Raw genomic sequence first — 72089 nt, 5'->3', positions numbered from 1 at the left:
ATATTAAAATATATATTTTTTCCTGTAGTAGTCGTGTGTTTACAAAACAAATGGGTATTAAAAAGAAATAAAGTACCAATAACCTGAGCATTAGTTGTGTGCCTCCAACCTAATAAGTGTATAACTTCTTTGGGTCACAGTTTTCTCACTTGTAGAATGAAAATAATAAAAATATCTGTATTGTTGTCTCACAAGAAGTTATGAGAATCAAGTCAGATTTATTTAAGATGCTTCTTAAACTGTAAATCAATGTGCAGATTTAGTCTGTCCTCTATATTCATTTGTTTTTCAAGTAACAATTTCATTTTTGCAGAATGATTGAATATTGGTCATTTTTTTACATTCTTGACATACTTTTTCATAGTCACACTGGATCTTTCAAAATGGCTGGCAGTAGTTAGGAGGGCAGCCTGTTGCCTAGCAACAGTGTTTTCTGAATGCCCGAACACATGTATGCACTACTAAACTATTATTCACACTTACCAAACAAATCTGTGGCATTTCTACAGCTAATTATGTGATCAATAATGATGATCATGACTAAGAACCATGGGTATTATAACATGGGTTAACAACTTTTAGACAATTTTTAAAGAAATTGTATTTTACCTATTCATCGTAATTATAATATTTTATTTTTTGTACTAGACATCTCTTTTATTACAGTCATTACTGCGTATCAGTAAGAGCTAATGTCCCTGAATTTCACAAACATCTACAAAATTGTATGTTTTCTATATATTTGGCAAGTATTCAGCCTTACTAAATATATACTTGTAATAAGAGCAATAGTCAAAGCACAGAGTTTTATTTAAACTGTCAAATAATTAACCTTCACAATAGATGTATAAACAGGCCCTTTATTAATAAATTTGTCATTGGTTGTTGCTGATTTTAGAAATGAATTCAAATTAAGCTAACATAAACCCTTAGTTTTACTAAATGTCATAGTGAATAGTTTTGTTCATATACATAAATAATAGTTTGTTAAACAAAGAGAACCCTCTCATAATTTCTTTGGGGTTTTTAGTACTTGTAGTTTTTAGGTTCTACTGAAGCATGCTTTTCTCAAAGTGACCATGTAAATCACTGAAAGTGTGCAGGCATTTGGAGTAATTGATGTTTCTCAGTAATCAGTCTGAAAATAGTTGTGACAGTTCACATTAGAGCGAATTAGTTTGTGGCTATGTTAATTGCTGTAAGACTAGCGGATTGTTGCCTTGGGTTTGTTACTTGTCCTTTTCCAAAACCTTTGAAGCAATTATAATATCCATTTGTAAAACCGGATATAATACTAGAGACAAGTGATACCTTGAGATTTTGCATTTGCACTTTAACATCTTATAATACGGCATTAGCAAGATAGAGCATTCCTTGATGCCTTAAATTCAGGACATTAACTTTGGTTTATAAAAACTACGATGGTGTCTAAATTCATCTAAAGTTTCTTTCTCTTTGCTTGAGTCATCATATGACTTTTCAAAAAATGAAATCCTATATTTTATGTGTAGAGTCTTGTTTTCACACAGCATTCAAGAAACAAGTGCAAATTATTTTTTTGCCACTTACTGTGATATTATTCCCTTGTGCTACTTCAGGAACAGAATGGTTATAATTAGTAGAGATTTTGGGAGTGGAAGAATTAAGAATGATGTTTCTTGGCATGCAACTTCTTTTTATTTGAAAATAGAGACCAGGTCTTGCCGTGTTTCCCAGGCTGGTCTTGAACTCCTGGGTTCAAGCAGTCCTTCCACATTGGCCTCCTGAAGTGTTGGTATTACAGGCAAGAGCCACTGTGCCCGGCCTCATGCAAAGTCTTAATATTGGTTGATCATAAAGTAAAAATATTGTAACAGTGCTATCTCCATGTCTGAACATAAGGCATATACACCTCTTTTCAATCAACAATGCCACATAAGAGTTTTCACTAGAAATCTTAGTATAAAACAACATGCTACTCAATGAATAACAACCATTATTTGTTTTTTAGAGAAATGGAAAAAAAATTTAAAAACAATTCATGGCCATAACCATTTGAAAAGATGTGTTATGCTACTCTGATTAGGGGACTACAAGCGTAAAAATAGTTACATACTTATTTTGGAACCCATAGGACTGGGAAAAATGTAATTTTCTAACAATGTCAGGTTTTGAGATTTTCTGGAAAACAACAACTCTACTACACTTTTAGTGAGGATCGAATGTATTGCCATCATTTTAGAGGCTGTAAACTGGAAGTATATACACTGTGACCAGCAGTTTCGATTCTGGGTATCTGCAAAAGAGATTAGCACATCTGCTAAAGGAGATAAGAACATAGATGAATTGTAAACAAATTAAATGTTCATTAAAAAGGAAAAGGATAAGTAAAGTGTGGTACATTCTTATATGAAGAAACAATCCACCACAAGAAGGATTTAGCAGAAATAACAAGCTGCAGGATCAGGCCCCTACAGAGATAAGAGGTATAGGAATGATGAAATAAAAAAATATAAAGTAAAGCTACTGTGTTTAAAGAATAAAAGGTGGAATTTAAAGTATGACTGCGAAATAAAAGCCTGCCAAAATTCCCAGCTAGATTTCTTTAAAGAAAGAATCTAATAGAATTTCCAGAAATCAAAACAGTATATAGCAATTGAAAGAAAAGCAACTTATTACAGAGTAAAAGTTGTAATTAATTAAATGGAAGAGAGAGCAGAGAAAATTTATTCAGAATGAAGATAAGAGAAAAAGAAGTGGAAAAAGCGAAGGTGAAATTTGAGCAAATCTAGATTACAGAGAGACAGTCCACTATGTCAAAAAGGGATCCAGAAGGAGATAATAAAAGGCAGAAAGCTGGTATGTGATATAACAGCTGCTTTTCTGCCCTAGAATTTCTAGAATTTGTTAAAGATACAAATCTTCAGATCAGAAAGGTTCACATATCTCAAGCAGGGTAATTTTTAAAAAGTCATACCTAGACTGTAGTAAAACCGAAGAAACCAGAAGACAAAGGAAAGAATTTTAAAACCAACCAGAAGAAAACAAGACTGATTACTTAAAATTTGACTCTTAACATCGCAACAGTAGAAGCTGAAAGGAAACGGCAATGGTATTTTTCATGTGCTGAGAAAGAACATTCAACCCATAAATGTAAATTTAGAAAGAGTACCATTCAATAACTGAGATGGAAGACTTCCCTGGACCCCTTTGTGGGACTTGTCCTGGGTGATGGCTCATTTTGTTCGGTCACTGCACTCAAACCCCTTGAAGGAGGTGGAGCATGCTGGTGAAGGGGAGCACGCGGGGGCCCGGGCGGGGGGCTAGTGCTTTTGGGCTCTGGCCCTACTGTAGTATCTAGGGGTGTGTTACAATTAATACTCTTTTAGCAGTTGCCATCAGTGGAGGGCTAAGTGTTAACCAGCTCAGTGGAGAATCAAGGTGACAGCCTTTTACACCCTGCCCTCTTGGTACCCAGGTCCTTGTCTGGTGTCCAGGAAAAATCAGGTAATACGGACTTGAAGGATGGTCAATGTGGACGTTTTATTGAGTGATGGAGGTGGCTCTCAGGGGAATGGGGAGCTGGAAAGGGGGTGGAGTGTGAAGATATTTTTCCCCTGGAGTTCAGTAGTCCCTGGCCAGACTCGTCTCACATCGTCCCTAGCTGAACTCCTCTTGCCGTTCAAATGCTGCTTCTCTTCTTTCCTTCTCTGCTGCACTGCTCTGCTGCTCTGCCTCTCTGCTTCTCTGCCACTCTTCTGCTCCTGGAGCTTGGGGTTTGGGGTTCTTATGGATAGGAGGATGGGGGTGCAGTGGGCCAGAGTGGTCTTGGAGAAGGCAACATTCAGACACTGTATTGATTTGTTTTCATGCTGCTGATAAAGACATACCTGAGACTGGGAAGAAAAGGAGGTTTAATTGGACTTACAGTTCCACATGGGTGGGGAGGCCTCAGAATCATGGTGGGAGGCAAAAGGCACTTTTTACATGGTGGGGGCAAGAGAAAATGAGGAAGATGCAAAATGGAAACCCCTGATAAAACCTTCAGATCTCATGAGACTTATTCACTACCATGAGAACAGTATGGGGGAAACCACCCCCATGATTCAGATTATCTCCAACCAAGTCCCTCCCACAACACCTGGGAATTACGGGAGTACAATTCAAGATGAGATTTGGGTGGGGACACAGAGCCAAACTGTATCATGTGCGAAAACCGGAATGTCCGTTCTCATTTAGGACCACAGGTTCAGGTCCTGCCTTCTGTCCATATCATAATGACACTGGAATAAAGGTATTGTCAGACAGCAAATACTGCGAGTGTTCATTACCAGCAAATTCTCCCTAAAGGAACTTTTACCCTTTGCAGGAGAGAAAAGTTCACAGATCTGGCATACTAAAAGGAAATGTCAACAAATAAAATGGCACGTTTCTGAGTAAACTGAACAAACATTTGTTGTATAATAATAATAAATATATCTAGTTTGGAGGGTTAAAATCAAGCTAGAATTAAATCCTGGAGAACAACATAATCATTGTAAGTAGTCTTAACTCACTTAATAAAAGACATTATCAAACATCAATTAAACTGCTTTATATGAGATATAGCTGAAATACGACGTGAAAGGAGGATTCAACATACGTGGGTGGAAAAATCTACATCAAGTATAAATCAACTAAAGATGGCCATTGGAACCATACTCATACTTTACAAAATAGATTTTAAAGCAAAAATATTAAAAGATAAAAAGAGGGTACTATTTTGGAAAAAAAGTTTCGATACATAAAGCTTTAAAATATATAAAGCAAAATCTACATAACTTCAAGGAAAAATAGATGTATCCACTATTACATTCTTAGGGAAAAAATCTAGATTAAATTATTTTTTAAAAACTAAGAAGGATTTAAGATTTAAACAGCTCCATTAACAGGTTTTATTCTAGTGGACATATATAGCACCATGTACTCCAAAACTGAAGAATAAATATCCTTTGCAAATTTTGTAAATATTTTGCAAAAATTGATGACAGAAAAGGCTATAATCTGAATAAATAATAAAATGCCAGTATTATACATCATTGTTGTCTGATTGAAATAGTTATAGACAGAACCAATACACTGCCATTTTTGAGTTATAAAAATGGAAATAAATTTATATATATTAGAAATAAATTACAAAAATGGTGTTATTCTGTATATTCAGATATTTAAAAGGCATATTTCAAATGATCATGGTGGAACTGGCCCCCATAGAACTGATGTTTATGATTTATTCTGAATAAACCTAGGAATTGACCCTCCCAGTCTTACAACTGTTACATTTGTCTTATCTGAGTTCCTTTCTCAGGAAGCCAAGTTTCAGGCCTGCCAGATGGTATCAAGGAACTGAAACTTACTGATCATCAAATATGGACAATGAGATGGCCAGACCCTTTACTTGTCTTTTTTGCCTAACTGATTACCTGCTTACTGTTAGCCAATTCTTCTTCCTTACCCCTCCATAGCTGATCTCCCATTTCTTCACCTGCAGCACCTAAGTAAAGCCTTCTTCTCTGCCAGTATTCATTGCCTCAGTGATTGGCTTTCTCTACAGTGAGCAGCAGGACCTAAATGAAACCTCTAGAGTTTCAGTAACAATGGATCAAGGGAAAAATAAATACGTAAATTAGAAAATATTTAATTTTGAAAAATAATAAAAATTATACTTGTCAAAGCATATGTAGGATTAAAGTATTATCTTAATAATTTTTTTTCTAAAGAAGGAATGAGGGTGGAAAATAGAGGCTAAGAAACCAAATTGAGAAAAAAACTAAAATAAAAAATGTTATAGAAATATTTTCTAACTTAAGGAAGAAAAAAAAAAAAAACCAAAAGTAAAATAATAAAAAGAAAAATGTTAATACCATAAAAGAAATTAACAAATAGAAAACAAATATATCCTTGAAAGGATGAACAAAGATAAAACCAATTCTTTAAAAATAGAATGAAAATAACTTCTGATGAGACTAATCAATAGAAAAGACAAAACTAGAAATGAAAAAATCATATGTAAAGAAACAGCAGTTATTTAAAAACATGACAAAGATAATAAATTTGCTAGTCCCACATTGGTTAGTAGAGAAGCTGCTAAATTCATATCATATAGTCCACTTTGCTCTTTTAAATCTGCTCTGATGAACTTTTTACAAGATAATCTTCCCCTGGAGTAGTAAAGGTAAACTCCCTGTAAATGTAATAGGGTAACCAGGCACATGAAATCATAGGATCCAGTTTTTTTTTCTTTTGTTTTTTTTTTTTTTTTTAAATATTATTCTCTTTCTTTTAAATATTTATCTTTTTTGTTGATGCTATTAGGCAAATGATGCTGCCTGTAAACCTATAACTTTGGTTATATGATAGATAATTAGGTTATTAGTTTTCTTTTCAAATGAGAACAGATGTTTATTTTTCTTTCATTTATCCATAGAATATCTGACATTCTTTAATTTTCTTTGACTGCTTTGGATTGTCCTACTCAACTTCTATTTTATATACTTCTTGTTGGAGAACTTAGAAAGCTGAAAATGACCTTTCCCAAATTCTCTTGCAACTAGGTTTCTTGAGAATTAGTTTCCACCATTTAGATACAGTTACTGCTGACCAGCAAATGGACACATGTTTGCTTGCCTCCATGTGATCTGTCTCTAGCTTTCAGGCGTAAAGAAGCAGTGGTGGCAGTGGTGATGGTTCTTGCTCCTACTTCCTAAACCCTAGGGTTGAGTTTCAAGTTTTATTTTATTTTATTTTTATTCTGGGTGTGAGAAGCATTGGTGGCTGATAGGCATTTTTGGTTTCAGTTTCTGTATGGTGACGACTTCAGGGCATTGGCTCCACATTGTTCTAGTATTCATTCTAAGAGTTCCAATCTAGAATCTGGTTCTTACGATATTTAGGTATGTGATTCCCTGATTAAATTGCTTCCTGCTTTAAAACATAATGTCTTGTTTCTTGTCCTAAACCTTGACCAAGACAGACACAGATCCTGTGGATATTTTTTTCTTTATACCATAGAGAATAATATTGAGGCAGGAGATCTTCTATTGTGCTTCTTAGCCACAGATTTGACAATAGAATCAATGTCAACCTAAGTAGTGTTGATTTGTTCTTCTCACATACATCCTTAGGTATTACAAAGATGGATAATCATTCAAGGTCTACAAACCAACATTGATTTAAATTTGAGAAACCTCCTTGTCAAGATAAGTCCTGCTACACCACGTTTTGTAACATAATTTTCCTCTAGCTTTCTCCTAGTCAGACATTTAGTATAGGTAAAAGCCACTGCCTGAGAAAAACAAAGGATGGTGCCAATCTGTATCCCTGTGGTTAACCAGATATAATACTAGGAAAATTTTTCATTAAAATTTCTCAGTGATAAACTGATTAATGTTTTTAATATCAACAGATCCAATTAAGCTATAGTTATTCATGTTCATGTGTGATGTGATTGCTAATTTGGTAAATTAAATTATAACTCCAATGAGTTATCCATTCATTAATAAGAAGCATGTTTTACCTTAAGCAATGCTTGGACACATCAACAGACCCTTGACCTAAGTCATGTGCTGCTTCTGGGAAGAACTGATGGGTGACAGGTGACCATTTTTCAAAATCTATATCTGCCATTTAGTTTTGCCTCAATAATGTCAGAATCTTCATTTTTAGACAAGTTTTGTAGAAAACAATCCCAGAGGATTTGGACAGTCATGTCCTAGGGCATAGCACTTGCTGTCAACTATTCTCCCTGCATAGAAGATACATTGTGCTACTTCTATTTTTTAATGTTAAATTTAAGAGAAATGGAATAGGAATTGAGTTTTACTACCGTATCTAAAATTTTCCAATTTAATATATTACAAATTTAATTCTGTTTCATAGAAAACATCTATTAATAGCTTCCCGCTCCAAAAATGAATTTGTTTATGTAGATCTACTTTGCTGATTGTAGTATTGACCTTGAATTAGTGACCAATATATGGTGCTATTTATCCCATGGCTGTAATACATGGGTCTAAGAATCAAGGGATGTGAATTAACATAAAGAATTGAATTATCTAATCAGGCTCAGAGATATTACCCAGTAACCTGCTTTACTAATAAATTCAAGGGTACAAACAATCAAAAGGTACAGATGAAGCAGGAGAAGTCTGTGTCATTCTTTAGGAAGCCATGACTCGTTAATTCATAAGTTGGCATACCATAAGCAACTCTAAACCAAAGACAAGGAAATCCTTTAAAAAGTATCCATAAAGATTTTCTTTCAATTTAATGTCATTAGTTTATTTACCAAGATAATGAGATATCAACTTGTAAGTTGATGATCACAATTGTCTGTCTTCTTTCTTTCCCCTGGGTATTTCCCCTCATCTTTGCAATTGACAGAGAAATTGATCACATGGCAACTTTAGCTCCTTTTTTTCCCCAGGGTGGAATGAGAGTGGCTTCCTTCACTATTATCCTTAATCTATCTGCAGAACTTTTGCTTCTCTTCTCTGTAACTTTGAGCATTGCTGATTCAAAGGTCTTAGTTCCCAAGGGAAAAAAAAAAAAAATGCTTCCACCAGTCGATGAACAATGGTCCCGTTAAAATGGAAGTTGAGACTTTCACCTGACTGTTTTAGTGAGTTACAATATTGGATGAAGTGATGGGTCCAAGTTATCAAGGGGAAACAATATTGTGGCTACACAATGGGCCAGGGAGCACTACCTATGAACCCAAGGGAGTCCTCTGGGGTGCCATATGTATTAATAAATATTAATGGAAAATTAAAATAATCCAAAATTTGCGAGACCACTGAGGTTTCAGACGCTTTAGGGTCTTAAATGACCAAGTAAAGAATTTCAACCCACTAAGGTGCTGGCCAGCTACAAAGGGAATACAGAATGGTTTGTGAAAGAAGGAGGTTATAAATATCAACAGTATTCGTGGCAAGCTACAGAATTAAGACTACTACAGCTGTACGTATTTCCTTCTGTGATTATCATATGTGTATACATATGAACTAATTTTTTCTCCCTTCTTTCATCTTCTAATTTTACATAAAGATTGTCGTTGATGATTAATTTTACAATTATGTTTTTAAGTTTCTTAACACTCAGATGAAATGTTGACAGAATTAGAGGAGAATTGACATTACCCAGATATTGACACTGAAACCGTCTATTAGAAATGAACAGAATGACAGTTGGGACACTGTGTCTCCTTTTCAGGGGAGAATATTTAAAACTGAAATTAATTTGTGTGAAGGATAGTTATATCTTATAAAGCATAAAGCTATTGTTGTTATGTGTGTGTTATATGTGTAAAGGTGCACAGTAGCCAGAAAGATAGACTGCCATTAGCTATTGTCTCTCAGCTCCAAATTCACCCTTCTGTATTCTGCTTTGTGATGCTGGGGCTGGAACTTGGCAAAATATATTGCTGTCAAGAGTGCTTATCAGCGCTCTGCCTGTTAGGTTCCGCCAATGGAGGTCAATAAAGGGAGACTAGAAAATCCTGCGGAACTATGTTATTTGAGTTGGCATTTTACAAAGTGCTTTATTTAGGCATCTGATTTAAAATGGCTATCTAGGAATTCTCCCAACTCTTACTCTAAGTCCCTGCGAAACCAATGAAAAGATGAAAACTCATCACTGAAAGTATGGATAGCATTACCCTATTGTCAGATTCTGGGAGTTCTTAAAAATTAATTTCAAGACTGGTGATAGTTGTCAATTCATGTCCTTGGCCCACTTTTTGATGGGACTGTTTGTTTTTTTCTTACTGATTTGTTTGAGTTTGTTGTAGATTCTGGATATTAGTCCTTTGTCAGATGTATAGATTGTGAAGATTTTCTCCCACTTTGTGAGTTGTCTGATTACTCTGCTGACTGTTCCTTTTGTCGTGCAAAAGCTCTTCAGTTTAATTAGGTCCCAGCTATTTATCTTTGTATTGCATTTGATTTTGGGTTCTTGTTCATAAAATCCTTGCCTAAGCCAATGTCTAGAAGGGTTTTTCCAATGTTATCTTCTAAAATTTTTATAGTTTCAGATCTTATGTTTAAGTCCTTAATCCATCTTGAGTTGATTTTTGTATAAGGTGAGAGATGAGGATCCAGTTTCATTCTCCTACATGTGGCTAGCCAATTATCCCAGCACCGTTTGTTGAATAGGGTGTCCTTTCCCCATGTAATGTTTTTGCTTGCTATGTTGAAGATCAGTTGGCCATAAGTATTTGCATTTATTTTTAGATTCTCTATTCTGTCCATTGATCTGTGTGCCTATTTTTGTACCAGTACCATGCTGTTTTGGTGACCATGGCCTTATAGTATAGTTTGAAGTCAGGTAGTGTAATGTCTCCAGATTTTTTTTTTTTTTTTGCTTAGTCTTGCTATGGCTATGTGGGCTCTTTTTTGGTTCCATACAAGTTTTAGAATTGTTTTTTCTAGTTCTGTGAAGACTGCTGTGAAGAATGATGGCAGTATTTTGATGGGAATTGCATTGAATTTATAGATTGCTTTCGGCAGTATGGTCATTTTCACAATATTGATTGTACTCATCCATGAGCATGGGATGTATTTCCATTTGTTTGTGTCATCTATGATTTCTTTCAGCAGTGTTTTGTAGTTTTCCTTGTAGAGGTTTTTTGATGTCTAAAATATACCTTGGTTAGGTATATTCCTAAGTATTTTATTTTATTTTTTTGCAGCTATTGTAAAAGGGGTTGAGTTCTTAATTTAATTCTCCACTTGGAAACTGTTGGGTATGGGTTGAAAAATTATCTATTGGGTACTACACTCACTACCCAGGTGCAATATATCCATGTAACAAACTTGCATATGTGTCCTCTATATCTAAAATAAAAGTTGAAATTAAAAAAAAATGACTGATGATAGAGAAATAAAGGACAATCAGTGACACAGTCATATTCCATGTCCAGAGAAGAAGACCCAACCTCAGTGAAATGTGAAATGAAGACACCCTTGATTCCTTTTCCTCATGACCCCTAGTACTAAGTGCTGTTGTTAAGAAGTTTTATGTTATTCTGATCCATGATACATTATAAATCACCTGATTTTTTTCTCTCTGAAAGCATTTGAACTTTTTATTTATATGTGATGCTTTGAAATTTACAACAATTTGCATCGATGTCTTGATTTTTATGATTCAATTTACAACTCACAGGCTTGGCACTTATCTAAAGACTCCCATGGAACTTCAGATCTAGAATATTGTTTTCTATAATTTCTTTGAAAATGTCTTCCCTCTGTTTTCTCACTCTATATTCTTACTATTTGGGTGTCAAACTCTTCTAAGTTGGTGCTATTCCCTGGATTGTAATATTTGAATCTGCAGTCATTTTTTGTTTATTTTAATTTAATCTTTTTATTTATAGTGTCCAGTATCTTTAATGTTTGGTATTTTCACTTTTTTTTTTTTTTTTAATGGAGTCTCACTCTGTCACCCAGGCTGGAGTGCAGTGGCACAATCTCAGCTTACTGCAACTTCTGCTTCCCAGATTCAAGCTATTCTCCTGCCTCAGCCTCCCGAGCTAGCTGGGACTACAGGTGCCCGCCACCATGCCCGGCTAATTTTTGTATTTTTAGTAGAGATGAGTTTCACCATATTGGCCAGGCTGGTCTCGAACTCTTGACCTTGTGATCTGCCCGCCTTGGCCTCCCAAAGTGCTGGGATTACAGGAGTGAGCCACTACACCCAGCTGCGTGTACATTTTTAATTAAAAATATTATTTTTAGAGATTTTGTCTGATGTCTGTCTTCTACTGACTTCCCCAGAAGTGAAAACATCTCAAATTTCAGAATGTGGGCATATACTAAGGCAAAAATGCATGATCCTACTGCTAGACCAGTTTAAAGATAAACACGTTGTTGTTGTTGTTGTTGTTTTTGTCATTTCTTTCTTTTATTTGGCTAACGGGGTAAATACTTGCCTGCCAGGCATTCTGTACACTGAAGTGGAAAGTTCTATTGTTTAGTATTTATTATCCAAGTATTCCAATTTTTCATACCCACCTTTTTTTTCACACCAGTGATGTAAAGTATTAAAGTTTTTCAGGGTCTAGCCAGTCATTAATTTCCTTTGCACACATTGTAGGGGATGGATTCTTATACTGTATATCAATCACTACTTCTCTGTGTGTTCTCTATCTTGCAGAAAATTGAAATTACCGTATCTATCATTTTCCCCATGCCAAATGTCATTATTGTAGTTCACATACCCATAATGTCTCTTCTTTGATTCATAAAAGCCATGGTTACATAACTTTCAGGTTCTTCTCAATTCAGTTAAAACTTGCTTTCGCCATCAGGGTTTTCTACCTAAATAACAAATATAATTATGTCATTACAGTGTTTAAAAACTTCTCTAATTTCACCATTGATTATGGAATTAAATGTAAACCTGTATTTTAGCCTACAGTATCTGTAAAAATCTGTCCCCAACATAATATTTGTGTATGCTTTTAATAATTAGCTTAACTTATTTGACAGTATTTTATTCTATCTTTTCTAGACAATGTGTCTATTAGAAAAGGGGCAGGTTTTATTTACCTGTGCATCTCAGTGCCAACAAAAGTTTGCCACAAAATTTTTTTATTAATTAATTCCAAACACTTTTTGAGAATTCCCACAATATCAATTATTTGTCTAGATTCTAGATATGCAGTTTTGAAGAAGACATATAGAATTACTGTTTTGATAAAAATCTGTTGGACACATTAAATATATGTGTAAAACTTTCCAGCCTGTCTCCTTCCCAGCTATGTCCTGCAGCTGAATTTTTCAGCATTGTCATAAAATAGCAAGAACATTTAGAATTCTGGGTCTTGTAAATTCATTTCTGTGGTGTAAGACTTAAAATTAATACTCAAAATTATGTGCTACCTTGATATCTGGTAAAATCAGCAGGGCTTGAATGTCCTAGCCGCAAGTTCCCCTCTACATTCTGCCTCCACAGATAAGGACCCCTAGATAACCAACCCTAGCTATCAAAGGATCAGGCATAGTTCTGGTTCATCTCTGTATTGTGGGTTTCATTTTCCTGACAACTATGAAATTATTCAAATAAGGCAATCACATTGTCCTACAGGAAACAGAGGAGTACCCCACCCTCTTGATGCCATAAAGCCCATCTTTCATGACCCCTGGTTGCTCACTCTGTTCCTATGCACAATCCCTGTGTGGTACAGTGTCCCCTTCCACCTAGATGTGAGTATATGTGACTAATAACTGCTGTTGATCTAATTTGTCCAGTGTTGGGAATATATATACAATTGTTCCTACAACCATAGGGCAAGAAAACCTCTTTTGCCAATGGGATGAATAGGCAGCTATTGAAATAATTCCTCTGCTTGTAAATCTTTACATTTCTTTGACTTATCTAGCCAAAAGTGTCTTCTTTCATAAAGGTTTTTCAACTTATCAGGAAGATTTACTCCATTTTCTTTACTATTTCTAATTTTTATTAATCTATTTATAGTATGACATATGCTTTTAATTTATGCATATTATTTTCTCTCATATATGGTGAGCATCTCAAAGAAAATAATTCTCTTTTTACTCCTAGTAACTAGTAATATGCAGAATACTAAGATTTGCTCAGAATTATTGGTTAGAAAAAGTAATATATCCAAATATATGTTGTTCTTTTTAGCTGGGGCTGAGCAACCATTTAGAACCATTGCACTGAGAGAGTCTTCCGTGGTACCTATTATTTAGCAAAACTAAGTAATCTAAGATTAAAAGTTATGGCCAAGAAAATTCAGTTTGATTCCTCAAATAGTTTTTGTATATAAAGAAAATAAGCATGAACTAATATGACTGAATTGGAATGTTTCCTATAAAATTGTATACCATTTGAAGATTTCATTTTTATAATAGTATATTGAGATAACTAAATGTACAAGACAATAGAAAAAGACTGGGAAAGAACATGTTCTAAAATGTGTCTCAAGGAAGTGAATAGTTCCTGAGAGGTCTGGTATATTCAGGCAATATAATTATATGGAAATTGCTGGAAAACCATTTGAAATCAAAAGAGTGGCAATCTCTGTTCCATTTGGATTGCTTCATTAAGTGGAAATAATAGAAAGCCATAGGAGCTTTCCATCATCATTTCTGAACAGTTGATTGAATTCCTAATAAATAATGGAAGGCAGAATACACAAAGTGGCACATTGTTAAATTATTGTACTAAATGTTTTGAGAGAAAGTCTGGGAAATAGTGTTCTGAAAAATTTCTATATAAATCAGTAAATAACCTAATTTGCCAAAGGAGGGAGTAAACTACCTCTGTAGTGTAATGTTTATTTGAGCAATGAGTTGCCTATATTCTTTTATGTGTGAGAGAGAAGAAAAATGGAATGGAAGTACAGGTAAATAGAGAAAACGAAGAAAGAATGAGTGATTAGTAGAAGGAGCATGTTCCTATGATTTTCAGTAAAACAATTGCAACATACTTTAGTGTGCATAATTCTAGATAATGACAAGAAAAAAAGCATAGCCTTTTGACATTTTACACAAGAATTATCCTTAGTAAAAAAAAAAAAAAATGTTAAGAATGCTATTACATAGTGACATATCCATCCAGAACCCTAATGTATTAGACTTTTCAATATCTAATTGCATCAAATAGATGCTACTATGAAATAAACCATCTCAAAACTTAGCAGCTTAAAACCATTTATTTAGCTTATGATTTTACTGGATGTCAATTTACGCTCGGCTCAGATGGACAATTTTTCTTCTTGGATGAGCTCCTTCATACATGTTTAGTCAAGATGTGATCAGCAGCTTTGGTGATCTTGGCTGGGCTTCCTCATATGTCAGAGGCCTTTTATAGGACAACTAGATAGACTCTGCCCTGGTTCACGCAATCTCTTATCATCCAGGAGACTATCCCAGGTTTGTTCACATGGTGGCTGGACAGAGTGTCAAGAGAAAAGGAAGCATGCAAGGCCTCTGGAGGTCTGGTCTTTGAACTGCTACACTATTATTTTTACTGTATTGTATTTGCCACCACAGAATCATTTCAGATTCAAGGGCTGGAGATTTATGGACTACTTCGTAAGAGAAGCTATGATGTCACATGGCAAAAGGTACTGATATAGAGAAGAACAGAGTATGGTAATTGTAGCAATTTAGCACATACATCTACAGAAAAAATGGAGAGTACTGAGAACAAAGTCCTAGAAAATGATGACAGACATAAAATATTTTAAAATCAGAAGTTCTTTCAGAATATTGTTTTAAAATTTGATAAGTATTTATTTTAGGTTTTTATTTCCATTGACTATTTCTCAAAAGCATTGATGAATGTAATAGGAAAACAATGGATCTTGCACAACATAAATGTAAGCTAATCTACAAAGGAATATAAACTCAGTTGCCATTACTAGTTATACAAGTTTGTGGTCTTCCATTGATTCTATTCTAGCTAAAAATAAGTTTTTCAGCTATTCTTGTGTAATTTATTATAGGTCAATAAATTTGAATGGAAAGCATTACTGATAAATTTGATATTTCATTAATATTATTTAAAAATATGTAATAATTTAAAAGATCTAGGCTGGGCACCGTGGCTCACGCCTGTAACACCAGCACTGTGGGAGGCCCAGGTGGGTAGATCACGAGGTCAGGAGATCGAGACCATCCTGGCTAACATGGTGAAACCTGTCTCTACTAAAAATACAAAAAATTAGCTGGGTGTGGTGGCAGGCGCCTGTAGTCCCAGCTACTTGGCAGGCAGAGGCAGGGAATGGCGTGAACCTGGGAGGTGGAGCTTGCAGTGAGCTGAGATGGCACCACTGCACTTCAGCCTGGGTGACAGAGCAAGACTCCATCTCAAAAAAAGAAAAAAAAGATCTAACTATTAACAATTTAAAAGGCCATGATTGATTGCAGTTTTTAGCTATATTTGTTATTAGAGAAAAAATTAATAGAATCTCTCTGTAATTGATAAGGAGTATTTTTTTTTTAATTTCCTGTACCATAGCTAAAAATGTGACTCCTACAAAAACGTGAAACCTCCTTCATATAACTATAGAAGTTCCCACTACAGAGTGAGTGATCAGAATCAACCGGTGTTCTAAAATATGAGTTAGTAAAATTATCTGTAATATTTCTTAGAACAGCATTTTCAGCTTCCTTCACATAAAGATTGATTATATAGAAACAGAAAACTGAGGCACCCAAATAAAACATTTCCTAATTTATTTATTATTAGCTAGCTCAGAAAGCAAGGAATCCAAATTTTTATCCAATTCAGATAACTCATATTCAAAGAATATTACCATGAGTATTTATATTAATAATCCATTTTTATATACTGGAAGCCAAACAAAACAGTGCTGAAATGAGTTGACATGAGATTTCAGATTTTAAAAAAGAGGGAGACATCTACCTGAATTGCTGATTGATGAGAATACCAGTAAAGACACTAGTGTTATTATTTAAGTAAAATAGTGACTAAACTCTTCACCCAAAACACAGAGGAGATGAAACAAGGTAATTGCTTTTCTACAAGCTAAATTATAGAGCATACCAGTGCTAAAAATTATGTTTGACTTCCTATGGGAACGGAATAGCGGCAATTATCCTAAATATGTACACACCAACACAGGAGCTCCCAGATTCATGAAGCAAGTTCTTCAAGACCTACAAAGAGACTTAGATTCCCCACAATAATAGTGGTACGTTTCAACACCTCACTGACAGTATTAGGCAGATCATTAAGGCAGCATATTAACAAAGATATTCAGGACCTCAAATCAACACTTGACCAAATATATATAGGAGGGGAGTTTATTTAGTACTAACTTACAAAATTACAAGGTCCCACAATAAGCTGTCTGCAAGCTGACAAGGAGAGCGAGTCAGTCTGAGTCCCAAAACTAAAGAACTTGGAGTCCGATGTTTAGGGCAGGAAGCATCCAGCACGGGAAAGTACTCTTTCCTATTCAAGAGGTTTTTTCTGTTCACTTTGTTCAGTATTTCTTTTGTCTTGCAGAAGGTTTTTGGTTTAACTGAGTCTTATTTGGCTATTTTTGTTTTTGATACCCGTGCTTTCGATCTTAGTCATAAATTCTTTGCCAAAATCAATGTGATACCTCCAGCTTTGTTCTTTTTGCCTAGGATTGCTTTGGCTATTTGGATTCCTTTTGGTTCCATATGAATTTTAGGATTACTTTTTCGGTCAAGAATGGTTCTGGTATTTTGATAGGGATTGCTTTGATTTGTGGATTGCTTTGGGCAATATGATTATTTTACTGACATTAATTCTCCTGATACATGAGCATGGAATATTTTCTTCCATTTGTTTGTGTCAGTTTCAATTTCTTGTATCAATGTTTTGTAATTTTCCTTGTAGAGATCTGTAACACCCTTAGTGGAATTTATTTCTAGCTGTTTTTTTTTTCTTTTACTTATTGTAAGTGGGATTGCTTTCTTGAGGTCTTTCTTGGCTAGATCATTGTTGATATATAGAAATGCTACTGATTTTTGTATGTTGATCTTGTATCCTGCAACTTTCCTGAATTCATTGATCACATATAGGAGTTTTTTGGTGGAGTCCTTTGTTTTTTCTAGATATAAGATATGTGATCTTATATGATATCATAAAAAAAGAAAAACAATTTGACTTCTTTTCAAATTTGTTTGCCTTTGTGAACACCAAAACTCTGAGACAGATTTCAGTTCATTTAGACAGTTTATTTTGCTGGGGTTGAGGATGCATGCCAGTGACACAGCCTCAGGAGGTCCTAATGGCATGTGCCCAAGGTAGTCAGAGCACAGTTTGGTTTTATACATTCTAGGGAGACATCAATAAATGCAAAATGAACATTGGTTAGGTCTGGAAAGGTGGGACAGCTCAAAGCAAAGGTGGGAAGACTGAAAGTGGGGCAGGGGGTGGCGGTTTCCCAGGTCAGAGACAGATAAGAGACAAATGGTTGCATTATTTTGAGTTTCTGATTGGCCTCTCCAAAGGAGGCAATCAGATATGCATTTATCTCAGTGAGCAGAGGGGTGACTGAATAGAATGGGAGGCAGGTTGGCTCCAAGCAGTTCCCAGCTTGACTTTTCCCTTTAGCTTAGTGATTTGGGGGCCCCAAGATTTATTTTCCTTTCACACCTTCTATTTCTTTCTCTTGTCTAATGGCTCTGGCTAGGACTTCCAGTACTATGTTGAATAAATGGGGTGAAAGGGGGCATTCTTGTCTTGTTCCGGTTCTTAGAGAAAAGGCTTTCAACTTTTCCCCATTCATTATGGTGTTAGCTGTGGGTTTGTCATATATGACTGTTACTATCTTGAGGTATGGTACCTTCTATGCCTAGTTTGTTGAGTTTTTATCATGAAGGGATGCTAATTTTATCAAATGCTTTTTCTACATCTACTGAGATGATCATATGGTTTTTGTTCTTAATTCTGTTGATGTATGAGACTTATCAATTTGTGTATGTGGAGCCATCCTTGCATCCCTAGAATAAAACCCATTTGATCATGGTGTATTATCTTTTTGATGTGCCATTGGATTCAGTTTGCTAGCATTTTGCTGAGGATTTTCATATCTGCATTAATCAGGGATATTGGCTTGTAGTCTTTGTCATTGTACCATTGTATGGTTTTAGTATCAGGGTTACGATGGCCTCCTAAAATAAGTTAGGGAGAATTCTCTCCTTTTTAAATTATTTTTTGATGCGGTTTTAGGAGGGTTGCCATTAGCTCTTCTTTATATATTTGGTAGAATTTGGTTGTGAATCCAACTGGGCCTGGGCTTGTCTTTTTTGGGAGATTTTTATCACTGATTCAATTTTGCTACTTGTTATTGATCTAGTCAGGTGTTCTATTTCTTCTGAATTCAATCTTTGCAGGTGGTATGTTTCTGTAAACTTATCCATTTTCTCTAGATTTTTCAGTTTGTCAGCATATAGTTGTTCCTAATAGTCTCTGATCTTTCATAATTCTGTGGTATCAGTTGTAATGTCCCCTTTTTCATTTCTGATTTTGTTTATTTGGGTCTTCTCTCTTTTTCTTAGTCCACCTAGAGATTTATCAATTTTGTTTATCTTTTTGAGAAACCAATTTTTCATTCCATTAATGTTTTATATTGATTTTTTTTTTGAGACGGAGTTTTGCTCTTGTTGCCCAGGTTAGAGCACAATCCTGTGATCTCGGCTCACTGCAACCTCTGCCTCCCAGGTTCAAACGATTCTCCTGCCTCAGCCTCCCGAGTAGCTGGGTTTACAGGCATGCACCACAAGGCCTGGCTAATTTTTGTATTTTTAGTAGAGAGGGGGTTTCACTATGTTGTTCAGGTTGGTCTCAAACTCCTGACCTCAGGTGATCCACCCACCTCGGCCTCCCGAAGTGTTATATTTAACATATATTTCTAAGTGTTGTTAGAATTAACAACAATTAGAAAATAATTAGTTTTTTTTCTACTTTTTTAATGTAAGCATTTATTGCTATAAACTTCTCTCTTAGCAATGCTTTTGCTGTATCCCATAGATTTTGTTACATTGTGTCTTCATTTCCATTTGTTTCAAGAAATTTTTTATTTCTGTCTTAATTTCTTCATTGACTCAGTGGTCATTCAGGTGCATGTTATTTAATTTCTGTGTATTTGCATAGCTTGCAAAGTTCCTCTTGGTATTGATTCCATTATTGTCAGAGAAGATGCTGGATACTATTTCAATTTTAAAAAATTTTTTGAGAGAAATTTTTGTACCTCCAGGTGGCTTGCTTGGATGTTGGTAGTTGAAGCAGTGGACTTGGTGGGTGGGTGAGGTAGGTCCCTGGGCAGCCTGTGTGTCATGGGCAATGGCAGTAGCAGTGACAAGACAATTCCTTGGGTCCTGAGCAGCATGTTTCGATATTGGCAGTAGCTGTGGTGGGTTGGGTGTGCTGGTCTCCAGGCTCGGAATTGCTGCTTGCAGGTAGGTGCCAGCTGAGGTGGTAGTAGCTGGGAGTTTAGACCCAACTTCAGGCACCCAGAAGGAATGCTCAAGTGCCCAAGGTGGTAGCTTGGGTTGGATTATCCAAGACCCTGGATTATGTGCTCTGTCTCAGAGGGAAATGTGAAGTCAGTCTTGACTGACTTGTGTTCAGGCTTCTCAATGGTGAGAGCACACACTGACCATGATGTGTGGGACAGAGTTGATTCTCAGGCTCCAGGCAGAGAGCTAGGGCGATGGGCAGTAGGAGCAGCACTGAGGCCATACCATTGGAGTGGGTGGGGCTTGCCTCAGTGTCCATAGCCTCGGCTGGTAGTAGGGGAATACATATCCCTCTCTTGCCCAAGTTCTGGTGGGGTTGTCCCTAACTCCCCACTATAGGAACACTCTTCCAGCTTGCAACTAAGTCGCAGCAGCAACTTGTGCCCCACTTGTGTTCCAGTTTCAGTCCTGCCAATGCTCGCTTCCTAGCACTGGCAGCTGTAGCCCATGTCCCACTTGATTCTCAGCTTCTGCTGAGAAAGTCTGTTCACAGCTCATCCTGCATCCCAGCAGTGACAGCCTGTGTTATTCCAATGCCTCTGTCCCTGGGACAACAGCCATAGAACATGAGTTTCCCTAATGCTGGGCTCTAGGACAGAGGCTGTGACTGAAAATGGCTCCTTGCTGTAGCTGCTTGGGTCTCAGAAAGGGTGTGGGACCCAGCAGGGGAGCTTCTGTCCTGGAGAAGTGCCATATCATGGTCTCCTGGTAGCTCCCTATATTAGTTTCAGAGCTTGGGAGGGTGGAGGGGCTGTCCTGTGGTCACGATTATACAATTCCACAGTGGGGATGTGGAATGCTGCAAGTCTTATCCCAAGGTTGGGAAGTCACTCTGGCTCCCAACTGATCCTGGCCAAGCAGCCTGCCCTTTTTTCTTCTCCTTCCCTGCTTTTGGTGTTTCTCTGTCAGTTTTCTGTTAAATTCCAGTGTTCTCTCTTGGATAATTATTCAAAGTGTAACTGTCTGTACACTATTTTGGTTCTTCTAAGTGGAGCAGGTGAGCATAAAATACTTCTAGACTGCCATCTTGAAGCTGAGATTCTAATTTTTTAAGGTCATAAAGTTTATTTAGGCCCTATGTAATTTTAGCATTAAAGTAATAAGTAGCAATCTTTTAAAAGGCAAAGGGCATTTGCTATTTTTATAACTACATTGCAGCATTCTTATAATATTTTATGTAATATTTTCAATAGCTAAATTTTGATAGGATTTATTATGCCAGTTTAGTTAAGTTCTTAGAGACTTTTACCTATACACAGTAATTATGCAAATGAATATTGCTTTGAGAATTGACCACTAACATTGATCACATGCAGTAATCAGTCATACAATGTGTACAGAATAATTTGTCCTTCTGAGAGTTCCAGCTGACTTATCAAGGTACTTGCTATAATTTAATCCTTGTCAGCTGTATATATAACAGGGGCTGCTTTAAAGTAAGAAAGTTTTAAAAGTGCCACAGTTTTAATGTTCATCTTGTTACCTAAGCAAATGTTCTTGCTGGTATTCCAGTTGGTGTCTAGCTTTTTTCTACTTTAAGACAACGTTATTGAGGACTATGAGTAAGTGAAAATTAAGTTTATCATCCTCATGGTCTCAAATTTGTCCTTAGAGGGAGGTAATGACTGCCTTAGTCTATTCCTTCTCTTGGGGTGCTCAGGCTTGTCTGGCCAGGACATGGTCTGATGGGTTGGAGGGAGAAGTCCTCATCTAAGACTGTGGAAGATGACAAATAAATCACTTGGGTTCACTGGTCCCAAGTAACAAAATGAACCAGGACTAAATTAAGCCAAAAAGAAATTTCTTGTAAGACTGGAGAACCAGGCTTAATGGACTACATTTATTGGGTGCTTAATAGGTGAAAAGAGCTGTTCTCAGTACTTGAATTGTCTCATTCAATCTTTACTATAAGCCTAAGATGTGTGTTATTGTTCTTGTTTACAGCTAAAGAAACAGAGGTACAGAGAATTAAGTAAATTGTTCAAGGTTACACAGTGAATGCAGTACAGGCCCCAGGACAGGAACCAGACTGCCCTGGGTGACTGTGCATAACTACAGTACTGTTCTGCCTGGGAGGAGCAGCTGGATCAAGTGCACACTAGCCATTTTTAAATCTGTGGAGCTCTCTGTCCAATATTCAAACCTCACAAAAGACATCTGTTGATGTGACTTGGGTCTTAGCTGATCAGTACAGGGGACTTTGAACGGATTCCTATAATAATATGCACAATGAGAGATGAACAGTTTCCCAAAAGGAAATGGCAATGCTGTTAGGAAGGTGAATGGATGATGCATGTTTTAGTTCTTTTAGTCTGCAAGAACAAAATATAATAAATTAGATAGCCTTATAAACAACAGAAATATATTTGGAGACTGGGAAATTCAAAATGAAGGCAGATTTGATGTCTGGTTAAAGTCTATTTTCTGATTTATTTATGGTGCATTCTTATGCTGTCCTCACATAGTGGAAGAAGTGACTGAGCTCCTTTGGACGTCTTTTATAACGTACTAATTTCATTCATCAGGGCTCTTTGCCCTTGTGCGGTAATCACCTCCCGGAAGTCCTATCACCTAATACCGTCACCTTAGGGGGTTAGGATTTCAACATATGAATTTTGAGAGAATAAAAATATTCAGGCCATAACACTGGGTAATCCTCTAGAAATCAAATCCCTTCTACACTAGAGGACTAATTAAACTCAAAATCAAGTCTTATCTCTTGCAATAAGGATGAGTCAAGAAGGTTATCAGCACCAAGGAACTAAGAGAGGAGAAAGAAAGATTTTTTTTGTTGTTGTTCTAAGGAAGGTGTAAACAAGCATGAGAAGAAGAGGATAAAGAGTTTCCTAAAACATCAGACTGTAGCCTACTTTTATGATACATGCTTAGTTTATAAGCTACCAAAAAAATTGAGGGGAACTGAACCCACACTGTAAATTAGAATGGTATAGAGTTTACTCCCTATTTAATTTAAATACATAGCCAACTATAAACCATATACAAGAGTATTCAAGTAGTGATTAATTTACATTTTTCTCTAGTTAAGAAAGTGCTGAAACCCTTAACAAGGCATATCCTCTTCCTCCCTAGTTTAAGTGCTGTGTTGCCGACATGGTCATACTTGCTTATATCCTGTACCATCTTTTCTTTACAGAGGCTGAAATAATAATGGATGCTACTCAGATACATCTACAAAAAAATGGTCGTTCAACTCTTGGAGTTCAGCACTGGGCAGATCAGGTAAATGTTCCTTCTTCTCTTAACGAGGCTTCATGATGTTTGGGGTGTACCATGCTATTCATTAACAAAGGCTCAGAGAAAGCTTTTGAAATGGTGTGTGATCTAGCTGCTGTATCTGTTAATTCTTTCAATTCAATATCTTAAAGCTTCCAAGGGGAACTTCAATGCAAAAATGAGAAAAGAGATGAGAATAGACAAGCTGAGAAAGGCCAAAAGGGGGCAGAGAATACAGGGGACACTGGATAGAAATTTTTCATTAAATTCTCATCTGATGAATGATTGGTTCTCTCTAAAAGAGAAATTTGCTTATAAGGTGTACTTGTAATCAGTTCTTTATATTTAACCAAAATGTTTGATAAATTTTGTTTATAATTTTATACGTTGTAAAATTATAGGTTATCTTATACGAAATTCTTTTTTGCTTATTTTTGTCCTAATTTTAAGAATCCTAAGGGTAATTTTTGTTTTAAAATATTATAGGAGGGTCATTTATTATATTAATTCTAATGTAACAATTGTGCTATTTGCTATAATGTTTATACATTTGAATAGCTAATAGTTAGATTTTCTAAATTAAAAGAAAAATGTCATATGATTTTCTGATTTTGGGTGTACTTTACTAAAAATATATAAAGTTACTTGTTTTTTTTATTACTATTATGCTTTAAGTTCTAGGGTACATGTACATAACGTGCAGGTTTGTTACATATGTATACTTGTGCCATGTTGGTGTGCTGCACCCATCAACTCGTCAGCACCCATCAACTCGTCATTTACATCAGGTATAACTCCCAATGCAATCCCTCCATCTTCCCCCCTCCCCATAATAGGCCCTGGTGTGTGATGTTCCCCTTCCTGAGTCCAAGTGATCTCATTGTTCAGTTCCCACTTATGAGTGAGAACATGCAGTGTCTGGTTTTCTGTTCTTGCGATAGTTTGCTGAGAATGATGGTTTCCAGCTGCATCCATGTCTCTACAAAGGACACTAACTCATCCTTTTTTTGTGGTTGCATAGTATTCCATGGTGTCTATGTGCCACATTTTCTTAATCCAGTCTGTCACTGATGGACATTTGGGTTGATTCCAAGTCTTTGCTATTGTGAATAGTGCTGCAATTTGTTAGCTTTGGCATAGACCCACTAACTTTTGTTGTACTTGATGGAAGTTCCTTTGTAACAGGTAAAAAGGAAAGCAGGTTGTGAGTGAATGCCATGATTTCTCTGCAGTGCAATTCACTTGTTTAAATAAATTACTTTTTAAAGTGTTTTTGTTTATGTGGACCTTGTTTGAGACAGAATATAGAATGGCTTACTTGGCTATGACTCAATTTAAATTCAGTCTGCTATATAGCAAACAGCTCTGATTTTTCAATATTTCTAAATTAATTTATGGAGACACTAAGTTTATATTTGCGCATGGTAATCATAAAATTTTGACAAAATAGTCTAACATTTTAATATCTATTGTGGGTAGTATTAGGTCTTTCATCCAGTTGAAAAAAACAAGACAAATCACAAAGATAAACAAGGAAGATGGGCAACAGCTGGGATTGTGTGTGGAGGGCAAAACACGAAGGGTCAGCAAAGCCGTGGGCTGATACAGGAGGAGATGCAGAATTGATTCTTAATGTCCTATCTCGAAATGATTTTTGAAAATAAAATGAAACAAATTATGATGCTACCTTAGAATTCTTAGAAGAATAGGAAAATTATCTTTCTCATTTAGTAATGAGTGAATGAATGAGCTACTACCATACTTTCCCCTTCTCAAACTTGAATAAAAGTTACAACTTCTATCTACACTTACTGTCATTTTACTTTATCTTCACTTTTCCCCTGAAATTGCTCCTGTCAAGGTCAGTAATTAGCTTCTTTTCATGAATAAATCCATCTAGATATTTAGCTTCGGCCTATTAGCTTCTGTATTACATTTGCTTCTATTGGTTTCTGTGTGTTTTTAAAACCACTTACTTAAAAAATAAAAATTTGTATTTTTTGTTTAAAAATATTTCATACAAAAAAAGTCATATATACTAAAGGCATCATAGTAAAAACAATAATAATAATGGTCCTGGTCACCATACAGCAGTACCCTTCTCCACAGCTCTCCAGATGCAAACAGCTTCTGCCCTTTTAGATGTTTACAATTACTATTGTAATTGTAAGTAGTTTTCTTATTCTACAACCTAAAAACTTAACTTTAGACTTTAATTTTTTGTTCCGTATTTTAGTTTATACCTTGTCTTCCTCTAACCATCTCATCACAATATAATTATACATAAAAGTTGGATAGCATATTTAGTAGCTTCACTGTTACGATAATTTAAATAGCTTATTTCTATTCCAAATAGTGTCTATAATTTTGTTTTTTCTTATATGAACTTATTAATAATGCCTCATTTTTTATTTTCTAATAGTTATTAGAATAACTATTTGAAGTATAATTTTTGTAAAATATTTTCCAATGTGGTTTTCTATATGGACAAGTTTGCTAAATAATTTATCAGTTCAATCACTTTTTTACTGGAGACATCTTCCTGGAACTCTCTGATCTCTTCTTCTATTCAGACCCACCAACTCTTTTGGCAGTGATATAGCATTTGTCTTGGAAATTCTTGCCTTTCTGCCCCTTTGTTAGTCTTTCTTATTCTTGGTGTACTCTTTTCTTGGTGGCACATGCTTTTCTAGTAGTTTCTTGAAAACAAATAGGCCCATGGCAAGCAAATATATAAAGATATACCTATTGAAAAATGTTTTTATTTTATATATTCCCTTTGCTAGTTAGTTTAAATAAGGGAAGAAATCCATACTGAATCTCATTTTCGCTCAGAATTTTGAAAGCATGGCTTCATTGTCTTCTGGCTTCTAGTATTGGCATCTTTTATTTTTTCTATGTGACTTTAGTCCTCTCTTGGGAAGATTCGAAGCCTTCCTTTTTGTTATTTTATTTTGAAATTTTATGAGAATGTGTCTCAATATAGTTATTTAGTGTAGGTTTAATTTTTTCCTTTCCAATTATTTGGGTAATTGGGTAGGCATTTTCTTATCACTTAGAGGTTCCCAAGTTGTGGAAAATGTAATTTTCTTATTTTTTCAGTGATTCCCTTTATTTGCATATCGATTATCTTATTCTCAAATTTCTATTGGTTTAATATTTTATTTTCTGGATTGATGCTATACGTTTTCCCCCTATTTTTATCTTTATTTTTCTCTTACGTTTTGGAGGATTTCCTCTCGTATATTCCAAATCCTCCATTGAATCACCTTTTTAGTTATTAGTTATCAGAGTTTTTGAATAGATCTTTATTTTTCTCTTAATGTCCACATGTCTTAGCAGTGCACCTGCGACACTTTGAGATTTGATCCCAGCCTTATTTCCTGTCACATATCTTCAAGCACACAATTATCTGTGTGTATAGAAACTTAAGTCAGTCTCCTGAACATGCCATGATGTCTCATAACTTTGTGACTTTGTGTATGAGGACCTAGCTTTTGGAAACACTCTTGGGCTGTCTTGTGGTTGAGCCTTACCTTGTATCTTTCTCACATTATATTTCTCTCTTTGTGTTTGTCATTGACTATTTTAATACTCTTTGTGCTTGTTGTTTTTTGCCTTCTCCATTAGATTATGAGTTTCTTATGGACAGAAACTGAGCTCCATTTGTCACTGTATCCAACGTGGCTTGCTAGTTTTTATCACATAATAGATGGTCAATAAATATGTATAATATTGTTTACTGATTCCATAAGACACATGCACAAATTAAACCCATGCCATTAAAGTTTTACTTCATATACAGTCAGCTCTTTTGTAAATCAAATAGTATGGTTTATCACTTTCCAGGAATTAATAATATATCATTTAGAAAATAATAAACACAGAGTAAAAATAATTTGTGAGACAGTAACCATTTAATATAATTTGTGAAAAAATAAACACTGAATAATATTTTGTTATTTATAGGACCTCTATGGGTCGTAACAGATGACTGCTGAAAGAGTAGTTCATCTGCAATCTCACCTCTTATATTAAACTAGATAAACCTACTCTATTATTAATATTGAAAAAATTTAACTGATAGATACACTACTATATTTGAATAACCTAATTTTTTTCCTTTGCTTGATATCTAGATCCTATATTGGATAACATAAGTATAAATGAAAGAAAAAGGGAGGCTGTAAAAATTAAGATTATAATGTGGGACACACAAAAGAGCTGTTTTGATCCATGATATATTTTAAAAAGATTAATATCATTTTTCAGAGACAAAGTGCGACAGAGCTACTCTAAAATATGATTTTGAATTTGAATTTCTCTGAGTTATTTTGTTAAAGCTTGTAATTTTTTTTTTTTTTTTTTTTTTTGAGATGGAGTCTCCCTGTCACCCAGGCTGGAGTGCGATGGTACGATCTCGGCTCACTACAAGCTCCGCCTCCCGGGTTTGCGCCATTCTCCTGTCTCAGCCTCCCGAGTAGCTGGGACTACAGGCGCCCGCCGCCACGACTGGCTAATTTTTTGTATTTTTAGTACAGACGGGGTTTCACCATGTTAGCCAGGATGATCTCGATCTCCTGACCTCGTGATCCACCCACCTCTGTCTTCCAAAGTGCTGAGATTACAGGCGTGAGCCACTGCACCCGGCCAGTTTTTAAAATTGTAATTATTAAATGTTACTTTTAAGAGCAGTTTTAGATTCACAGCAAAATTGAACAGATAGTACAGAGAGTTCCTATATATCTGGATCCCTATGTCCTCTGTAAACAAAAATAGTTTTATTTCTTCCTTACCAACATGTAGACTTCTTATTTTTTCTTCTTATTTGATTGCATTAGCCAGGACTTCCAGTACAGTGTTGAAAACTAGTGGTGTGAGGAGACATCCTTGACTTGTTCTTCATCTTAGCAAGAAAGCTTGAGATCTCTCACCATTAAGTATGATACTAGCCATACATCTTTTGTAGATACTCTTTATCAAGTTGAAGATGTTCCCCACTATTCCTAGTTTACTGAGAACTTCTATCATGAACGGGTGTTGGATTTTGTTAAATGCTTTTTTATACATCTATTCATATAACCATGTGAATTACCTTCTTTAGGCTATTGATATGGTGGATTACATTTGTTGGTTTTTTAAAGATACATATTTTTAACATTGCCTGATTTTTGAATGTTGAACCAGCCTTGCATACCCAGAGTAAATCTCACTTGGTCACAATATAGAATTCTTTATATATATCTATGTATATACATTGTTGGATTCCATTTGCTAACACTTTGTTGAGAATTTTTGCATCTATGTTCATGAGAGAAATTGGTCTGTAGCCTTCTTTTGTTGTAGGTTCTTTGTGTGGTTTAGATATTCTGGTAGTGCTTGCTTTATATAATGAGTTAGGAAGTATTCCCTCTGCTTCCATATTCTGAAAGAGAATATGGAAAATCGGTATAAAGTCTTTCTTCAAGGTTCGAATTAATTAAGGAATTTATCTGAGCCTGGGTACTCAGTTTTAAAAGGTTATTAATTTTTTATTCAATTTATTCAATAGATATTGTTTGCTATATTCTGAATGTTTGTGTCCCCCAACCCCAGATTTATATACTAAATCCTATCCCCCAAGGTGTTGATATTAGGATATGTGGTCTTTGGAAAGTGACAAGGGGCAAAGCCCTTGTTATAGAGTTGGTGCTCTTACAAAAGTGACTTGAGAGAGATCCTTTGCCCCTTTTGCCATGTGAAGTTACAGTGAGAAGGTGGTTTTCTAGACCCTCATCAGATACCAAATCCTCTGGCACCTTGATCTTAGACTTTCCAGCCTCCAGAACTGTGAGAATTTTTATTTGGAAGGCACTCAATCTGTGGTATTTTGTTGCAAAAGCCAGAACAGACTAAGACATAGGCCTATTCAGATCTTACATGAATTTTGGAAGACTGTATCTATCAAGAATTTAGTCCATTTAATCTAGGTTATCAAATGTATACACATAGAGTTGTTTATGCTGTTCTTTTATTATCATTTTAATGTCCAGATGATCTGTATTGATGTTGCCCTTTTCACTTCTGATATTAGTGTTTTAGTTTTCTCTCTTATTGTTTTAGTTTGCCTGGCTAGAGGCCTCTCAGTTTTATTAATCTTTTCAAAGATCCATCTTTTGGTTTCTTTGATTTTTCTCTATTGATCTTCTGTTTTTTTTTTTTTTTTTTCAGTTTAATTGACTTATGTTCTAATTTTTGTTATTTTCTTCTTTGGATTTAATTTTCTCTTCAGCTAGATTTTTTAAGTAGAAGCTTAGATATTTGATTTTAGATATTTCTTCTTTTCAAATATATGCATTCAACATTATAAATTTCCCTCTAAGCACTGCTTTTGCTGTATACCACAAATTTTGAATACGTTGTATTTCCATTTTCCTTTAGTTGATAATATTTTAAAATTTCTCTGGAGTTTTGTTTTGTTTTTTTTTTTTAGACCTATGTGTTATTTAGAAGTATGTTGGTTAATCTCCAAGTATTTGGGGACTGTGGTGGTTAATACTGAGTGTCAATTTGATTGGATTGAAAGATGCAAAGTATTGATTCTGGATGTATCTGTGAGGATGTTGCCAAAGGAGATTACCATTTGAGTCAGTGGTGTGGGAGAGGCAGACTCACCTTCAATCCGAGTGGGCATCATCTAATTGTCTGCCAGTGTGGACAGAATAAAAAGCAGGCAGAAGAAAGTGGGGAGATTAGACTGGCTTAGCCTCCCAGCCTACATCTTTCTCCTGTGCTGGATGCTTCCTGCCATTGAACATTGAACTCAAAAGTTCTTCAGCTTTGGGACTTCAACTGACTTGCTTGCTCTTCAGCTTGCAGATGGCCTATTGTGGGACCTTGTGATTGTGTGAGTTAATACTCCTTAATAAACTCCCATATATATATATCCTATTAGTTCTGTCCCTCTGGAGAACCCTGACTAATACAGAGACTTTCCAGCTATCTTTCTGATATTGATTTCTAGTTTAATTACACTGTGGTCTAAGAACAGACGTTGTATGACTTATTTTTTAAATTTTGTTAAGATGTATTTTATGGCTTAGAATATGGTCTATCTTGATGAATGTTTCATGTGATCTTGGAGAAGAATGTATAGTATGCTGTTGTTGGTGAAATAGTTTATAAAAGTCAATTATATTCAGTTGATTGGTGGTGGTGTTGAGATTCTTTCTTCAGCTGTGTCTGGTCTACTAATGAGCTTATCAAAGACATTCTTCATTCTGTTACAGTTGTTTTTTTATCTCTGGCATTAGTTTTTGATTCTGTCTTGGATTTTTCATCTCTTTTCTTACATTGCCATCTGTTCTTGTATGTTTACTTTTTCAGTAGAAATCTTAGCATATTAATCACGGTTGTTTTAAATTCCTAATCTGATAATACCAACATATCTGCCATATCTCACTCTGGCTCTGAGGTTTGTTCACTTTCTTTAAACTACTTTTTGCCTTTTAGTATGCCTTGTAATTTTTGTTGAAATCTGGATATGATGTACTGGGTGAAAAGAACTCTGGCAGATAGACTTTTAGTGGTATGACATGAAGATGTGGGAGGAGAAAAAGCATTTTATAGTCCTGTGATTAGATCTTAGTCTTTTGGTGAGCCTGTGACTAGACTGTGAACTTCAACAGTGTTTCTCAGTACCCCCACCCCTTAAGTGGGACAGGATGACTAGAGGGAGCTGGAATTTGACGTTTCTTTTCCTCCATGTGGAAGTATAGAAAGAGCTAAATTTGGGTATTTCCTTTCCCCCATGTGGAAGGCCAGATGATGTTAGGTATTTTCCTTCCTCTAGATAGGTTAAAGTCTGATAAAAACCATGCCAGGTTAGGCTGTCATAAAATAGTTTCTCCAGAGGGCAGGCCTTGTTAAGATAAACAGAATACTCTGATGTATTTCAAAATGGTTTATTAAGATAGATATGATAATAGCAATGTATCATAAAGTTGTAAGGATTAAATATGTTGATATATTTAAGAATAGTGACTGCTACATAATAAGTTCTAATATCTGATAGACTTAGATTTTCAATGACTTCCTTGCTAGTTAATTAACTATGCTATATACTTTCCCGTATGGATATGAGATTTCACGATTAACGAAGTTGATTGTGGCAAACTGAAAGTCTGGGAATTACATCATTGTATTGTTTCATGCAAAAATCATTTTGTTACATACAAATAATGTGAGTAAATTTAATAAGTGCTGCTAACATCACAATACAGTCTCAGATATTATTCTTAATACAATTAAGTAGCTCATGGCTTGTGTATTGACCTAGAAATATTGGCTTAGACTAAAAAATCCCTGTTTTTGCTATTTCTACCTCAGTGAGACATGCAATTTAGAGAATACTTGTTTTTATTTCAAAGAAAACAAACAACAGGGTGTGTATGTGTCTGTGTGTGTGCATTTATACAAAGATAAAAATAGAAAATAACTACTGGGATAAATAGCCAAATAATTGAGAGTTAGCTAATTTATTTATGTAATTCACTTCATAATAAGCCCAAATATAGTAAATCAGTATGCTTTTGAGCTATTCCTTCAAAGATGATAGAGGATGGTTTTTGGAAAGACAGAGATTGTAAAAATACATGTATCTCTGGACAATCCACATTATTATTATTATTATTATTATTATTATTATTATTATTATTATTATTATTATCGGAATCTAACCAGGAAGTAACTCTTCCTGGTTAATCATGCCTTAGAATTACTCTTCTTTAACCCATCAGGTGAATAATGTACAGAGAGCACTGAACTGGCAAATAAAGACCTGGAGGATCCCACATTAACAGCCAACATTTTGTGGAGCAAATTGGATAAAGGAGCACTCAGCAGATAATTCCATTCTTCAGTTTTTCTTTTCTTAACCCAATCCTCCCTGATTCTTGTTTCCTCGCTCCTCTCCCACTGAGACACCTCTGGTCTCCACCTTACCAGCTGCTCCCTTATCAGTACTCATCTCAGGTGGCCTCTCAGCACCTTTATCAGTTCAGCTTGGCCTTCTTGAAACACTGTTATCTCCCGTCCTCTCTGATACCATCCCGTGAATTTCTTCCTGCTCCACTCCCACTTATCTTCTTGCTCTCATTGCTAGTTCATCTTCCTTTGTCTTATATGTTTTGAGTTTCCTAATTCCTCTTCTCTATCTGCATACTCTTTCTAGCTTAAGGTATCATTTTTGTGTTGATGTTTCACAAATGAATGGCTGGGCTTATTATTTTCTCTTAGACTCTTCAAAATAAGTGGTAGATGTCTAATTGGGATGTTAAACTTAAATATATCCATAGAACTTTTGATTTCTCACCCCACCTTCAACCCTCATTCTTCATTATCTCAATAATGGCAATACCTACCATCAAATTACTTAGATCCAACTCGTTTTTTAAACTTTCATTTTAGGTTCTGGGGTACATGTGCAGGTTTGTTATCAATGTACACTCATGTCAGGGGTTTGTTGTACAGATTATTTTGCCACCTAGATACTAAGCCTAGTACCTAATAGTTTTTTCTTCTGATCCTCTCTCTCCTTCCACTCTCCACCCTCAGGTAAGCACCAGTGTCTGTTAGTTTCCTGTCTGTGTGTTCACACTTTTAAGCACTCTCATTTGCAGGGATAGATGAAACTGGAAACCACCATTCTCAGCAAGCTAACACAAGAACAGAACACCAGACACCACATGTTCTCTCTCATAAGTGAGAGTTGAACAATGAGAACATGTGGGCACAGGGAGGGGAACATCACATACCAGGTCGAGTCAGGGGTGGGGTGCTAGGGGAAGGATAGCATTAGGAGAAATACCTAATGTAGATGATGGGTTGATAGGTGCAGCAAACCACCATGGCACGTGTATACCTATGTAACAAACCTGCACATTCTGCACATGTATCCCAGAACTTAAAGTATAATAACAAAAGAAGCACTCTTGATTCCTCAATTTTCTTTATACCCCATTTCTCATTTGCTATCAAGTCAGTAACACCTGCTGAAACTTCCTGACTATGACCCTTCTCTCTACTGTTGTATACCCATCCAAGCCTCCAAGCTTTCTTACATTTTTCTACTGTGAATTCTTCATCCAGCCTTCAAAATGCTCTTGTAATCTTAAATGGGATCATATCCCTCTTTTTCTTAACAGAATATGGTGAGAATTAAGTAACAAGTATTATTAATATTGTGTGCAGGCCTCTGTCTTACCTGCACACTGCCTATAGCTCACTTTCATATGCTCCAGATGAAATGGTCTTCTTTCCTCCTTTCAAATATACCAAACTTCCAGGACTTTTCATTTGCACTTCTCAATGCCGATAAACTTCTTCCAGATTTAAAAAAAAAATTTTTTTTGAGACAGAGTCTCACTCTGTCACCCAGGCTGGAATGCAGTGGCGTGATCTCTGCTCGCTACAACCTCCGCCTCCTGGCTTCAAGCAATTCTCCTGCCTCAGCCTCCCATGTAGCTGGGACTACAGGTGCAACCACAGGCTAATTTTTGTATTTTTAGTAGAGACAGAGTTTCACCGTGTTGGCCAGGCTGGTCTCAAACCCCTGACCTCAAGTGATCCACCCACCTCAGCCTCCCAAAGTGCTGGGATTACAGGTGTGAGCTACTGCGTCTGGCCTTCTTCCAGATTTTTAAAAGATTATCTCCTTTTCATTTAGTCCTCAGCTCAAATGTCATCTTTGCCAAGTGGTCTTCTAGCCTGGCTAAAGAATCCAACCTTCACTCCTGCTATTTAAAAACCTATTACTCCTTTTTTATTTCTTCATGGCACTATTATTATCTCTGATGAGCATGAAAGACAAGCTCCACTAAAATATAAGCTTGATGAGGAGAGGAATTTGACAACTTTTTAATATGTAGTTGGAACCTAGAATAGTGTGCAGCAAGAGCAGATATTTGATAAATAGTGGATGAATGAATGAACTGATAAAAATTCAGTTCTTGAAGAATGCATTTGATGAATAACAAATTGAATCAATAATAAAGGACTTGAATAAAAAAATAAGATATTATGACCCAGATAGCATTAGGAAAGAAACCATTGGAATTAGAATTTAGAGAATGGAACGAGGCTATGCTTTCACTCATAATTGTTTAAAATGATTAATCATATCATCATGAAGAGGAGCTGAATTTTGGTATTATAATCCCTGTATTATTTGTTGTATATAAGCTTAATCAATGATATATAAGGCAGAATAAATAATTCCTAACATTTATTTTGTCATCTTTAAGGAATCCACAGTTAGATAATTTTTTCAATGATTATTAATGTGGATACTGTACTTGGTATATCCTATCTATATGCACAAAACCAGGTAAGCAATGCAATGCTGTTTTGGGAATTCTGTCTTCACAAATTTCATTTCTATCAGAGTCTACTCTGATATAAATGAATATTAAAAGACATTTGACAAAAATATAAGACTATAACATTAATATTACTAATTTTAGTAGAAAGTGCTCTCCCCAGCCAACCCTACATCTTTCTATATCTATATCTATCTATATACATTCTGCTCTATTTACTTATTTTCCAAAACACTGAAAGCTATTGAATCATCAAAACAGGTATGCTGGAAAGCCAGATATACTATCTCAGTTTTCAAAAAGAGAGGAATGTTTAGCCCAACAAGATTTGAATGTGAGAATTTAAAGAGGAAATAACTCCCTAAGGGACAGGGTGGATTTACTAAGAAGGCATAGTTTGATAAAATGCATTTCTTTCTGTGAGGTAGTTTCTCATGGTAGTACAAGTAATATAGCAAATTCTAATGTCAGTAACAATTTGACAGGTTTTAAATATATCTCATGGAAAAATATATGTATAATACTTGATAGGAAATTAAGTGAATTCTTAATCAGTGAAACCGCTGTACTTGAAGAGTCCTACTGATTATACTGTCATCAACCTGCAGGACATAGATGTCTGGTGGTATGTTGTTGAGTATTTTTATTAATATCACTGACTTGAATGTTGACACAGAAATAATTCTTTCTAAGTTTGTAGAAAGCTTGAAGCTGGGAGTATAACAAATATATTTAGTGACAGAATCATCATCTAACATGACCTCTTTATGTTGCAAAACAGTTCTTTAACAAGATGAAACTTACTTGGAAAAATACTGAAGTCCTACATTTAACTTTTTAAGAAAAAATGTCATCTTTATTTCATGTAGAAAAATTTTGTCTATAAAATCAATATGAACCAACAGTTTTGTTTACTAAATAAATATTTATTATGTACCTATATGTGCTTACCTTTTAAAATCTTTTATGGATTTACTTTTTGGTTAATTTTTCCTTTTTATTTTTGGTTAAATTATTCCTGTTATTATGTGTTCAGTTCTCAGAACTCACCCTAAAATTGACATATACAAATTAGGGTTCATAGAATGGGGGAAGATTCTGACAATTTTAATTTATAAAAAATGATGTAAAATTCTAAGAGGATGCCTTGGAAAAAAAAGACAATTTATTAGGTTGGTGCAAAAGTAATCGAGGGTTTTGCCATTACTTTTAACATAAAGCATTACTAGTTCTAAAATGAACTGCAGATAAATATGGATTTATTTGTGGCTCCAGTGGGAAGGATCGGGACCAATGGACAAGCGTTACACAGAAATAAGTTTTAACTCAAGAATAACCTTTTATCTATAAGGACTTCCTGGAAAATAAAATGTATTGCTTTACTGAGAGTTTTCAAACACTGGGAAATGTTCAAAGAGAGACAGAATGTCCAATTGTAATGAATGTTGATGATGGGATGGATGAACAGGTTTAATTTGCTTTCCAACATTCATATTTACTGCATCCATCTTAACTTTTAGAATTACCTGCTCTTGGCAAAATCTCTATAATTCTTTCCAACTGAAGACAAGAGTCATCTGTAATGCTTTCTTTTGGCTCCCCAAATATTCTGGCTGTACTCCTGGTTTCCATCAGACTGTAAAATGTAAATGCTCAGAAAATGTACCTGCAATTTCTTAAATTACTATTTTTGAATGTTGTTTTTATTTTTCTCTTATGTTTATGTAATTTGAGCTTTGAAATTTTGTGGTAATGGTTTATAATGACCTGAAGAGTTTTACATTTTCTATTAACTTTACTATATGTTGGCCAGGTGCGGTGGCTCACGCCTGTAATCCAGCAATTTGGGAGGTGGAGGTGGGCAGATCATGAGGTCAGGAGATTGAGACCATTCTGGCCAACATGGTGAAACCCCATCTCTACTAAAAACACAAAAAATTAGCTGGGCATGGTGGCATGTGTCTGTAGTCCCAGATACTAGGGAAACTGAGGCAGGAGAATTGCTTGAACCTGGAAGGTGGAGGTTACAGTGAGCTGAGATCGTGCCACTGCACTCCAGCCTGGGCAACAGAGCAAGACTCCATCTAAAAAAAAAAAGTACATTTTGATAGCATGAAATTATAGATAGCATTAAAAATATTTTCCAATACACAATGTTAAGTATTTGAAAGACGTATTTCACTAGTATTTTTGTGTGGAAAATTGTACACTAACAAGTCATTCCTTTTCTTGCCTACGTGTATTTCTTCTGCATGAAAAATGTACATAATATTGATGTTATATTAGCCCTGCCACCTCTGTTACAATTATTTTAGCCTTTATAGAACTATGTATTTTTTTTTCATGAGTTTCTTTCACCCATGAGACTGTAAAATCAAACCAAGTTATTTACTTCCAAGATACAATGGAGGTACAGGCATTAGGCATTCTCTGTCCAGAAGGCAGAAATTAGCCAAAAGAAAAGGACTATAGGCTCCACACAAGTCTGAAACCCAGCAGAGCAGTCATTATACCTTAAACCTCCAAAATGATCTCCTTTGACTCTGTAACCCACATGCAGGGCACACAGGTGCAAGGGGGTGGGCTCCCAAGGTCTTGGATAGCTCGGTCCCTATGTCATTTCAAGGTTGAGCCCCCACAGCTGCTCTTACAGGTTGGAATTGAGTGTCAGTAGGTTTTCCAGGTGCATCATGGAAGCTGATTGTGAATATACCATTCTGGGGTCTGGCGGATGGTAACTCCTTTCCCACAGCTCCACTAGGTATATTCCAGTGGTACCTCTGTGTTGGGGCTCTAACCCTGCCTTTTTCCTTCTCCCTGCTCTCCTAGAGGTTTTCTGTGAGGACCCTGTTCCTGTGGGAGGCTTCTGCCTAGGTACCCTAGGCTTTTCTATACATCCTCTGAAATCTCAGTGGAGACTGCCAAACTTCCTTCACTCTTGTCCTCTGTGCACCTTCAGGCTTAATACCACATTGAAGCCACCAAGGCTTGCAGCTTTTACCTTCTGGAGTGGTGACTGAACCATATCTATGCCCGTTTGAGCTAGATCTGTAGAGTGGGGATGCAAGGAGCAGCCACCATAGGTGGCACAAGGCTTTTGTGCTTCTGGCCTGGCCCAGGAAACCATTCTGTCCTTCTGGGCCTCTGGACCTCTGATGGGAGGGGTTACCTTGGAAGATCTCTGAAATGGCTTGAAGGCCTTTTTCCCATTGTCTTAGCTATTAGTTCACAGCTCCCTTTTCGTTATGCAAATTTCTCTAACAAGTGGTTGCTCTGCAGCCTGCTTGGATTCTTCCCCTGAAAAGGGGCTTTTCTTTTATACCATGTGGCCAGGCTGCAAGTTTTTCAAACTTGTATACTTCTGCTTCCCTTTTAAATATAAGCTTCAACTTTAGGTCATTTATTGGCTCCCACATCTAAGCATAGGGTGTTAGAAGCAGTCACACCACATCTTGAACACTTTTCTTCTTAGAAATTTCCTCCACCAGATACCCTAAATCATAACTATGAAGTCTAAACTTCCACAGTTCCCTACAGCATGAACAGAATGCAGCCAAAGTCTTTGCTAAGGGATAACACACATGACTTTTGCTACAGTTTCCAATAAGTTCTGTATTTTCATTTGAGACCTCTTCATCCTGACTTCCCTGTGCATGTCACTATCAGCATTTTGACCACAACCATTTAACCAGTCTCTAAGAAGATCCAAACTTTCTTTCTTTTTTCTTTTTTTTTTTTTTTTTTTTTTTTTGAGAACAGCATCTCGCTCTATCACCCAGGCTGGAGTGCAGTGGCGCAATCTTGGCTCACTGCAGGCTCAGCCTCCTGGGTTCATGCCATTCTCCTGCCTCAGCTTCCCGAGTAGCTGGGACTACAAGTGCCCGCCACCACAGGCAATTTTTTGGTATTTTTAGTAGAGATGGGGTTTCACCATGTTAGCCAGAATGGTCTCAATCTCCTGACCTCGTGATCTGCCTGCCTCAGCCTCATAAAGTGCTGGGATTACAGGCATGAGCCACCGCACTCAGCACCAGAAGATTCAAACTTTCTTTGATATTCTTGTCTTCTTCTGAGTCCTCCAGACTCTTTCAACCTCTTCCCATTCCAAAATTTCTTCCACATTTTCAGGAATATTTATATCAATGCCCCACTCCTCAGTACCAATTTTTTTGTGTGTGTGTTAGGCTATTCGTTCTTGCATTGCTATAAAGAAATACCTGAGGATGGGTAATTTATAAGAAAGAAGGTATAGTTGGCTCATGGCTCTGCAGGCTGTGCAGGAAACATAATACCATCATCAGCTTCTGGTGAGGGCCTTAGGAAGCTTCTAATCATGATAGTAGGTGAAGGTGGGGCAGGTATCTCACATGGCATAGGTAGGAGCAAGAGAGACAGTAGGAGTTGCCACACATTTTTAAACAATCAGATCTCACATAAGCTCACTCATAACAAAGGGGATGGCACTAAGCCATTTCATGAGCGATATAGCCCCATGATTCCAATGCCTTCCACCAGGCCTCACCTGCAACACTGGGGATTGCATTTCAACATTAGATTTGGGGAAGACACATATCCATACCATATCAGTGGTAATGGCTTTTCACTGTATAGGGTATTAGCAGATGAAATGATGATAAAACATTAGATTTTCTATGCTAGAACCTCAGAGTTTCAATGCTGCAAGGGACTTTGAAAGCTTTTAATACAATATCCCAATATTGGTAAGAAGAAATTGATACCCAGGAATGCTAAGTGACTAAATCAAAGGTAACAGAGTACAACTGGGCCCTTAGATGTTTAGCAGGATAATGAGTCTTTTTCACTGATAGACAGAATGGTGTGGTAAAAGGCTTTAGAGCCTGGTGGAGTTGGGCTTGAAACCTGGTGAGGCTACTTATGGCCATATGCCTTGGAAAGGTTATTTAACAGGCTTCTCTGCATCCATAAACTGCGGGTAATATGACTTAATCTGATAGGATTACTGTAGATAGAAGTAGACATAATTATGTAAAATATCTGATTCAAAGTATGCTTTAAACCAGTGTTAACTATCAGAGGTTATTATCAAAAGAAATGCTGTTATTATTTGTTGTAGATTCATTACATTTGAGTTTTTTCAAAATAGGTCAATATTTTTTTCTGTTCAAATATTTTTTCTGTTCAAAATTCAAGAATGAATTTTGATATGAGGTTATTTTGATCTTATATTACTTTCATTATTGATCATGTTTTCCTGTTGAGTGCTTTGAATTAAATTACATCAGAGGAATATGAATACATACAGTTTTCATTTTTTTTTAAGAAAAGGAAAAAAATGTGGGTATTTGCTCACCAGGCAAATTTTTATTCATTATTTCAAATCTAAGAATAGAATGAAGACCTATGTGCTATTGTATTTGTGAAAGGAAATAATGCTACCATCTTGGTAGAATGAAAAGGGATGATTTGGCTGGAAAATAAACTATAGTGGATATAAAAAGATGATCAAATATTAGAGAGTAACTTCAAATGTTGAAAAAGCAGATAAAAAAGTACGTTTAATTGAAGATGGCCCTTAAAGAACTTAGTGATAATATTGAACTGTTAAAATATTCATAATGATTATCAACAAAGCTGAAGATAAATAGCTAAAAAAACAGATGAAATAATGGAAATGGCAAATACATGTTAAGTGGACAAATTATAAAATATTATGTTCATATAAAGTGGTAGTAGGAACTTTTAAAAATGAAGTAAGGGTATGATATGAATTTTTTAGTTTTACTGAAATCTTTTGCCTTCATTCAATTAAATAAAAAGACAATATTCAATTTTATGGTTTTAAAGAAAGGACTAGGAAAAATACTTATAAAAATGTAAGTTGTTGGACTAAGAAAAATAGTAACATTTCAAAAGGGCCAGATACACATTGCTTTCTGACTCTCAACGAATGTTTAATACTGTTGGGTTTAGGTAATGGATAAATATTTTAGCTTGCCTATTCACATACACGATGCAGCAGAACCTGAAGAGTCCAGTCTGCAGCCCTCTTTCAGGGGTTTGGATTTATTAGACTGGGATAGGACCTGGAAATCTGCATCTTAAAAAATTTCTTCAGATAATTTGCAACTAAGTTTGGAAAGTACTGCAACATGTTAAAATATCAATTATGTTAAGAAAAATGAATATTATGCTTTAGTTACATAGAAGAAATTGTTCTAGACTCTTGGAAGCATAGATGATCATTTCCTAGATCCTCTTCTCAAAGAACTTAATCTATTAGAAGAGAGTTGCCCTAGCAATCTCATAAGAAAAGTACTCTTACATTAGCTAAATGTAAGAGTAGATTACTTTCCTTTGGAAAGGAGAAATGTAAGAGAACAAGTTTTCTGAATAAGGCTTTGATAAACTATGAGGTCTTAATAGGATCCATGGGAAGAAGGCTTTCCAGGAATGAGCAATAATTTAAGCACCAGCAACAAAATCTGCTCAGAGTACATTTGGAGAAAGGCAAATCATTTTAGTTTAGAAGACATTGATGGCCAAATATTCATTCAGTCAATAAATATTTATGGAGAGCAAACCAGGGGAAAAATAGTTGTAGTATGAGGAGAGAGAAGTAATTAGATTCAAATGATATTCAACTAGAACTTAAAGATTAATAAAATGTAGGCTAAAACTTAATGATTACTTGGGTTTGGGCAGAATGTGAATGAGGGAGAGGAGTAAAAGATCACTTGAGATTTCTGGTGCAAACCACTGCCTGTGTGACAATAATAGGTATGGTTTTTGGATGCCTCATATAGACACTGAACTTGCTCATTTGACTTAGTTTCACTTAAACTTTGTGACAGTGCAGTACAGTGAGAAATACAGCACTTTTGTTGATACTAGAGATAGTCATATAATCGTGAATGGATAAGGAACATTTTCCAAACTTGACAGGACCACTTTCATTCGTTTCCTCTCCTATTAAAGAAATCAGGAATAGTACAATACATTGATTAATATTCCACTACTGTCAAAGGGAAATGATACATTCCAATTCATATTCAAAATAAAAATATTTTGAATTACCATTGCTTTAGCTAAAATACTTAATTTTGGTAAACAGTCCTCTCATTGGAGATCAACTGTGATTGTGCTTAACATTGAGCTTAAGAATTCATTAACACTATTTATTACTCTCAATTTAGTTGCATGCCCTTGGACAAAGTTATTTATTTTAAAATAATAATCCCCTAAACCACTTATTATCAGGAGTTATGAAAACAAATGGAGATATTTTAGGGTGTGCAAATCAAATGTATTTTCCTCTTAATTTCACTAACAGTAGGGGTGAGTTTTTAAATATAATCCCAGGAAGAGCTCATGTTCCCTCTCCAAAAAGTACGCTTTTTCACAGAAAGACATTAAAATTTCCGAAACAGAGTAAAATTAGAAAATCAAAGATTACTATTAATAAACATAATGCTCTTTCCTAGTTTCTGCTATTTTATTTTTCATTGTAATTTATGGCATTATGAATTTTGTAAAAGAATTTGATCAGAATTTCAAAAACAAAAGGAACCTAGTGTAATTGCCAATTCTAACTTTAATGACCAATTTGTTGGAAGTTAAGCAGTACAGCCACAAGATGAATACATGTATAATTACAATAATTCTCAACTAGAATATCACGCCAGGGTGTGGTTCCTTAGCACACAGTTTAGTGCTGCTCATACTTGCCCCCCAGATTTAGTTAGCACACATTTTTGCTTGAAGAAAGAACATCCTGTCAAAATCTAGTTTAAGGGTGTAGTCACCAGTGATGAAACAGAAGAAATTTAAATTCTACTGCCTAATGCCCCAGGGGCATGGGAGAGGTTTATAAGTAAGGCCACATTCTGCTCTTACCCAAATATCCCATCAGCCCTGGATCCTGCTAAATTCAATAGCGACTAGAGACAAGACTGTGTACCTCAGAGTTGTTTGAAGTGTCTGTAATTAAGAGAAGGATTAGAAAAATTTGGAGATACTGTAAATATAATATATAGATCTATAAGCAGCCTTAAGCTTGAAGTAATGGTGTAAGTTGCAATTTTTGTCATGTTCATAGAGAAGAAACTGCTATCATTAATTTCTTTTCTATTTGACTTCAGTACATAGATTAGAGGAATGTCTTGTCTATGATCAAACAAAACTATTTATCAGACCCATATGAAAATAGTATTATAGGTAGATTAGATAGATAGATAGATACCAACTTATTTCTACTACTGTTCAGAAGGTTGGGACAAGAACATATGCTTAGTCTTTAGACCTGTGTCTTCTCCGTTTCTTGGTTTCCAGTAGTGAGGGGTGACAAGCACTGTTAGAGCACAACCAATGGAGAGTACACTGGGGACTGGATGAGGTCTAAGGCCTGCAGTTAAAACCCTGTGTAATTAACTACTCCATTTTTGTGAGACTAAAAGACACACTGCCAATAACAAGACGACATGATTTTTTATTATAGAACAAAGGAAAGTAAAATGAAAGCCAAGTGCAACCAGAAATTCATTACCAATGTAGTTAACACTGATTAATATACAAAGGTCATTTGCAGTTGTGCTTTCAGTCCTCATGATCCATTTACCTCCAGGTTAATATTGTCCTCTTGCTTACTATTGTTAGTAAGAATCAGAAGCAGCAAGCTCTTTTGGGTCCCAGCTATTTTGTGTCTTATTAATAGCCATCTTCCTACAGTAGAATAGTTTGATTCATCTCTCCCATGGAGCAAAACCTACTGCCTATTTCCATGCCCACTGCCATTCTGGCTGTCTCTGTACAACACCCACTTTACCTGTAAGTTTAACCTAAGCCCCAATTTCCTACTGTTTGTTGGCCTACCTTTTCTATTATAGTGGTTATTAGGTCTGTTCACAAATACTCCAATTTGCCTCTCCTTACAGAAACATGGTAGAATTGCATTTCACCAGTGATTTTAAATTAAGTATGGTCATCTAACTTACCTTGGGCAAAGAAATGTTGAAGTGTCATGTGCCATTTGGAAGAAGTGTCATTTCCATGTGGAAGCTTTAAGAGTCAGTGCATGCTTTGCCACAATCACTTTTTCCTGCTTCAGAGATCATGAAAATACAAGTTATTAATATCAAATGTATGTCAGCAGCATCTTTGAATAAACACAAACAGCAGGGCCTTCTTTCAAATCTGCAGTGGACATGAAGCATTAGGACACTGAAAATTTGAGCTTGTTTATTACTGCATCAGAAATTAGCTTATTCTGACTCACTTTATACTTAGAACTTGGCAATTTTCTATTCAACTTGACGGTGTCACCAGCTAAAACTGGTGAATGATTTGAAAGTTGATTTTTGAAAGCTTATTCTTATTTTAATCCAGAATACTTCCATTAAATAATCACAAGAAACAAATTTTTAAAATTGATCTTTATTTTTGCATGATGACAAATCTATTTTTTAACTTTCTTTGTAATTTGTCCCCTACATTGCAAGGTCCAGTTGTCTAGATAATATCAATGATTTCTCCATGGAAATTATATGTTTATACCCTAGCGAAAATAGCAATTAAGCTAGGCACAGTGGTGCATGCCAGCTACTCAGGAAGCTGAGGCGGGAGGATTGCTTGAGCCCAGCAATATAAACTGCAGTTTGAGTCTAGTATAGGCAATATAGTGAGACTCTGTCTTTAAAACAACAACAACCATATATCTAGATAGTTGTTGCTATATATATGTGTGTGTATATGTATATATATAGAGTTGTGGCTAAGTATATATAAAGTTATTTAATTATATATAATTTAATGGCTACATTATGTTATATAATTGTAAGTTATAAACATAACTTCTGCAAAGATATCATTTATATATTTATTATATATTTATATTTATATTACATTTATATTATTTAGACAATTAGACCTTGAAATGTAGGTGGTAAATTATAAAGTCAAAAAAGATTTTCCATCATACCAAAAAAACCCATTTAAAATATTTGCTTCCTGTTTTAAATATAAAAAAAATTATATATATATTTACATATATATAAAACAGGTATATATGCACACACATATATACACACACACCAACTAAAATTATTTTGAACACCAAATGTTTAGGCAAGACTATATAAAAGCAGATAAAATGGTCTCTGACTTATCCTATTTTTGTCTTTAAGCTATTACATTAGCTTAAACTGTATATCATGTTACTTAAAAAATAAAAAACCTGTGTAGATCTGAAATATATGTTTTACCATTTTAAAAGTTTAAGTTTTTCTTGTTAAATGGCTGTCTGAGCCTGATTATAAAGTCTGATTTTAAAGGTACAGCTATTGCCATAAGAACTCTAAAACCAGTATATGAGCTCAGTTTTAATCATTTTAATTTTTTCCTTTTTATTTTTCCTTTTTATTTCAGTATTTTTCATTGAAATTGAAAATTATTTTCTGACTTTATAGTATCTTATCCAAGATTCAAGGAAGAGTTTAAAGTTGTAAATTAGAGAAAGTTTGACTTTTGCTATTTCTGAGTTATTTCTTTGTCCTCTGCTCTATTCCCTGTCAACACCTCTCCTTTCTTCTGCCATTTTCACACATATAAACAGTCACAGATTCAACTCAGGTCTAATGCCAGTAAATTACACCTTTGCACAAATTGAAGTCACTAGTTTTCCTTTTCTTAAGAATCCATGCATTTTAAACTGTCTGTGATAATAGAAGAGCCCTTGTATATCCTTTGAAAAACATTTCATACATTGGATGGGAGAGGGGCTTTGGGGAACAAGAGCTGCTTTCTAGCACCTCTCCAATCATGCCCTTTGGTGGAAACTTTTCGCTCAACAGATGGGAACATCCTGGCTTTGAAGTTTAGACAAAGCAAGAGAGGGGCTCAGGCCACTCACTTGCATAAATACTTTTATTTGTATTCAACTGTGTTTCAACTGACTTTCTAACCTTTTAGAAAGCAGCATTTTGGATTGTTTGCACCACACAGTAACTCTGTGTGAAATTTATAATAATTTAAAAAGAAATTACCTCTGGCTTCACATGGCTGAACATTTGATTAAAATTAGAGAAATGGAGCTACCAGGCAAGTCATTCTAGCTCCGTACGGAACATCTGCTGAAGTAAGCCTTCAGAAGTCAGACATAATTGAAATGTCATACTCTGGGGGAAATATACATAACACAAAATTAAATGATTATCATGAACAGGAGAGTTCATAAGGTATATACTGTGTGTAAGCTGATTACTTACTGGCTTAAATGTAGGGGCTTCAGGAAACAGTAAAAGAGGGTTTGTAGATTTGTTTGCTTGTTTGTGCTGTGTAATACTGTAGTACTGCACCCAAATGTAGGTGCAGTAAAATTGCAAGTAACATAAAGGTTTTAAAAAACAAAGGCTCATTATAATTCAATTTTAAAATATATTTAAATGTTAAAATATTATATACATTTCAAAAACTCAAAAGAGTAAAAAATTATTATATTAAGAAAACATCAGTATACAAGCCAAAATTTTTAGAATTCAGGAAAGAACAGTTATTGGCTTAATATAACATTAAAGAACTAAGGCTTTTAAGGAAATTATAATTTGAGATACTGGGAAATTAAAACAGATGAAGTATTCTTGCTAAATTTTAACATCTATAAAGACATAACTGACAGTGACAATTACACCAAAAATTATCTTCAAAGAGATGTGTTACAATATTACTTGACCAACTAAGCTAAAATTTTTCTCCAAGTTAAACAAGTGGCATATTAAACCCATTGAAACAGCAAGATGAATAATTGTTTGTACTTTCTTACTTTGACAAAACAAAAATTATTGATACCATTTTGGGCCTATGCCAGTATTTACATCAACCAGCATTATTTATAGCTGAATAAACAATAGGTTGATGATAAGTCAAAGCAATATTACTGATTATTTCTTCTTCTATTATGATTAATTAGACAATTACCATCAGCATAATAAAGTTATATGTAATATTTTATTGCTCATTTCTCAAAATAACCATGTGTATTAAGTTTTATATATTCAAAATTATTTAAATAATAGATTTGGCAATTGTTTGACATGCTTTACTACTGTAATATTCTTATTGAACAAAATGGTTCAGTCCACTTGAAATATTGTCTATAAAATCAAAATTCTAATGCTTGGTACTTGACAGCAAAATAGAAAAGTAGAACTTGAAAGACTGAGGTGCAGTATAGCAAGGCGGTATTAAAGGGAAATAAATTTTGAAGAATTTATGTTTCATCTGTGCTGCATTGGTACGATTTGTTGAAATTCACACAGCTCGTTACTTTCAGCAAGAAATATAACATAAATAAAGATTTAAGAGATTATAAAAATGTTAGCAACTCATTGGTTAATAGAAATATGTTTTCATAAATGACTACATCAGAAAGATTTTATTTCAAATATATGCTTTAATAAAATATCCTCATACATATTCATGTGGAAATTCATGTGTATGACTCACAGGACTTCTCAGTGATTTGTGAAAGAATTAAAATTAGCCTGTGGGAGAGGGCAGGTGTTTCTCCTGTTGCTGCTCCTTAGAAAACCATGGTGCTCAAATGATTAGGTAAAATTTAGTTACCACGTTTTAGTCCTTAAGGATTAAACTTTAGGACTCAGATGTTATTTACTGGTATTAATGTTCCACTAATATTTTAGAATACATTTCTTCATCTAGGTTAGGTTAATTGGGGTCCAGGAAAAGAATAGGCAAATTAAAACTTCAGCCTATACAGTATTGAAGTGGAGGCCAAAATGTTGTATTAAAGTTAGTGCAAGGGCGGAGCAAGATGGTCGAATAGGAACAGCTCCAGTCTCCAGCTCCCAGCCCTAGCGACACAGAAGACAGGTGATTTCTGCATTTTCAACTGAGGTACTGGGTTCATCTCACTAGGGAGTGCCGGACAATCGGTGCTGGTCAGCTGCTGCAGCCCGACCAGTGAGAGCTGAAGCAGGAAGAGGCATCGCCTCACCTGGGAAGCGCAAGGGGGAAGGGAATCCCTTTTCCTAGCCAGGGGAACTGAGACACACAACACCTGGAAAATCGGGTAACTCCCACCCCAATACTGTGCTTTACCAAGGGTCTTAGCAAACGGGCACACCAGGAGATTATATCCCACACCTGGCCGGGAGGGTCCCACACCCACGGAGCCTCCCTCATTACTAGCACAGCAGTCTGCCATCTAATGGCAAGGCAGCAGCGAGGCTAGGGGAGGGGCGCCCGCCATTGCTGAGGCTTAAGTAAACAAAGCCGCTGGGAAGCTCGAACTGGGTGGAGGTCACAGCAGCTCAAAGAGGCCTGACTGTCTTTGTAGACTCCACCTCTGGGGACAGGGCACAGCTAAACAACAACAACAACAACAAAGCAGCAGAAACCTCTGCAGACGCAAACGACTCTGTCTGACAGCTTTGAAGAGAGCAATGGATCTCCCAACACCGAGGTTGAGATCTGAGAAAGGACAGATTGCCTGCTCAAGTGGGTCCCTGATCCCTGAGTAGCCCAAATGGGAGACATCCCCCACTAGAGGCAGACCGACACCCCACGCCTCACACGGTGGAGTACGCTCCTGAGAGGAAACTTCCAAAGCAAGAATCAGACAGGTACACTCGCTGTTCAGCAATATTCTATCTCCTGCAGCCTCTGCTGCTGATACCCAGGCAAACAGGGTCTGGAGTGGACCTCAAGCAATCTCCAACAGACCTACAGCTGAGGGTCCTGACTGTTAGAAGGAAAACTATCAAACAGGAGGACACCCACACCAAAACCCTGTCAGTACGTCAACATCATCAAAGACTAGAGGCAGATAAAACCACAAAGATGGGGAAAAAGCAGGGCAGAAAAGCTGGAAATTGAAAAAATAAGAGTGCATCTCCCCCTCCAAAGGAACGCAACTCATCACCAGCAACGGATCGAAGCTGGATGGAGAATGACAAGATGAGAGAAGAAGGCTTCAGTCCATCAAACTTCTCAGAGCTAAAGGAGGAAGTATGTACCCAGAGCAAAGAAACTAAAAATCTTGAAAAAAGAGTGGAAAAATTGACAGCTAGACTAATTAATGCAGAGAAGGCCATAAATGAAATGACAGAGATGAAAACCATGACATGAGAAATACGTGACAAATGCACAAGCTTCAGTAACCGACTCGATCAACTGGAAGAAAGAGTATCAGCGATTGAGGATCAAATGAATGAAATGAAGCGAGAAGAGAAACCAAAAGAAAAAAGAAGAAAAAGAAATGAACAAAGCCTGCAAGAAGTATGGGATTATGTAAAAAGACCAAATCTACATCTGATTGGGGTGCCTGAAAGTGAGGGGGAAAATGGAACCAAGTTGGGAAACACTCTTCAGGATATCATCCAGGAGAACTTCCCCAACCTAGTAGGGCAGGCCAGCATTCAAATTCAGGAAATACAGAGAACACCACAAAGATACTCCTCGAGAAGAGCAACTCCAAGACACATAATTGCCAGATTCACCAAAGTTGAAATGAAGGAAAAAATCTTAAGGGCAGCCAGAGAGAAAGGTCGGGTTACCCACAAAGGGAAGCCCATCAGACTAACAGCAGATCTGTCGGCAGAAACTCTACAAGCCAGAAGAGAGTGGGGGCCAATATTCAACATTCTTAAAGAAAAGAATTTTAAACCCAGAATTTCATATCCAGCCAAACTAAGTTTCATCAGTGAAGGAGAAATAAAATTCTTTACAGATAAGCAAATGCTTAGAGATTTTGTCACCACCAGGCCTGCTTACAAGAGACCCTGAAGGAAGCCCTAAACATGGAAAGGAACAACCGGTACCAGCCATTGCAAAAACATGCCAAAATGTAAAGACCATCGAGGCTAGGAAGAAACTGCATCAACTAATGAGCAAAATAACCAGTTAATATCATAATGGCAGGATCAAGTTCACACATAACAATATTAACCTTAAATGTTAATGGACTAAATGCTCCAATTAAAAGACACAGACTGGCAAACTGGATAAAGAGTCAAGACCCATCAGTCTGCTGTATTCAGGAGACCCATCTCACATGCAGAGACATACATAGGCTCAAAATAAAGGGATGGAGGAAGATCTACCAAGCAAATGGAGAACAAAAAAAAGCAGGGGTTGCAATCCTACTCTCTGATAAAACAGACTTTAAACCATCAAAGATCAAAAGAGACAAAGAAAGCCATTACATAATGGTAAAGGGATCAATTCAACAGGAAGAGCTAACTATCCTAAATATATATGCACCCAGTACAGGAGCACCCAGATTCATAAAGCAAGTCCTTAGAGACTTACAAAGAGACTTAGACTCCCATACAATAATAATGGGAGACTTCAACACTCCACTGTCAACATTAGACAGATCAACGAGACAGAAAGTTAACAAGGATATCCAGGAATTGAACTCATCTCTGCACCAAGCGGACCTAATAGACATCTATAGAACTCTCCACCCCAAATCAACAGAATATACATTCTTCTCAGCACCACATCGCACTTATTCCAAAATTGACCACATAATTGGAAGTAAAGCACTCCTCAGCAAATGTAAAAGAACAGAAATTATAACAAACTGTCTCTCAGACCACAGAGCAATCAAACTAGAACTCAGGACTAAGAAACTCAATCAAAACTGCTCAACTACATGGAAACTGAATAACCTGCTCTTGAATGACTACTGGGTACATAACGAAATGAAGGCAGAAATAAAGATGTTCTTTGAAACCAATGAGAACAAAGATACAACTTACCAGAATCTCTGGGACACATTTAAAGCACTGTGTAGAGGGAAATTTATAGAACTAAATGTCCACAAGAGAAAGCTGGAAAGATCTAAAATTGACACTCTAACATCACAATTAAAAGAACTAGAGAGGCAAGAGCAAACACATTCAAAAGCTAGCAGAAGGCAAGAAATAACTAAGATCAGAGCAGAACTGAAGGAGATAGAGATACAAAAAACCCTCCAAAAAATCAATGAATCCAGGAGTTGGGTTTTTGAAAAGATCAACAAAATTGACAGACCACTAGCAAGACTAATAAAAAAGAAAAGAGAGAAGAATCAAATAGACACAATAAAAAATGATAAAGGGGATATCACCACCCACCCCACAGAAATACAAACTACCATCAGAGAATACTATAAACACCTCTACACATATCAACTAGAAAATCTAGACGAAATGGATAATTTCCTGGATGCTTACACTCTCCCAAGCCTAAACCAGGAAGAAGTTGAATCCCTGAATAGACCAATAGCAGGCTCTGAAATTGAGGCAATAATTAATAGCTTACCAACCAAAAAAAGTCCAGGACCAGATCCTGAATTCTACCAGAGGTAGATTCACAGCTGAATTCTACCAGAGGTACAAGGAGGAGCTGGTACTATTCCTTCTGAAACTATTCCAATTAATAGAAAAAGAGGGAATCCTCCCTAACTCATTTTATAAGGCCAACATCATCCTGATACCAAAGCCTGAGTATTTATGAGCTATTTGTGACAAACCCACAGCCAATATCAAACTGAATGGGCAAAAACTCAAAAATTCGCTTTGAAAACTGGCACAAGACAGGGATGCCATCTCTCACTACTCCTATTCAACATAGTGTTGAAAGTTCTGGCTAGGGCAATCAGGCAAGAGAAAGAAATCAAGGGTATTCAATTAAGAAAAGAAGAAGCCAAATTGTCCCTGTTTGCAGATGACATGATTGTATATTTAGAAAACACCATTGTCTCAGCCCAAAATCTCCGTAAGCTGATAAGAAACTTTAGCAAAGTCTCAGGATACAAAATTAATATGCAAAAATCACAAGCATTCTTATACACCAGTAACAGTCAAACAGAGAGCCAAATCATGAATGAACTTCCATTCACAATTGCTTCAGAGAGAATAAAATACCTAGGAATCCAACTTACAAGGGATGTAAAGGACCTCTTCAAGGAGAACTACAAACCACTGCTCAGTGAAATAAAAGAGGACACAAACAAATGGAAGAACATACTATGCTCATAGACAGGAAGAATCAATATCGTGAAAATGGCCATACTGCCCAAGGTAATTTATAGATTCAATGCCATCCCCATCAAGCTACCAATGAGTTTCTTCACCGAATTGGAAAAAACTGCTTTAAAGTTCATATGGAACCAAAAAAGAGCCCGCATTGCCAAGACAATCCTAAGTCAAAAGAAACAAAGCTGGAGGCATCATGCTACCTGACTTCAAACTATACTACAAGGCTACAGTAACCAAAACAGCATGGTACAGGTACCAGAACAGAGATACAGACCAATGGAACAGAACAGAGCCCTCAGAAATAACACTGCACATCTACAGCCATCTGATCTTTGACAAACCTGAGAAAAACAAGAAATGGGGAAAGGATTCCCTATTTAATAAATGGTGCTGGGAAAATTGGCTAGCCATAAGTAGAAAGCTGAAACTGGATCCTTTCCTTACTCCTTATATGAAAATTAATTCAAGGTGGATTAGAGACTTAAATGTTAGACCTAATACCATAAAAACCCTTGAAGAAAACCTAGGTAATACCATTCAGGACATAGGCATGGGCAAGGACTTTATGTCTGAAACACCAAAAGCAACGGCAACAAAAGCCAAAATTGACAAATGGGATCTAATTAAACTAAAAAGCTTCTGCACAGCAAAAGAAACTACCATCAGAGTGAACAGGCAACCCACAGAATGGGAGAAAATTTTTGCAATCTCCTCATCTGACAAAGGGCTAATATCCAGAACCTACAAATAACTCAAACAAATTTACAAGAAAAAAACAAACAACCCCATCAAAAAGTGGGCAAAGGATATGAACAGACATTTCTCAACAGAAGACATTCATACAGCCAACAGACACATGAAAAAATGCTCATCATCACTGGCCATCAGAGAAATGCAAATCAAAACCACAATGAGATATCATCACACACCAGTTAGAATGGCAATCATTAAAAAGTCAGGAAACAACAGGTGCTGGAGAGGATGTGGAGAAATAGGAACACTTTTACACTGTTGGTGGGACTGTAAACTAGTTCAACCATTATGGAAAACAGTATGGCGATTCCTCAAGGATCTAGAACTAGAAGTATCATATGACCCAGCCATCCCACTACTGGGTATATACCCAAAGGATTATAAATCATGCTGCTATAAAGACACATGCACATGTATGTTCATTGCGGCACTATTCACAATAGCAAAGACTTGGAATCAACCTAAATGTCCATCAGTGACGGACTGGATTAAGAAAATGTGACACATATACACCATGGAATACTATGCAGCCATAAAAAAGGATGAGTTTGCGTCCTTTGTAGGGACATGGATGCAGCTGGAAACCATCATTCTCAGCAAACTATCGCAAGAACAGAAAACCAAACACCGCATGTTCTCATTCATAGTTGGGAACTGAACAATGAGCTCACCTGGACTCAGGAAGGGGAACATCACACACCGGGACCTATTATGGGGAGGAGGGAGGCGGGAGGGATTGCATTGGGAGTTATACCTGATGTAAATGACGAGTTGATGGGTGCTGACGAGTTGATGGGTGCAGCACACCAACACGGCACAAGTATACATATGTAACAAACCTGCACGTTATGCACATGTACCCTAGAACTTAAAGTATAATAATAATAATAAAGAAGAAAATAATAAATGAATACATGCTCAATTTGTTGAATTTCTACAATGTATCTTCAAATATACTAGATATATTACATGCATTATCCCTACAATAATCATATCAGGTAAGAATTTTTACTCCATTTGACAGATGCACAAACTGAGGTTCAGAGATTGAATGTAACTTCCTCAATGTTATACAAATAAGAAATGAATAAGCCAGGATTTCAGCCTAGTCTGGCTGACTCCAAAACCTAAGCTCTTAACATTTCTGCTACATGCACCTCTACATTCAGGAAGAAAGAAAAGATAATAGTTAAATTTAAAATTAAAGCTCATAGACAATATTCACTAACTTAAAAGACATTTCACAAGCATGAAATACAGAAGCAAAAAATCTATGGTCTTGAGTGGTATCAGAGTCAGGCTGGAACAGATGATTATATTTTCAAGTAAATGAATTATGATTTGATAAAAGGAAATCCTAGGATGGCTTGGAAGCACAGATTAAGGTCACCTATCCCTAAGTAGGTTTTTTTGGGTATGAATTCTGAGCTAAATATTGAACAGCGTATAAGAGTGAACTCAGTGAAGTCAGAGGTGGGTTTTAAGAGAAGGGAGTAACATTTGCAAGGTTTATTGCAGTCAGGGCGCAGGGAAGAAGCCCAGATATAGGCTAGGGGAGATAATAGACCAAAAGGGATCTCGTTACTGAATTAAGGTTTTTTCCCCTGAGGCAGTGATAAGCTACTGAAGGATTTTAAACAGGAGTCATGGTTTTTTTTTTCTTTTTCTTTTGAGAATGACTCTTCTGTCTATAGTGCCATAAATGAAGATAGAACACTGCTGCAACATTCTAGGCAGTCTAGCATGATGATACCTAGACCTGTGGTCTCTGAAGTATGGGGTATATACTCCTGGGATACATAAGGGCGCCTAATGGGCCAGACAAAAACAGAAACATTTTAACTTCTATTTATTTTTATTTTATTTCAACCATGTTTTTAGTTTTGCATGTTTTTATAACATATAAATATATACACATATAATAATGTTTTGAAATAAAATGTTTAGAGAACACTGTTTTAAAAGAGATGGTCAAATATAAGTAATGTGTTAGATTTTTGTAGGATTTGGTAGGATTTTATTAAGAGTTAGATAAATGGATGTAAGATAGTGGGTAATATAGGTAAGAGAAAATACAACAAGAGAAACATAAAATGAGCAATTTAATTTTATGATGAATTTGTGGTGCTGTAGTTTAAGTAAAAATGCTTAAAAGATAGATCAATCTACTAACACTAAAGTAAAATGATATATTAGCTTAGTGCCATAAGTTTTGGAGTCAATGTGATAAGGAGGTCAATTGAAACCATGTAAGTGAATGAAATCAGCAAAGGAGTCTAGGGAAGGTGAATAAAAATGATAACCTGGCCCGGAACCCCAGGAACACTGACACTTAGAATGAGCACCAGAAAGAGGAGGAGAATGAAATAGAGGGGCCACAGAGGAAGAATGAAGACTGATGTAGAGAGTGGTTTAATGGAAACTGAAGAGAGTACTGATGTTGAACAAATATTGATGTGCAATTCTGCTGAGAGGCTAAGTAGGAGAAGAGCTAAAATATATTTTGTGTTTAGGATGTGTAGTGATTGGCAACCTTTTCAAGAAGCAGCTTCAGTGACATTGTGGGAATGAAAACCATTGTGGGAATTCTAAGGGTGGAATAGTGAATGACAAGTGAGGAAGTGAAGATTAGGAATGATTTCAATAATTTTGGCTGTGAATGTGGATGAGAGAAGACTGGAGTGGGATGAACTATTTAAAACATTAAAATAGGGAAGAAACACACATTTAAATGATGCTGATGAAAAAATCACTGACAGTAGCAAAGCAGAGGATACAGGGATCTGTGATTTCTTTCCTGTCTTTATCAATGTCTATCTTGTTCCTTATGGCAGCTCTGAACAAAGGAACTGAGAGGCAAAGTTTTCCCAAAACACAGTCCTAATCATCTGTGAATTGAACACGGAAGAATAGAATGAACAGTACTTTCAGTCCGCCATGACAATAAGAGTGAAAAACAACCAGAAATACATAGAGGCACAGAGATCAAAATAGGCCTGCATTTTTTAAAAAGGAAACTATCTGCAATGGATTCCTAGAGAGGCTCCCACTTCTCTTCCCCAAGGGTAGCATCTGCTTCTTGTGAAATTAGCAGAACTGAAGATGCTGAACATTATCCTCTCTGGTAAATGAGACTCGGGTGTGGGGTGGAATTTGGGACACCACTGCCCCAGGTTGGGTTAGGAATTTGAGAGTGGTAGGAGCTGACAACAGGAAAATAACTGCTATTGATCAGAAAATCTTACCTCTAGCCCATTTTGTACATTTCCTAATTTATTGAGGACTTGATGATATGTTTCCATTTTGTCTTATCCCATTTTACTCTGAGAAATAGATTTAATAGAATTGTCTAAAATTTTTATCCTATTTTTTTTTCATGCTGCCTCTTTTTCTGAATCTAGGTTTAATTCTTTAACATTTTCCATTGCCATATTCATGTTTTATTTGTTTGTTTGTTTTTGGTACAGCATTTGCAACACCTTAGCTAACTAATCAGTTGATAGTACTATTTTTCCTAACTAGTATGTGAATATTACATGAGAAGATGTCATAGTCCGTTGTACTATCCTTGGGCACAGCATATATTCTGACAACTCTTCTAAGTTTAATATTATGAAATGAGTGAGTGAATGAATGAATAATGCATCATGGGAACAATTTTCCTGTTTCTCTAAAATAGGTACTTTTTATGGATTATTTTTATATATATAATGTATAAGTGTGGATTTATCATATTACTTACTAAATACTTATACTTACTTAATACTTATACTTACTAAATGCTTATATGTATCCCTATTTGTCAATGACTGATTTATTCGGCTCATTTGTGGCCATTCTGCTTCAATTACTGTTCCTGTTTAAGATTAGCTCACTGTGTCAAACCTGGGTCTTTCTCCTGAAGTCACATTTCCAAGTCGCGTTTACACAGCTCATTCAGAAAAACTTTCAAGCTTCCAGTTATTCTTCTTCCTAGAGTGGACTCGTTTCCATTTGTCTCTGCAGTGAGTACTTACAGAACTGGCAAGAATCAGAGAAGAATAATTGAGTTTTGATATATGACTTGCTCAGATATATCAAAGATATATTTTATGGTTATTTAACCATAAAAACTCTTGTGACCGTCATTAAAATAATAATAAAACCCTTACCTCTGTTTTAACCCATTCACCCCCATATCCATTCTCTGCTTTATTTTTCTCTTAGTACTAATCGTTTCTTAATCTCCAATCTGATTTACTCATTTTTACCAGTTTTAAAAAAATTTTTCCAGGATTCTCTAGAATGACACTTAAATAAGGGTAGATACCTTTATTTATTCACTACTTTGTCAGTGACACATAGAATGTGCATAACAAATGTTTGTTAAATCAATAATGAGCTAACATGGAGATCTTCTTCATTTGTGTATTTTTGATAACGAAAAGTATAGACATAACGAACGTATAGATAACGGAAGTATAGACATCTCTTATTAGCCAAAACTTTTTCATTCCTAAAAAGAGCAATAGCAAATTTCCAGATAGCAGGAGCCTATATTTCATTATTTTTAATGGAAAAAAATCATAATAAGTTCTAAGCACATCCCAAAATGCCAACCAAGTGTTATTAAAACATTTAAAAATATCAAAGTCATAATCCACAAATGATTTCTGGATAGCATAAAACAGTCGGAATACAACATGCCTAATTATTTAACAAGTAATACAGTGAAGTTACTTCACTGGTGAGTATAGTTCTGTGCAGTATACAATATTACTGTGAGTTTTCCTTTCACACTGCAAAGGACAAGAACTCTAATGCAAATAAAAAATAAAATAATACGATAAATATAGAAAAGTGACTAAATTGAAACTTGTTAATAGTGCCCTCAGGCATCTGACATAGCAAACAGGAATCTGTTTTAGTGTAAACTTCAAAGTAAAGTGTGGAGAACATAATAGTAATAATGTAAAAGGTTTAAACAACTTTAATGTACATCATAATCTCATCAGGAGAACAGCACAGATAAAACTGCAATATGATTGATGTTTTCTCACAAGGAAGAACACCCAATTTAGATGTCTTTGCCAATATGCACATGCAATTTTGTTTAGGGACCTTTGGACTTTGATAGTGAAGTTTTGGTTAAAAAAAAAAAATTGCAAGTCATTATAGTGAATGAATAGTGAAATTTTTGAATAGCAGGAGCTAATTTTATATATCTCAAAGGGTTTTTGAGCATTAAATGGGATATTCTCTATAAAGGACTTGACCCTTTTACTCATTGTATAGTAATGAATGTTATGTCTGAAAGTAGGAGAAAGATAGATATGATTGTTGTCACTGAATTCACTATCATTAATGATATGCCTATTTTTGCTTGTGAACGTTCTCTGTCCTCTCCTCATCAGTGATTTTTTCTAACTCAGCAATCTTACAATTTGCCAATTTTGGGAAAATGAAATAAAAGAGAGGCCCTAAAATAATCACATAGAAGTGTCATTCTAATCAGCTGTAAGCAAGTAATTGACTATCCTGTAGCTGCAACGATGACTGTTATTCTTTCCAGCTGCTCTTAATAGGACTCATGTCGATTTGTCTGATGTCCAAAATAATTTTCCGAAAGTGTTACCCTAGGACCTGGGGGCCAGTTACGTTGTTATCATCTGTTTTTAACATTTTGGGAAGTATTGATATCCTGTTCTGCCTATTTTAAGTCCATCTGCGTTATTTGAGATGCTGGGTCTCTAGTAGATTTATGTATCCAGTATTGCACTTATGAAATTATATATTTATTTTGAAATTAAATAAATAGTGTATATGAAATATAGCTGGAAAACTGATGCTAGCTTTGTAGATTCTGTTAGTGTCACTGTGGAACTACCTTGCATATCTAGCTTGGTTGATAATGACCAACAACAAAAAGAAATAGAGTAAAATATGAGTCTCCCATGCTACCTGATAGTAAAATTTTATTTTTCTTTTAGAAAACATCTACAAGTCAACTAGAAAAATAAGTCTCTGGTTAAATAGCTAAATGGTTTATTTCCCTTTGCATGGAAAATATCTGTAGTAGTCTACATAATTTAATAAAAGGGTACCTTATTAAACTAAAAAGTTAACTGAAAGAGATACCTGTTAGTCTCATTCTCTACATTACCAATGACTTAAAAAAATACTATTCACCCACAACAGCATCACTAATTAGAGCCATAATTTGTATTCATATTACCATTTTAGCTTCATATGCACAGCTTTAGTTTAGTTTGTTTCTTTTGAAAATTGTCCTATGCAGTTTGGAGCTCAAGAATATGTATTTTGAGTTTCCAGGTTAAATAAACAGCATTTGCTCTCATCCTGGTAAACAAGCTTGAATGTAATTTGGAAGAGAAGTAGAATGCTAAGCAATAAAGAGCTAAAATGCAAACATACTGAGTAGATTAGGGAAATACAAGTTTCTCCTATGAAAAAACTAATTGCTTTTTATTGATAGTGGATTAATTAATATGCATATGATTTAACTATATCTTAATTAGTTCACACATTTAACAAATATTCATTTAATACTTTTACAGTTTCAAACACTTTACTAGCACAAATTAATTTGCATAACAAGAAGAAATACACAAAAAATTATAAGGAAAACTCAAAGACTAAGATGAATATATGCTACTATTCAATGGAGTTATGGACTGGAAGCTGGGAAATTCTCCATGATTCCAAAGACAGATGGAAGACCACAGAAGTCTTTTTTTCATGTAAGCAATATATCTTCAGCCTTATTTAACAGAGACAGTAAAAGTCACTGAGAATACATGGAGAAGGCTTAAGAATTAAAGAGGAAAATGAAACAAGAGTGAAAATCAGTAAAAAAGAAATAAAAGATGCAAAAGAGATGTACAACAAAGCAAAGTTGGTGTTTCATAAAAACACTAGTAGAAAAGGCAAACCTCTGTTGTGATTAAAACAGGAATGAAAGAAGACACAGATAAATGTTGTGAATAAAAGGAAGGCATACATACAATAACGATTACAATGATAAGACAAATACTATAAAATATAGCAACAATTTTGAAAAATTTAAAGATATATTAATGTCTAAAAACCTGCAATTATGAGAATTGACTCATGATGAAATAAAAACATTAATAGTTCTATGTCTGTCAAAGCAATTGAAGCACTTGTTAAAAATATTATTCCTCAAAGAAAATACCAGCCCATGATAATTTTACAAGTTATAAAAAATAAGAAAGAAACCATACCAATTTTCTTTCTTTATTTTTTTGCGGTAAGAATGTTTAACATGAGATCTTGTATTATTTTCCTGATTTTGTTTAGTTCTCTCTCCGTATTATTTGTAACTCACTAAGCTTCTTTAAGGTGATTATTTTGAATTATTTGTCAGACAATTCATAAATTGGCATTTCTTTAGGGTCAGTTATTACATATTTACTTTTATTATTTGTTCTTTTAATTCTGTTGTTTTCCTGATTCTCCATGTTTATTGTAGTTTGCATTGGTGTCTGGTCATGTAAAGAAACAGCTACCTCTTCCAATCTTTACAGACTGGCTTTGGCAGGAAAATATTTTCCTCAGCCTGCCCATCTAGAGATTCTGGGATCCTCTCAAACCTTGTCTATGGATGTATTATCTCTGGAGTTATATGTACCATGGGCCAAGACATTGGAGGCGTGTTCCACTCCTCTCCCCTCCTTTCTTGTGGAGAAGCCTTGTGTTCTGTGCCTCTCCAATCTCTCCCAATCTTTCTGAGCCATGCTAGGCATATCAGGTACCTTGCCCCTTTTTCTTTGCTTTTAGCTGCCACCCCACCCCACCCCCACCCCCACCCCCAACCGCCAAACCGTGAAAGTTCCACCAGTGCTCCAGGTAAAGTGAAACAGAAACCAGCCCTCAGGAAGCACACTGAAAGCAGGGACATTGGAAAAACCCTCCACTTCTCTTGCTCCTAAGAGAGTAGCGTCCATTTCTGCCTCTCCTTTTAATCTTGCAGAGCTTTGATAGCCACAGGAACCTTCCCATCATTTTTTCTTTATTCTTAACTGCTCCCAGGCATCTGAACTATACTTGTTCAATCAGCACTTCATCCCAATTTTTAATCAAATTTTCTAAACATCAGAGAAGCAGAAAAGTTATTTGCCCCATTCTCCAATTCATTTACCAAAATCAAAATTATTAGGAGAAAAAAATTACATACACATTTTAATCATACATATATAACAAAATCCACAAAGAAAATATTAACATTATTCAATGTGTATGAAAAAAAGATACACTCCAACTATGTTAGGTATATTTTACGCGTAAAGGAACAGTTTTGTTTTACAAAATACATAAATATAATTCATGTTAACATATAAAAAAGAAAAATCATATGATCAACTCAATTGATGCAGAAAAACATTTGATTAAAAAACTAACCACAATTCACAAAAATCATTATTAAAAAATTAGTATTAGAAGATAACTTTGTTTTCCTGAAAAATTGATTCTATTTTTTAAGTTACACTTTTTATACTAATTGAGAAAAAACAAAAGATTTGGAAATACAGAAATATACAAAAAAAATCACATTATCACCACTTCCATTCTATTTTATAGTGGAAGTTCTAGGAAAACATGACAAATTTTTACAATAGATGGTTGAAGAAGAATACTATATTGCTATATATGCCATATTCAGTTATATAGAATATCTTAAAAAACTAAAATTATTAGAAATGATAAGGGTATTTATCTAAGTAATTATGAGATTAGTGTATTAGAGAAAATCGTATTAAATTTGCCATTATGTGATCCTTTAGACATATAAAAATGGTATATGTTATGGTTCAACCTAATACAAAGCCTGTTGAATTTCTAAATACCAAAAGCAAACAATAAGAAACATGTTTTGTCTGTGACATCATTTATAGTATTAATAATATCAAGTATCTATAAGTAAAGCTGACAAAAAGTGTGAAATTCTGTTGTTTGATAGCAAAGATACCTAAATAAGTAAGAACTTATGTCGTGGTTATAAATAAGAAGGATTCATGCTATGAAGTTGCCAATTTTCCCAATTGATCTATAGACTCAATAAAATCCCAATTAAAGGTTGTGAGAAAAAATTAATGCAAATCTAATTACAGGGCATTACAAGAAACTTTATTAGATGATTCTAAAAATTTCTGTGGTAGAGTAAGTAAGCAGACAAGAAGAGCCAGGATATTTCTAAAGAACTACAAGGAGCAAGGAATTATCCTACCAAGTTTCAGGATTTATAAAATTTTTCATTAAAATACTGTGGTACTAATCCATACATTAAAAAATATTTGTAACCAGTGCAGTAGAATTAGGTAAGTGGAATACACCTATGCATTTATGAATACTGATATATGACAGAAGTAGCATTCTAGATCATAGGAGAAAGTAAAACTGATCAATACATGGACTGGAAAATTGGCTGTCTATATTTTAAAAGGTTACATTGAACTCCTACCTCAAACCATACACAAAAGTAAATTCTAGATGGATTAAATACTTAAATTTCAAAAACAATGATTAAAAATAAAGGTAGATATTTTTAAAATCTTGGGGTAGGAAATATTTTCTTAAAAAACACTTAAAGAAAATATTGATAAATATTACAATGTTAAAAGTAAGAAGATTTGTTTATCAGGACATCATTTGTGTAAGTGACAAGATTATATAAATTAGAAAAGGGTACTCTTGTTACATATGACCAACAACATATTAGTATCAAGAATAGCTAAAGAACTTCTACCAACCAATAAATAAAGCACAAACAACTCAATTTAAAAAATAAAAAAAATATATGCAAAAGCATTTCACTGAAGAGGAAATACATGCAGCCAATAAATATATGAAGAGGTGTTCAATATCCTTAGTGATCAAGGATATGCAAAGCAAGACAATATCGATATTAATTTTTACACTCATTTGATTGGCAATGTTAAAAGCAATATCAAGAGATGTGTGTTCACCAGCTCTCTTATACCTTGTTGGTGGGAGATTTAAATGGTGCAATGAATTTTGCAAATGGTTTGGCATTATCCCTTAAAATTTAATAATCACATACTGTATGACACAAAAGAATCTATAAGCATGTATTCAATAGGAAATGTACAATAGGAAACTGTGCCAGAATGTTCATAGTCACACATTTCATAGTGGTTCAGAGGCCCAGCAAATGGAGACAGGATGCACGGTGAGTTTTTTACCTAGTTTAGTTTTCTGGTATCATGGCAGACAGGGTGTGAAATATTTAAAGGTTGACAGAGGATGATCTTGCTCTCTGGGACTTGTAATTTTTACAGAAATATAAATATTAGTAGAAAAAGTCCAAAGTCATGAAATTCAAATGATCTAATTTTGATGTTCTGATTTTCCTAAGCTATGGCTTAAGTAAAATCATATTAAAATTTGTGGTCTTAATGTGATCACCTACAATACCTAGAATGTATCACCTGGAACAGTACCCTGGCACATGGGAGGTGTCCAGTAAACATTTGTTAGATGAATAAATGGTATTTATCAAATTACTAAAAGTATGCGTATTTAGAATACTAAATTTAAGTAGCATATTAAAATATAATCTATAAAGTATTAAAATACTGAAAAATGAAAATGTTTGCCCAAAACTCTCTTTGGAGATGGTATTGACAATGACAATCAGGAAGAATGGCATATAGGAGTCAGGACTAACATGCAGCTCCTACTCAGACAGATAGAGCAGCATGAGGAGACTTACATCATAAATTTGGTGCAAGAACTACTGTAGGGACATACCAGGAAAGCTACGATAATCCACAGACCCTTTGAAGGAAGCAGCTTGCTGCAACAGGCTCTGTGACATGGCTGAAAAACTGTGAGTACTCAAAGGGTGAGGGGGGAATGTCCATCCCCGAATATACATCCTCACCGGGGAACCTGAAGGTCCAGATCACGAGGGAAGCATTTGACCTTACCTATATAAAATGTAGGGGTAGAGGAAGCAGCATCAAGAGCCCTGTGGACATTCTTGGTTCCAGGAATCCATTCCTGACTTTGTCTTTCAGGGGTCCTTGGGGAGGAAACTGTGGCAGGTGGGGAGTTGTGAAACCTGAAAGCTCTCCTTGCATTCTCAGTGGGGAGGCTTATAGCCTGAGGAAAGGTCTCAGGCCTGCTCACCAGCTGTGTGGAAACAAACTTAGTGCTGTTGAGGAGAGACATAGTGGGAGTGAGACTGGCCTTTTGGGCTGCCTGGGAACTGGGTGAGACCTGTCACTGCTGGCTTTCCCTCACTTCCCTGCCAACCTGTATGATGCATCAGAGGCAGTCATAATTCCCCTGGGAACATAACTCCATCAGCCTGAGAACCACACCCAATCCTCCACAGCAGCAGCAAACCCTGCCCAAGGAGAGTCTGAGCTCAGACACCCCGCCCCCACCTGATGGTCTTCCTTGCCTGCCCTGGTGGCCAAAGACAAAGGACATGATCTCTTGGGAGCTCTATGGCCCCACCCACTGCCTGAGAAACCTGAATACTTATTTAGGGCACCCTAGGACAAGATTGTATCCTCCCTTACAAGACCATAGCTGATACTCTCTTGAAAGCACCACCTCTGAGCTGTAGGCCAAGCAACAGAAAGCCAATGCACTAAACAAAAATACAACCAAGGACCTTCACAGAGTCAACTTCACTTCCCTGCTGCCTTCACTAGAGCAGGTGCTGGTATGCATGGCTGAGAAACCTGAAGAGAGATTGCATCACAGGCCTCCTTGCAGACACTCCCCAGTACTAGCGTAGAGCCTGGTACTGGTGGCTCTGCTGGGTGGCTAGACCCAGAAAACAAGTAACAATCACTGCACTTTGACTCTCAGGAAACCTCATCCACAGGGGAAAGGGGAGAGCACCACATCAGGGGAGCACTCTATGGGACCAAAGAATCTGAGCAACCATCCTTGAGCCCCAGTGTTTCCTCTGATGTAGTCTACCCAAATGAGAAGGAACCAGAAAACCAATTCTGGTAATATGACAAAACAACATTCCTTAACACCCTCAAAACATCACACTAGCTCACCAGCAATGGATCCAAACCAAGAAGAAATCTCTGAATTGCCGGAAAAAGAATTTGGAAAGTCAATCGTTAAGCTACTCAAGGAGACACCAGAGAAAGGTAAATACCACCTTAAATAAATTAAAACAAATGATACAGAATATGGATGGAAAAAATTGCAGGGAAATAGATAGCATAAGTAGAAAACAATCACAACTTCTGGAAATGAGGGATACACTTAGAGAAATGCAAAATACACTGGAAAGTTTGAGCAATAGAATCGAACAAGTAGAAGAAAGTACTTTGGAGCTTGAAGACAAGGCTTTAGAATTAACTCAAAGACAAAGTAATTTTAAAAAATGAACAAAGTCTCTAAGAAGTTTGGGATTATGTTAAACAACCAAACCTAAGAAATGGTCTTCCCAAGGAAGAAAAGAAATCTAAAAGTTTGACAAACATATTTGAGGGAATAATTGAGGAAAACTTCCCTGGCCTTGCTAGAGATCTAGAGATCCAAATACAAGAAGTCAAAGAACAACAAGGAAACACATTGTAAAAACATCATCACCTAGACACATAGTAATCAGGTTATCTAAAATCAAGACGACAGAAAGAATCTTAACAAATGTGAGGCAAAAGCATCAGGTAACCTATAAAGGAAAACCTATCAGATTAACAGCAGATTTCTCAATAGAAACCCTACAAGTTAGAATAGATTGGAGTCCTATCTTTAGCCTCCTCTAACAAAGCAATTATCAGCCAACAATTTTGTATCCAGTGAAACTAGGCTTCATAAGTGAAGGAAAGATAAAGTATGTTTCAGACAAACAAATGTTGAGAGAATTTGCCACTACCAAGCCAGCACTACAAGAACTGCTAAAGGGGCTCTACATCTTTAAACAAATTCTCCAAATACACAACATAGAACCTCCCTAAAGCATAAATTTCATACCTATAAAACAAAAACACAATGAAAAACAACAATAACAAGGTATTCAGGCATCAACTAGCACAATGAATATAATAGTACCTCACTTTTCAATACTAATATTGAATGTAAATGGCCTAAATCCTCCACTTAAAAGATATAGGATGGCAGAATGAATAAGAATTTACCAACCAAGTATCTGCTGTCTTCATGAGATTCACCTAAGAACTCATATAAACTTAAGATAAAGAAGTGGAAAATGACATTCCATGCAAATGGACACCAAACGCAATTAAGAGTAGCTATTCTTATATCAGAAAAAATAGACATTAAAGCAACAACAGTTAGAAAGACAAAGAAGGACATTAAATAATAATAAAAGGACTGCCCAATAGGAAAATACTACAATCCTAAATATATATGCACCTAACACGGGAGCTCCCAAATTTGTAAAACAATTGCTACTAGCCCTAAGAAATGAGATAAACAACAATACAATAGTAGTGGAGTACTTCAATACTCCACTGAAAGCACTAGACAGGTCATCAAGACAGAAAGTCAACCAAGAGACAATGGACTTAAAATATACCCTAGAACAAATGGACTTAGCAGGTATTTGCAAATACATTCTGTCCAACTGCAGAATATACATTCTATTCATCAGCACGTGGAACATTCTCCAAGATAGATCATATGATGGGCCACAAAACAAGCCTCTAAACATATAAGAAAATTGAAATTATATCAAGTATTTTCTCAGATCACAGAGGAATAATAATGGAAATCAACTCCAATAGGAATATTCAAAACCATGCAAATACATGGAAATTAGATCATCTGCTCCTGAATGATCGTTGTGTTAACAATGAAATCAGAAGGAAATCAAAGAATTATTTGAACTGAATGATTATAGTGACAGAATCTATCAAAACCTTTGGGGCACAGCAAAAGCAGCACTAAGAGGAAAGTTCATAGCATTGAATGCCTACATCAAAAAGTCTAAAAGAGTACAAATAGGCAACCTAAAGTCACATTTCAAGGAACAACTACAAGAATAAACTACTTTTACACTGTTGGTGGAAATGTAAACTAGTGCAAACACTATGGAAAATAGTGTGAATATTTCTTAAAGAACAAAACGTAGATCTCCCATTTGATCTAGCAGTCTTACTCCTGGGTATCTACCCAGAAGAAAAGAAGTCATTATACAAAAAAGATACTGGCACATGCGTGTTTATAGCAGCACAATTTGCAATTGCAAAAATGTGGCACCATCCCAGATGTCCATTAATCAACAAGTGGATAAAGAAAATGTTATATACACACATACACACACCATGTAATACTACTCAGCCATATAAAGGAACAAAATAATGGCACTCATAGCAATCTGGATGAATTTGGAGACTATGATTCTAAGAGAAATAACTCTGGAATTGAAAACCAAGCATTGTATGTTCTCACTCTATGTCAGAGTTAAGCTATGAGGATGCAAAGGCATAAGAATGATACATTGGAATTAGGGGACTTGGGGGTAAGGGTGGTGGGTGGTGTGGGATAAACGACTACATATTGGTATAGCGTACACTGTGTGAGTTATGAGTGCCCCAAAATCTCAGAAATCACCACTAAGGAACTTATCCGTGTAACCAAACACCACCTTTTCCCCAAAAACCTATTGAAATACAGAAATTAAAATTAAAAATTTTTATTAAAAAATGAGTTACAACTATAGAAATTAGTTTTCTATTAGTGATTGTTAATATAGTAAATAGCACTCATGAATCACTATAAATAACTAATAGTTTTTTACTGTTAGTAATCCACAAGGTAAATATTTCATTGGTATAAATTAGTAAGTAATATGTAATGGCCCACTAATTGTATTATTGCAGCTTGTTGGTTTTAATGATACTTTTACTGGTACAAATATTAACTCTGTTAAAATTTAGTGATGTATTTCTACATGTTATTTTTTAACTTTTATTTTAGGTTCAAGGGTACATGTGTACCTTTATTACATAGGTAAACTTGTGTCATGGGTATGTGTTGTACAGATTAGTTTGTCATCCAGAAACAGCCTAGTAACCAATCGGTCTTTTTTTTTTGGATCCTCTCCCTCTTCTTAACCTCCACCTTCAAGAAGGCACCTGTGTCTGTTGTTCCTTTCTGTGCCTACATGATATCTTAAATCATACAAATTTTAAGAGTTCCAAAAAGAACATAATAAAATAATAATAGGTGCCATAATCAAGATCAACCATAGAGCATGGAAAGATATTAGAAAAATAATTAAAAATTTAAAAAAAAATTCCATCAAACAAAAAATTTAGGGAGAAAAATATAGAATGCCAGGGAAAAAGAAAAAAAGTTTTCATTTCAGTTATATATATCTTAGAAACAAAAAATATGACTGATAAATTTCACCAAAAACTAAAACAGAAAAAAAATCTCAAGAATTATTAAAACTGACTATAGATTTTGCAAAACTAAGCATATAATTATGTAATATGACTACTTAAATTACTCTCCTTTTGAAAATTATTGATCTCAAGCAAGAAATTCTAACTTTCCAGATGGCAGGAAGTTTTGGAAATGAATATTATATAAAAGTTTCAAATGGCAAAATAAATGGTTAGAATCTTTTTACTTCATCCTATTTCAAATGATTCTTCATTTTGTCTATGTTTTAAACTCTTTGCAGACAGAACAGAATGGACCCAAGAGTGGCAAGTTTTTCATCTATTTCAGATAAACATGAAGGAGATATATGTTAAATTAAATATTTCTAATTGTATTCTGATTTTAAATATTTATAATTACCAGTGCTGCAATAAAGAAACTGTATGTAAATGAGGAAAATAATGCCATGTGGCATTTGAATTCCTGATTCAGTTTTTAGTGATGCAATGTCTAACATCAAAGATCAGCCAGGAAACTTTATGAGCATGATTATGAGAACTTTTGCATTTGGCAGGAATTGTAGCAAAATTTAAATATTATGGGAAACATTTATGCAGAATACAAATATTGCCACCAAAACAACTACATGTTATTTGGGGGCATGAAAAACAAGTGAATAATTAAGACAATAATATGTTTATGAAAATAACTGAATATGAATTGATACTACTTGATACACAGTATCAAGTACACAGGTACACATGTATAACTCATCACATAAACTTTGCTCAATTGAGAATAACTGCTGTTTGATTTGAAAAATTCCAAAATGCATATTTTGCAGATGAAATATTTTGTGTGGGTTTGCTCAGTAGATGACAAAATTGAGGAGAAACTAAAGACATTTTTAGTAGACTTGTAAAATCTGAATGTAACCAAAGATAATCCAAGTGGAAGGGTAAAGCAATGTGCAAGGAAGAGAAAAGATTGTAACAAGGGGGAAAAGGACTGTGTTCAATAAATGGTTCTGGTATAATATGCAGAAGATTGAAACAGAACGGTTACTTTCACCATATACAAAAATTAAATCAAGATGCATTAAAGAAATAAATGTAAGACCACAAACTGTAAGAATCTTAGAAGAAAACCTAGGAAACACCACTCTGGATATTGGCCTTAAGAAAGAATTTATGACTAAGAGACCTATCAGTGTGCTGTATTCAAGAGACCCATTTCACATGCAAAGACACACATAGGCTCAAAACAAAGGGATGGAGGAAACTTTACCAAGCAAATGGAAAGCAGAAAAAAGCAAGGGTTGCAATTCTAGTTTCTGAAAAAACAGACAAAGATCAAAAAACCAACAAAGATCAAAAAAGACAAACAAGGGCATTACATAATGTAACAAGATCAATTCAGCAAGAAAAGCTAACTGTCCTAAATATATATGTACTCAAGACAGGAGCACCCAGATTCATTAAACAAGTTCTTAGACCCTACAAAGATACTTAGACTCCCACACAATAATAGTGGGGGACTTTAACACCCCATTGACAATATTAGACATATCATCAAGACAGAACATCAACAAGGTTATTCAGGATTTGAACTCAGCTCTGGATGAAGTGGACCTGATAGATATCTACAGAATTCTACACCCCAAAACAACAGAATATACATTCATCTTGACACCACATGGCACTTACTCTAAAATAGACCACCTAATTGGAAGTAAAACACTCCACAGCAAATGCAAGAAACTGAAATCATAACCATCTCTCAGACCACAGCACAATCAGTTTAGAACTAAAGATTAAGAAACTCACTCAAAACCACACAACTACATGGAAATTGAACAACCTGCTCCTGAATGACTACTGGGTAAATAATGAAATTAAGGCAGAAATAAATAAGTTATTTGAAACCACTGAGAACAAAGGGACAATGTACCAGAGTCTCTGGGACTTAGCTGAAGCAGTGTTAGGGAAGTTTATAGCACTAACTGCCCACATCAAAAAGCTAGAAAGATCTCAAATTGACACCCTAACATCACAACTAAAAGAACTAATGAACCAAGAGCAAACAAACTCAAAAGCAAGCAGAAGACAAGAAATAACCAAGACCGGAATGGAACTGAAGGAGATAGAGACATTAATAATCCTTGAAAAAATCAATGAATCCAGGAGCTGGTTTTTTTGAAGAAAATAACAAAATAGACTGCTAGCTAGACTAATAAAGAAGAAATGAGAAGAATCAGTTAGACATAATAAAAAAGGATAAAGGGGAAATCACCACTGACCCTACAGAAATACAAACAACCATCAGAGAATATTATCAGCATCCTCTATGCACATAAACTAGAAAATCCAGAAGAAATTGATGAATTCCTGCAAATATACACCCTCCCAAAACTAAACCAGGAAGAAGTGGAATCCCTGAAAAGACCAATAACAAGTTCTGAAATTGAGGCAGTAATAAATAGCCTAGCAACCAAAAAAAGCCCAGGACCACACAGACATATAGCTGACTTCTACCATAGGTACAAAGAGGAGCAGGTACCATTTCTTCAGAAACTATTCCAAACAATTGAAAAGTAGGGACATCTCCCTAACTCATTGTATGAGGCCAGCATCATCCTGATACCAAAACCTGGCAGAGATACAACAAAAAAAGAAAACTTTCTTTTTCTTTCTTTCTTTCTTTTTTTTTTTTTTTTGGTGGCCAGCATCCCTGATGAACACTGATGCAAAAATCCTCAAGAAAATACTGGCAAACAGAATTCAGTAGATACTGGAGAGGACATGGAGAAATAGGAATGCTTCTACACTGTTAGTGGGAGTGTAAATTAGTTTAACCATTGTGAAAGACAGTGTGGCAATTCCTCTAGAATCTAGAGGAATCTAAAGTTTCTTGGCTGATTTTTGATGTTAGACATTGCATCACTAAAAACTTAATCATGCATTCATGATCTAGAGCTAGAAATATCATTTGACCCAGCAATCCCATTACTGGGTATATACCCAAAGGATCATAAATCATTCTACTATAAAGACACATGCACATGTATGTTTATTGCAGCACTATTCACAATAGCAGAGACTTGAAACCAACCCAAATGCCCATCAGTGATAGACTGGATAAAGAAAATGTGGCACATATGTACCATGGAATACTATGCAGCCATAAAAAAGAATGAGCTCATGTCCTTTGCAGGGACATGGATGAAGCTGGAAACCATCTTTCTCAGCAGACTAACATAAGAACAGAAAAGCCAACACCACATGTTCTCACTCATAAGTGGGAGGTGAACAATGAGAACACATGGACACAGGGAGGGGAAAATCACACACCAGGGCCCACTGAGGGGTTGGAGGTTAGGGCAGGGATAGCATTAGGAGAAATACCTAATGTAGGTGATGGGTTGATGGGTGCAGCAAACCACCATGGCACATGTATACCTATAGAACAAAACTGCACATTCTGCACATGTACCCCAGAACTTAAAGTATGATGATGATGATAATAATAATAATAATAATAATAATAATAATAAAGATTATCCACCATGGGCAGGTGTAGTGGCTCACTCCTGTAATCCCAGAACTTTGGGAGGCTGAATGGGGTGGATCACCTGAAGTCAGGAGTTCGAGACCAGCCTGGCCAACGTGGCAAAATCCTTTTCTCTACTAAAAATACAAAAATTAGCCAGGCATGGTGACATTTGCCTGTATTCCAGCTACTCGGGAGGCTGAGGCAGGAGAATCGCTTGAACCCAGGAGGCGGAGGTGGCAGTAAGCTGAGATCATGCCACTGAACTCCAGCCTGGGTGACAGAGTGAAACTCTGTCTCAACAACAACAAAACAAAAACAAAACTAAACTAAAAAACAGATTATCCATCAGGATCAAGTCATCTTTGCCCCCGGATGCAAGGCTGGTTCAACATATGCAAATCAATAAATGTAAATCATTACATAAACAGAACTATAGACAAAAACCACATGATTATCTCAATAGATGTAGAAAAGGCCTTTATAAAATTCAACATTCCTTTAGGTTAAAAACTCTCAATGAACTAGGTATTGCTGAAACATATCTCAAAATAATAAGCCATTTATGACAAACCCACCGCCAGTATCATACTGAATGGGCAAAAGCTGGAAGCATTCTCCTTGAAAACCGGCACAAGTCAAGAATGCCGTCTGTCACCGTGCTTATTCCACATAGTATTGAAAGTTCTGACCAGAGCTATCAGAAAAGAGAAAGAAATAAAGTGTATTCAAATAGGAAGAGAGAAAGTCCAACTGTCGAAGTTTGCAGGTGACATGATCTTATGTCTAAAAAG

General features: G+C 35.6%; 1 long non-coding RNA gene across 1 annotated transcript; it reads right to left on the bottom strand.

Annotated features, from left to right (window-relative positions):
- Nucleotides 1-11983: 11983 nt before the first annotated feature.
- On the bottom strand, nucleotides 11984-63441 carry LOC111547432. The gene is made up of 3 exons (XR_002733133.1): nucleotides 63345-63441; nucleotides 56260-56394; nucleotides 11984-12335 (listed from the first exon to the last, which is right to left on the bottom strand). It is a non-coding gene; the product is annotated as an uncharacterized LOC111547432 (long non-coding RNA).
- Between the last annotated feature and the right edge of the window lie 8648 nt (nucleotides 63442-72089).

This window comes from Piliocolobus tephrosceles, chromosome 5 (assembly GCF_002776525.5).
Source record: "Piliocolobus tephrosceles isolate RC106 chromosome 5, ASM277652v3, whole genome shotgun sequence".
Lineage (NCBI taxonomy): Eukaryota > Metazoa > Chordata > Mammalia > Primates > Cercopithecidae > Piliocolobus > Piliocolobus tephrosceles.
The sequence above is the reverse complement of the archived record's forward strand: the minus strand, read 5'-3'. Positions and strand labels throughout refer to the sequence as shown.